Raw genomic sequence first — 72089 nt, 5'->3', positions numbered from 1 at the left:
GAATAAAACAGGGACATACCTGCTAAACATGTTTACTGCTGTCATGCAGGATGTACTTTGTATAGTTTTTAAGAGAGATTTCCTACCTATAAAATCGTCCCTAAAATTGTCTTGTTTTTTGGTGACATTATGCTGATTGCCTTAATCTTCAGAATATCATAGGACAGAGATGACTGTTCAATGAAATCCACTGCCATTCACTCTACTAAGAAAAACCAAGTAGAAGAAAGCATATTTTCCAGATTATGACATATAACATGGTCCCAGCAATGGATCATAGCTGCTTTCTTAGGATCATTTTAGTTATGTATAGGAAGAGTCATTGCCAGTAGGTGGCTGCTTGGTGATGAATTTATTGGGCAGGTTGGTTTGAGAAAAAAAAATCCAAATGCCCTCAATCCCTTTTGCTTTCATTGTGTAGAGTGGTTGGCCAGTGGGGAAAAGGTAGTAAAAATTAGAGTTTTTAGATTATCTATATACTTTAACTTTATCTGATGGAACTCTAAATGTGACCTATTTATGCAATGACCAATAAGTAGTCATATTACTGGAGGAACCAAATCAGGTCAATCTTGACATTCTTTATATGCATTGAAGCTAGAGCACAAAAGGAAGTTACAGGAAAGAAAAAGGAAAGGAAAAAATATATAGAAAATCTAAGGAAGGACAGATAATTTATGGTTGAGGTTTGGAGGATGGGATCTGAATAGGCTTCATGGAAGAAATTTTATATGATCTGGGCCTTGAGGAATGGGTATATTTCACAAGGCAGAGATATAGAAAAAGAAGGAAGACATCATTGGCACAAAATGGAATGAGCAAAGATAGTTGTAGAAAGCAAAGGACTTGCATGAGGGAGTAGTAAAATGTGTCTGAAATATTGTACATTAGGGAATAATGTGATAAGAGGCTGAAAATGAGATTTTAGAAGATCTTGACTACTAAACTATTGAGTTTCTACTTTATTTAGGTCAAAGACAATGCAGACTTTGGATAGTGAATTCAGGAAGAGTAGATTTTTTAAAAAAATAAGAATTTTAATTTGGACATCCTGGGTTTGAGATGCTAGTGGGATATTCAGGTAATTGAAAGTAAATTTCAGGAGAAATGTTAGGACTAGAGACATAAATTTGGGAATTGTCTGTATAGAAGTGATAGTTGAAGGCATAAGAGCTGATACCTATTCTGAGGGAGAAAGTATAGAGATAAAAGATTAGAGATTTAAGGATAGAAACTTGGGGAACACAAAACTTAAGGGATTAGAACGTGGAGGAGAAGCCAGTGAAAGAGACAGAAGGAGTGGTCTGAGAGGTAGGAAGAGAAAAAGGAAAGTGTGGTAATATGGAACCAAGGGACAAAGGTATGCTCAACAATGTGAAATGATATAGAGAGGTAAAGAAGGATGAAAAATGAGAAAAGATAATTTAATTTGATATTAAGGAGGGTCTGTGCTTTGTGTGCACCTAGGGGCTTGGTTAAAGAGAAGATATATATTTAAAGATGTGGTTGTAACTCGGTATTGTTAGTCAAGACTGCGTTTTTGGGAAATCATTGTTAGAATGTATATAATTCTTGTGGGAATTGTAAAAATTGTAGGAAGCCTAATGGCTTCTGGGTAGCTTATGTTAATTTAAGGAGATGTGAATGAAATGTGAATGAAGTTTAACTGAGTAGACAAGGGACTTCCTCTTTTTTTCAAACTACTTATCCCATCCTAGGAACAAAAACTGATTTTTTGAAGGTGAAATATGTCACAGCCCTAAAATACTGTGCATGATTTCTACTACTGGTAGGTACTTTTTGGTCTATCACCTACTTTCTCCCATAGCACCTCGGGAGAACCAGAGATAATGGTTGAAGTTATATTAATGTCTGTTTATACTTGCTTTAGTGTGAAGCAATATGGTCTTTTTCCAATCCCACTAGGTTTTTTTTTGTATCTGTTCCTGTTCTTTTTATTGATTGGCTCTTGAGAGTTTGAGACTATCACATATAAGCATATGTTGGAGATTTACATATATACAGATGATTTGAGTTAAATGAATGAAATATATATATATATATATATATATACACACATGCATACATATGTGTATTTTATATATATATATATATATATATATATATATATATATATATATATATATATATATATATTTGTGTATGTGTCTTTGCATGTGTGTATGTTTTTTCTTTCATTGTTTTGGCCAAAGAATTCATTTTCTAGTGATCAATCTGTTGGTGATAAGACTCTTCTTGGCTAGATTGGCCCTCAGAAAAATGATTCATTCTACAGCCAGAATTGTACTCAAAGCCTTTTCAGCATTATAGAACATGAAGAAACTTGTGCTTTCCTGGAGGTAATCTTTGAAAGCAATGCTTCCTGTCCATCCCTATTCTGAGGCATCAGAATAGAATTTTGCAGTTGTGGTTTAGGACCTTTGAACACCACAATCTGGAAGGAATGAAAGTTGTGGGTGATCCTGGGGCAATGGCTAGGTTCATGATAGCATAAGTCATCTGCAATATATTATTAATGATTATATTCTTAAGAAATGTGATAAAAGATGTCTGAATGGAAAAGGAAGTGGGATGATTATGTGGTTTTGGATAACAAATGAACAGCTTGACTTGAGATGCATAGAATGTCATTAGACTTAGAGGAAAGCCTCTGGCAAGTTGGGTAGATCTTTAATGGAGAACCTAGGGAAGACAAGGGCAAGAATTGCTCAGGATCATGTTCTGATTGTGGTTCCACATGTGGTGCCATCACTCAAAGCTGAGGATTCAGATAAACAATGACTTTGATAAAATATATTCAACAACCCCAGATAAAATCAGTTCTCAAGGTGATTAAAAATCAGCCCAAGAAGGAAAATGCAGGTAAAAACTGCAAACAAGTATATTAAAAGCAAATGTCAAGGATGTTCTCTGAGGTCTCAAGAACTCTCCCATCTAAGTCTTAAAACTGTTTTTCTATACTTCTTTTTCTAAGGGTCCCAGACCATTCCATCCAAGTGTAAGGTTAACTCAAACTGCTCCAGGTCTGCTCCATTGCTTCCTGATTCACAATAGCCCCAGTTGGTGGTATTAAAGTGGGGGATTAACTCAAGTCCTCCTAGTTTCACTAGTATCCCGGCCTACAAGAGATGAGAAAGCCTAGATAACTTGTTATGTGCACAAATGGAAAGAAAACCCATATTTATGTGATCACAGAAGACTGGAACATTTATTCATAAACATACATAACACACACTCACGCATACAACTGATCAGTAAAGGAATGCTTAATTTGGTTGTTCAGGAAAGGATGCCATTCTGTTTTTAAAACATGTTATCTATTTTAATTTTATCCAGAAACTGGAAGGCTCAATAACTCTTGCTCATATGATGTTATTTGATTTTAATAAGTAGTCACGCTATCAGAAATGGGGAACAGGGATGGTTAATAAATGTTTGTTGATTAATTTATTGGTCTTTAGACCTGAAATCCACAATTTTGATTCTTCCTTCTCATCCCTAAGAAACATAAAATTTCAAATAATCCTCTTCCTACCACTACCTTGACAGAAATACCATGTCACCTTATGTCATCCTGTTTTAACACAAATAGAACACCTAATTAAGCACCCTCTCTTTTAAAGCCTTTTGTTTTAATCTATTATTCTTTAATCCATTTTTACATAAAAGTTTCTTTAGTGACCCTATAAGTATACTTTATGCTCTATGCAGGATATTTTTAAAACGTATAGCGGACATCGTTTCTACTCTTTGGAAATTTACAGTCTGAATTGGATTTTATAAATGTCTTATAATACTATATAACCACAAGTCACTTTTATATAAGACTTAGAAGTTTACGAAGAATCATATTCATAGCAACTAACTGAAGTGGCTAGTGCCAAGTACTGTTGTGTTCATTTTCCAAGTGAGGAAACAGACCTAGAAAATTTCAATGACTTGCCTATAGTCCTAGTTGGCAAATAGAATTTGCTAGACTTGGACCCATGAATCCAAATCAGGTCTTTAGGAGTCCAAGGCCAGTTATCTTTCCACTATACCACACCGCCCCTCATACACAAGTATATACATATACATATATATACACACATATACACACACACACACACGTGTGTGTGTGTGTGTGTGTGTGTGTGTGTGTGTATCTATTAGCAATCCTCCTGGTAGTATGTAGGTTTCTCTTTTTAAAAAATATATAAATGATAGCATGAAATATATATGTATATATATATGTATATAATAATTTGAAATCCTTTAGTATTTAAAGTCTGCCTAGGGAAATGGTTGATTAAATCTCAAAGATTCATTGCAAAATAATTTCTGTTATTTACTAGACTTAAAGAAGTTGAATTACAGGTTTATGTCATAAACTATGCTAAACATTTTTGGAGATACACATTTATTTGTAGCGCTTAATTACCTTTGTTCTTTTCGATGGGAATTAGGAGAACACAGAGACAAAACCAAATCTACCTACTATGAGAGCGCTCTGTTTACAATTGATACGAAAACAAAAACAAATTCCAAAAAACCCTGACCAAACAAACCCGAAAAAACAAAAACCCATAGCCTATAAGTAAGCCTCTAGAGGGAGCCCTTATTACATTATTTTCAGAGGAAGAGACAGCTAAAGAAAATAGAATCTTGCAGGAACAAATACAGATGTTTAAAATTGTGTGACTACCACCTGAAAGAAGATGCATAGAATGTTTGTACATTATTTAGTATATCATGTTATCTCACCTTCCGAATACAGGGATGTTTGTTGTTCTTTTAATACCGAGCGTTATCATGGCCTGGAGGGTGCCCTGGGGTTTGAGGGCTAGTTTAAGGGAGCACAAGCTCTGTCAGGGCCTCTGCCAAGTTGGAAAATCTTCAAGTCTAGGCCCAGCAATGAACTATATGTTGCTGTCTGAAAAGCAGTCTAAACAAATTCAGAGAGGTTCCTTGTCAGGTGGATTATAGGGTTACAAGGACTGGCATCGCTGCAAATTTTGGGTATAATACCATCTACTAAGTTAAAGAGATTCAATGCAAGAGGACCCCACTCCAGAAATTGTAGATCCTTGAAATCTTACAGTAAGCACTTGGTTTTAAATATTCAATGTATTCCTAAAGAATTTATGTGAAAATGAATGTACCAGGTGGGCTTACTGTTTAAAGTTATCCTATGCTAATGCCTTTTGTAAAGCCATTAAGTGCCTCTTCCAGTGTTAATTGGGTAGCCGAAAGTAGGGAACGGGATATTGAAGTTAAGTAACTTTCCAAGCCTTAAGCCAGTTCTTTATTCATTATTTCAAAATTTTCTAATCCTCTGAAACACAAAACTTTTTAGGGAAGTGGGACTACTCTTGTGATTTCACCAGAGTGAATAGCTCCCAGTGAAGGACTTCCCTGTACCAATTCTGATCCATAACTGTTCTGCAACATTATTCTTAGAGAATTACCTGAGTGCAGCAGACAGTTTATTTAAATGTGAATGGGGGAAGCCCTTACTCTAAAGTCAAAGAAATAACTTAGAGATTAGTATCAATTTCGGATTATACATCTCCTATAATAATGATGATGATGATGATAATAATGATAACAAAACAACAAATTTGTATGTGGACTTATGATTTGTAAAGTATTTTCAGTATAGATAATTAGCAAGTAACCTGACAATGCTGGAAATAAATGATTGAGATCTGAAATTTTAATCAGATTTTGGCAGCTAAATGGTATAGTTGATAGAAGTCTGAAATGGGAGTCAGGAAGACCCCAGTTTAATTCTGCCTCAGTCACTTACTAGCTGTATAATCCTAGGCTAGTCACTTAACCATTTCTAGCCTTGGTTTCTCCATCTGTAAAATAAGGTAATAACTGCTCCTGTTTCACAGGATTGTTTTGAGGAGCAAGTGAGATAATGTCTATAAAGTGCTTCGTAAACCTCAAAGTGCTCTATAAATACCGAATATTGTTATTATTTTCAATTCGTTTTAAATATTTATATCTTAAAAGCTCATTTTTGTTGGTAGGATATTATTGGCAGGAGGGAGTACTAATCTGTCTCCATTTATTTGGGTAAGGAGAGAGCAGACCTGTGATTTCCTTGGCATAGGCAACTCACAGTGAGAAGCCTCCTCTCTTAATGAAGATTGCCACTTTCCCTGCAGTCTATGGCCTGAGTGCTGTCTAGAGCCCTGAGAGGTTAAATGCACTGTCACACAGCCAATGTCTATCAGACACTGGTCTTGCAACCAGTACATATGTCTCTGGTTTATTTCTATTTCTTACATTAGTCAGTCTCTCATCCTAGTGATCTCTACCAATGGGTCAAAATGATGTGAACTTTTCTCTCTTATAGTTTCCCACATAAAAAAAGAAAAACCAAATAAAGCTGTCAATATGTTGTTTTCATCATTATTTTATATTTCATATGTATACATACACATGTATGTATATATGCTTTTAAAATTGTTTGCCTCCAGGAAATTTTTTTGTAATGGTATTGCAGAATAACCATTTTGTGAGATTATAGAGGAATACAAAATACTCTAGTCTTGAAAATCAAAAGGCTCTGGGATTTGAATACCAAACCTTGTCACTTATTTTGTGTATAGTAACCTTGAGCAAATGAATCTTAGACTCATTATTCTTTTCTATAAAATGGGGAGAATAATACTCATATTACCTACTTAGGAGGGTTGTTATGAGACAATCAATCAATTAACAAGCATTTATTAGACACCTGGTATGTGCCACGCACTGTGCTAGTTACTGCATATATAAAAACAAAAATGCAACATATCCTTTTCTCAAAGAGTTTACAAACTTTTTTTGGTTAGTGTGGGGAGAAGGCAGATAACATGTACTTACATAAAGGTATAAAACTATACACAAAGTAAATACAAGGCAATTTTTTTTTGTGGGGAGGAAGGGCCCTAGCATCTGGAAAGCTTCATGTAGAGATGTCTCTTGAGCAGAGTTTTGAAGAGGAAAAAGGGGTTCTAAGAAGTGGACATAAGGTAGGGGTGTAATCCAGGCATGGGGTATAGCCAGTGGAATGGTATATAGAGGGTGATTGGAATGTCCTATATGAGGAATAGTAAGAAGGCCAGTTTAACTGGATTGTAGAGTACAGGAAAGGGAGTCATGTATGAGAAGACTGGAGATGTATTGGGGTCAGGTTTTGAAGGACTTTAAAAGTCGAACAGAACTATATTTGACCCTAGAGGAAACAGGGAGCCATTTGAGTTTATTGAGTAGAGGACTGATACGGTCAGCCCTATTCAATATGAAAATCACTTGGGCAGCTAGGTTGAGGGTGAATTGTAGAGTGAGGAGACTAGTCAGGGAGACCAATTAGTAGGTTATTGCAGTAATCTAGGTAATTAGCTTGAACTAGAGTGGTGTAATCACATGAGTAGAAAGAATGGGATCAACGTAAGAGATATTTGGGTAGTAGAAATAATGAGAGTTGACACCTGATTGGCTATGTGGAGTGAGGGAGGATGAGCATCCCAGGATAATGTCAAAGTTACAAACCTGGGTGACAGGAAGAATTGGTGGTGCTCCATAGAAGAGACTGGAAAAGTCCTTATTTTTATTTTTAAATTAAATTTTACTTTTTTGAATGAACGAAAATCTGTTTTCTTTCCTCTTTCACTACGGTCTCCCCACTGGGGAAAAAAAGAAAAGCAAAATCCTTGTAAGATATACATAGTCATGCAAAACGAATTCTCAAATTTTCCATGTCCAAAATATATGTCTCATTCACCACGATGAGTCCACTACTTCTTTGTCAGAAAGTGGATAGCATGCTTCATCACCTATCTTCAGGAATCCTGCTTTGGGCAGTTAAGACTTTCAAAGTTGTTTGCATTTCTAATGTTGTTATTGCATAAATAGTTCTGGTTCTGCTCACTTCATTCTGCATCAATTCATACAAGTCTTCCCAGGTTTGTCTGAAACCATTTCTTATGGCATGGTAGTTTTCCATGACATTCATATGCCATATTTTGTTCAGTCATTCCTCAATCAAGTAGTACCCTCTTAGTTTCCAGTTCTTTGCCATGATAAAGGGAACTTCTATAAATATTTTTGTACATATGACTCCTTGGTAAATTTTTTATTAAGTGCTCACTGTGTATTAAGCACTGTGGTAAGTGCTGGGGATGCAAATAGAGAAATAATCCAGTTTCTGCTTTCAAGGAGCCCACATTCTAGTATAGGAGGGTTGAACTTCATAGAGGATGGAAAAACCAAATGGTGCTTGGGTTCTGGCAGGCAAAGGATCAGGATGCATAGGAAAGCTCCTCAGACCTTGGGGAGCAAGGGAAAGTTAGATGGTCCCTGATCAATGACTGATGGAAGGGGGACAGTGGGGTTGAGGGTTCAAGCAGAGTGGGTCTTTGGATTACTTCCAGCAGGGGTGATTAGTATTGGGGAGGGGAAGGTTCTTGATGCTGCTCATGCTGGCTCATCAGATCCTAGACAGAAGCAGAGAAATTCAGAAGGGAGTTGGATTTTAAGGAAAAGATTAATTCAGTTTTAGATGTGTTGAGTTTGAGATTATTGAGAGGACATCCAGTTTGAAATATGCAAAGAAGAATTACTGGTGCTCATGAGGAAGACAAGGATTCAAAGCCTTTCAACTACGCCCCCTCCTACTTTTCCAGTTTTCTTACATCTCACTCCCAGTGTGTACTCTTGGATCCAGTGACACTGGTCTTTTGGCTGTCCCATGAACAAGACATTCTATCTCTCAGCTCCCAGCATTTTCTCTCTCTGTCCCCCATGCTTGGAATGCCCTCCCTCCTCCATTCTGCCTACTGACTTCTCTGACTTCCTTTAAATTCCAATTGAAATCTCACCTTCTACAGGAAGCCTTCCTTAACCCTTCTTAATCCCAGTGACTTCCTCCTTCTAATTATTTCCTATTTATCCTTGCATTGGTAACTAAGGTGAGACTTTCTTACTGTTTTAGAATGATGAATTAATTAAGTCTCTTTGATTGAGTCTTACCAGGTGCTAAACCCCAGGCCCACACCCTTTCACTACTAGGTACAAAGCCCCAGGCTGGTCAGCAAGCTAGTTAGCTAGTTTGAGAGAGGTGGGAAGCCCTCAGGGTCCTAAGGGGAGTTGCTAAGACTAGAGCCAATAGTATGCACCTAAGTTCTGGTAGCTCAAATGACATTTGATGACGTCCAAAGATTGTATAAAAAGAGAGAATGCAGCTGTTTGCTTGAGGCTCTCACTCCTGGAGGAGTGTTGGTGCGGAACTCTGGGCAGCTACTCTAAGAGACTCCTGGCTCACCCAGATGTTGAAGGTTTCTTGGTAACTATGAATTGTATTCAGTCTGTTTATAATGTATGTTTGTAATTTGTTTGTATTTGCTCTGAAGTTCAGGGTGCTGACTTTTCCCCTGAACTAAGTGGATTGAAATAAGATTGTTAACCCCCTAACATTGCTTTCCTTAGTAAAGCAGATCAAAAGAACCTGTGCTGGCAATGTTCTTGTTGTTGGGCTTGTGTTGGTCTTTCACCCCGACAGCAACTGCTAGTCGAATTGTTGCAACAATCATGTATATAGTTTGCTATGTATATTTTTGCCTGCATGTTTTCTCCCTCATTAGATTGTAGGTTCTTTGAGGGCAGGAACTGTCTTTTGCTTCTTTTTGTACCCTCAGCGCTTAGTACATAGTAGGTACTTAATAAATGTTTATTGATTGATGTACAGATTTTGGAATCATCTGCATGGCGATAATAATTAATCCACTGAGGCTTATGAGGTCACCAAGTCAGGGAGTATAGAGAGATAATAGAAAAAAAGACCAGGGAAGATGTATGGGGTACAGCTATAATTAGAGGACATGAATAAATGAATGAAAATGAATTGAGATTCACTTAAATACTTATTATGTATCGAGTTCTACCAATATCAGAACAAAGTCAAAGACAGTCCTTGACCTCAAAGCATTTACATTTTAATAAGAAGTAAGAGCACACGCAAGTCAGTGGTAGCCATTGGTGACCAGCAAGAACCACCATGTTATAAGGATAATGAGTGGGGGTATGGGGAATTGACCCATAACTTCAGAAATAATGGCAGAGCTGATTTGATTATAGTTTCAGAATTGTCGAGTAGGCAAGGCGAGGCATTCACTGATCTGGATGGCAGGGTTTTAGAGTAGAAGTTCCACAGATGAAAGGGTTAAAACCTCCAAGGCATGATTTCTAGTCCAGGCATGATAGAAAAGATCAAACAGCAAGGGGGACTGAGAAAGAGTAGCCATACAGGTGGGAGGAGAGTGAGGCAAACACTGTCATGAAACCCAGAGAAGAGAGAGTGTGTGGGAGGAAAAGGTATTCAAATGTCATGTATTGCAGAGAATTCGAGAAGGCTGATGGCTGCGGAAAGGCCATCATAATTTATAATTAAGAGATTAGTGTATAATGTGTTTGTAGGCAAAGTAAAATGCTATATAAATGTGCTTTCATAAGGAAACAGCAATGGTACTTAAGAAGATAAAGTCAGGATAAGTGACTGGGCCTGACCAAATACATAAGAAATTCAAGCTAGAGGTGGCTTAACTTTCAAGTCTTTGGGGGTTTATTTCCAAAATATCTAAAAAAGGGAGAGATTAGAAAGGAATGAAAAATATAATCCATAGTAGTTTAACAAAAAACTAAAAGGTGACAGGGAAGGCATTGGCAACCATCAACATAACTTTTTTTTGTAGTCTCTAAGAAATCTTTATGTTATTCATCTAGGCCTTATAAGAGAATAGGTGGGTTTTTTGGCAATTCTTTCCTTATTATTGACCACATCTTAAGGGACCCAGAAATAAGTGGCAAGGGTACTACTTGTACATTTGTCTTGGTGGAACAAAATGAAGCCTTAAAGACTCTCCTTAAACAAGATATCTTCCAAGCACACTTTAAAATCATACATTGTTCTATAAAAGACCCTCATGACAACTTTGTCAGATGATCTGCTGACTATTAACATCAAGCAAGACATAAAACAAGGAGACTTGTTCTCACCTCAAGTGTTAATTCCTATAAGGAAGAATGTCCTGTACAAAGTCCAAACAGAGGAGGGATTCTCAATCTATGGTAAGGTTCTCCAGAACCTTATGCACCTCCCTGGGGAACCATCACATATGTCTCTCAGTAATTAGGCAAACATTAGGATGGGAAAAAAGGAAAACTCTTTTTGATGAAAGGTTTGGTTTGAATTAGGGAATAATGTAATGGAAAAAATGCTAGATTTGGGGTCAAAGGATATAGACCTTTTTAAAAAAAATGGCAGTTTCTTCATTCTTTACTTTTTAAACATTCACTTTAAAAAATTTTGAGTTCCAAATTCTCTCCCTCTCTCCATATCTCCACTATACATAAAGAAGGCGAATAATATGATACCCATTAAATATGTGGAGTCATGCAAAACATTTCCATATTAGTCAAATTGCAAAAAACCCAAGGAAAATAAAATAAAAAAGTATGCTTCAATCTGCATTCAGAATTCATCAGTTTTCTCTCTAGACGTGGATAGCATTTTTCATCATGAGTTCTTTGGAACTATCTTTGGTCATTGTCTTGATCAGAGTAGTTATGTCCTTCACAGCTGATCATTGTTACAATATTGCTGTTACTGTGTACAATATTCTCCTGGTTCTGCTGACTTGACTTTACATTACTTTGTATAAATCTTCCCATGTTTTTCTGAAACCTCCCCCCTAGTCATTACTTATAGCATAATAGTATTCATAATTATACACACACACACACACACACAGAGGTATCCCCTCAACTTCCAATTCTTTGCAATCCTCTGATAAAAGTGCCAAATTGCTCTCCCACAACTCTACCAACAGTGCATTAGTATCCCAATTTTCCTACATCCTCTCCAACATTTGTCATTTCCCTTTTCTGTTATATTGGTCAATCTGATAACTATGAGGTGGTATGTCAGAGTTGTTTTAATGTGCATTTCTTTAATTATTAGTGATTTAGAGCATTTTTTCATATGACTATAGATAGCTTGGATGTTTCCATAAAACTGCCTATTCATAACCTTTGACCTTTTATCAATTGGAAAATAACTCTTATTTTATACAAATTTGTCTGAGTTACCTACATATCTGAGAAATGAGGCCTTAATCACAGAAACTTGTGTAAAACTTTCTCCAAGTTTCTTGCTTCCCTTCTAAATTTGGCTGCATTTGTTTTGTTTGTGTAGAAGCTTTTTAATTTCTTGTAACAAAGTTATTCATGTTGGTCTTCTCTATCTCTGGTTTGGTCATAAACTCTTCCCTTATCTATAGAACTAACAGATAAATTTTCCATGCTACCCTAATTTGCTTATGATATCATCCTTTATCTTGGTATATGATACAAGATGTTGACTGATACCTAGTTTCTGTCAGACCACTTTCCAGTTTTCCCAGCAATTTTTGTCAAATATTGAGTTCTTGCCCCTAAAGCTTGGATCTTTAGCCTTGTCAAACATGAGATTACTATAATCGTTTACTACTGTGTGTTGTGTACCTAATCTATTCCACTAATCCACTACTCCATTTTTTTAGCCAATGCCAGATTGTTTTCATGACTATATATGTAATATAGTTTGAAATCTGGTACTACTGGGCCAACTTCCTTCACAGGTTTCTAATGATTCCCTTGACATTCTGTTCTTCTGGATGAATTTTGTTGTTATTTTTTCTAGTGCTATAAAATAATTCTTTGGTAGTTTGATTGGTATGGCACTGAATAATGCCATTTTTAATATATTGGCTTGGTCTACCTAGAAGCAATTAATATTTCTCCATTTGTTCAGATGTGTCTTCATTTGTTAAAGGGTAATCTCCTTCCTGATTCCTATAGAGACAGTAGCTTCTTCCTAGCTGATTCCCAAGAAAACCCTGAAAGCCTTAGAGGTTCTCACTGAGATCTCTGACATCATCCTAAACTCTCTCTAGATCCTTGGAACCATCTCCTCTGGCTAAAAACTCGTCTGAGTTCCATCACAGCTGTGTGCATCATGTTTTCTTCTGTGTCTGTGCTAGTGTGGGATCCCATTACAGCTGCCAGCTGTAACTCATGGAGGTACAGGGGAAGGGGGAAAAGAGAAAGAGAGAGAGAGAGAGAGAGAGAGAGAGAGAGAGAGAGAGAGAGACAGAGAGAGAGACAGAGAGAGACAGAGAGAGAGACAGAGAGACATTGAGAGAGAGAGAGACAGAGAGAGAGAGACAGAGACAGAGAGAGAGAGAGACAGACAGAGAGAGACAGAGACAGAGACAGAGAGAGACAGAGAGAGACAGACAGAGAGAGAGACGGAGACAGACAGAGGCAAAGACAGAGACACAGAGATAGACATAGACAGAGACACCGAGCTAGACAGAGAGAGAGAGAGAGAGAGAGAGAGAGAGAGAGAGAGAGAGAGAGAGAAACAGAGTCAGAAACTGAGAGACAGAGATGGACAGAGAGAGTCCGACCAATACAGAGAAACATAGGGACAGAGACAGAGTGTTAAAAAAGACACAGAAAGATACCTAATCTTAAAAAATTTTTTTTAGACTCCTAAAACTTAAAAGGAATCACAAATTGTTGGGACAGTCCAATTTATTCCAGTCATTCCTTCCGCCACTTCTGTAGCTTTTGTGACTTAACAAAAGTAAAGAAGAAAACATGAGGCTTCCTGCAACCAGGCATTACCTGAAGCAGGATACTTTGGGAAGCTGATGTAGAGAGCTAGGATCCTCACGTTACTGTCAAAAAAAACCCAATAGAAACCCCAAAAGAAATCAAAACAAGTAAAAGTCCATACCAGAAAATTAAAACTTACTCTAAAAGAAAATGAAAAAAAATCAACAAGAACTTTGAAGCAATAAAAAGATATGGAACAACTGAAACAAAAGCTAAACCTCAATGTAGATGAAAAAAGAAATGATGTATGGTATCTCAAGACATTTGCAAGTGGATAAATAATACTTTTAAAGAATCTAAGAGATAAAATAACTTAGCAAGAAAATAAAATAAATTATAGCCGTTAAAATATCCTCGGAACAACTGAAGCTAGATTTGAAAGACGCTAATGTAATGGGGAACTAGGAGGTGCAGCAGAAAGAGTATTGGACCTAGAGTCAGAAGATCTGAGTTCAAATTCGGCCGCAGACACTTACTAACTGTATGATCCTGAGCAAGTCGCGTAACCCTGTTTGCCTCAGTTTTCCCATCTGTAAAATGAGCTGGAGAAGGAAACGGCAAACTACTCCAGTGTCTTTGCCAAAGAAACTCCAAATAAGGCCACAATAGAGTAGAACATGACTAAAATCACTGAACAACGACACAAATGAAATGGAGATCTGGCAAATGTGCAGAGGGCCGAGGATGGTGTCTCTCTACTAGGAGAGGCTAGCAAGTTTGCTCCTGGGAGAATGGTGGTGAAGTGTAAGGGGAGTGCAAAGATATTACAGAGACCCCTGAAGAGCAAATGAGGCAAAAGAAGGAGCCGCTGATCACAGGCTTTTCTGTAAACCCCCCAAGTCAATAAAAGAGCATCCTCTTCAGAACTTTTGTAGTTAGCTGACCAACTCTCTCTCTCTCTCTCTCTCTCTCTCTCTCTCTCTCTCTCTCTCTCTCTCACACACACACACACACACCCATACCCACACACAAGGAGTGACAGAACATGATGAAAAAGGATGACTAGTAGGAAGACTTAAATAGAATATCTGGAAGGAGCAAATAATGGTAAATAATGGTAAATAATGAGCCTGCCTTAGAGTCCAGAAAAAATGGGTTCAAGACCTTCTTTTGATGCACATTTGCCTGTTACTGTTGCTTCTCTACCTTCCAAATCAACCCTCTGGAGACCACGGCCAAGCGGAGGGACAATACTTAGCTTTGAACCTCCAGGTTTGTTTTCATTTCACTCATTTTTGCCCTACCACTTTTCTGCCTTGTTGCCACATGATACCTCCTCCTCCTCTCTCCCTTCCTTTCACCTCTTGCTTTGAGAACTGTAAACAAGCACTACCATTGCTTTGGGAAGAGAATGCCGGTGGACTTCCTTACTGTTCCACACACGAGCTCTCTGACTTCACAGATCAAAACATCCTTCCTTGCCAATTGTCTGTGTGTTGCTTCCCTCTATTAAAATGCTAAGTTTCTTGAGGCGGGGACATGTCACTTTTCAATTTCTATCTCTAGTGCTTAACAGTGTTTGGCATGTAGTAAGCACTTAATAAACACTCATTCATTCCTAGTGGCTATGTGATTCTGGGTAAGGGACTAGGCTCAGGAAAATTTTAAGTCTCTAGTTCCATAAGAGGTGGTCACTGTATTGGTAGAAGAAATTCTCTATAGATCTGAAGCTACAGATCTAAACAAAAAGAAAGAAAATATGAAATATCAATAGACAGACTTAAGAGCTGAAGACTCTAGATAATGCATGAGAATTAGAAAACAAGCCAAAAAAAGAATTCATTTAGAAAGAGATTTGGAAATCATGCAGATAAAAATGATCGATTATGGAGGGACAGGTCAAGATAGAGCAATCAGGCTCACTGACTTTTTGGAAAATTGAGAAAAAAATCAGAGTATTCTTTTTCAGGAAATTGTTTAAAAACACTTTCAAGTTTCAAATGGAAAAAATTCATGGGACCCCAACAAAGAGAAGCTTAAAATCCACCTCTCTCAGATGTATTATTATAGAATTTCAGCACACAATAACAAAGAGAAAAAAACCCATCCTCAAAGCAGCAGTAAGAACGACAGATATAACATGCCAAAGGACATAAATCAGGATTACGGAAAAAATTTCTAGGAAGACAAGGAACAATAAAGAAATAGGAATATATATTATATATATACACACATATGTGTATATATATATATGTATATATATCTCATGTATATACACATACATTCAAAAGTAGGTCATGAACCTAGAATCACCTTTCCAGAATAAACTAAGAATGATGCTTAGAGGCAAAGGATGGATGTTTAAGATTCAAAATGATTTGAAAGAATGTAAGTACAAATATATATGCTTCTAAGCAGCTTTTTAAAAGAAACAAGTGTTCAAATTAAAAATGAAAGTACTTGGGATTTAGTGCTGGAAGGGATCTCAGGCAACTTATAGTCCAACCTCTTTTTTTTTCCACAGATGAAGGATCTGGGGCTCACGGAAGTTAAGTGACTCTAGGGAGTGACCAATATTTGAATGAGGTCTTTTGTCTCTCAATCCAGTTTTCTTTGTTCTGTAACATGCTACTCTTTCATACTGCCTCTATTTTCCTACCACTGATCCACTTTTCTCTGGCTTGCAATCGTTTTCAATCCCATCACTCTCTACTGAAATGACTTTCTCCAAGATTAGCAATTATCTTCTAAAATTTTTTATTGACATATTTTTTGTGTTTATGTCAGCATATTTATATATTACATCATACACCTACATATTATATATATTTTCCAGTGTGTCCTTCCTCTACCTCCCAGAGAGCCACCTCATCACAGACAATCAAAAAAGATAAAATAAAAATAGTTCAGCAAAACTAATATGTTGAAAGAGTCTGGCATGATACGCCATATTCCATATGCATGGGCCCCTACCTCTGCAAAGAAGCAGGGAGAGGTACCTTCTCATGTCTCTTCTTTGGGGTTAAGGGTGATCATTATAATTTCACAGCATTCAGTAGTGATTATTTGCTGTTTTTTTCATTTGGATTTTTGTGGTCATTGTGCATGATTCTGCTTACTTCACTTTACAATAGTTCATAAAATCTTTCCATTTTCCTTTATATAAATTCATAATATCTTACAGCCCAGCAATATTTCATTAATTCATGTACCACAATTTGTTAGCAACTTCCCAATTGGTGGCCATTTGCTTTCCCTCTCAGTTATTTGTTCTACAAAAACTGTTAGCAATGATCTCTTAATTGCTAAACATGGTGGTCTTTTCTTAGTCTCCATACTTCCTAATCTCTCAAGTAGCTTTTGACACTGTTGGCAATGTTCCCACCCTAGCAAGTGCTTAAGAGAATTTTTCTTTTACATAAAGAAGCAAATCTGCATTAGGAATAGCTTGGTTTTCTCTTAAAGTATATAATAAATTCAGCATTATTTTCAAAGCTGTCTTACTCTGTGTTTACTACTGATGTTCTTTCTGTTTTCTTCTATGCATTAAAAATGCTTTAGTGACACTTTTTATGTTTCCTTTTCTTTCATTTTGGCAATACCATTACTATGTCCTCATTCACTTCTAGTTCCCTCTCCTAAATTGAATGAAAGAAAAAACAAAACCCTTGTATCAAAGATGCAGAATGAAGCAAAATAAATAACCACATTGGTTATATCCAAAATATATATGTCTCATTCTGTACCTTGAGGTTATCACCTATTTCAGGAAGTTGGTGGAGAGTTTCATCACTAGTCCTTTGGAATTATAGTTGGACATTGCATTGATCAGAGTTTTAAGAGATGTTCGTTGAACTGAATTGAATTCATTAGGACCGAATAGGATTCTTAACCAGAATGTAAGGACAGTTTAATTTCAGTAAAATATCCAATTTTTTATATTAAGAAAAATTATAAAATTATTTGATTGTATTATTAGATGCAGAGAAAGTCTTAGATTAAATATACCATTCATTTATCTTAAAAACATTAAAATATATAGAAATAGTAAGACTTTTTCTTAATAGCGTAAAAATTATTTGTTTAAAAACCTGAGCTAACAATGGATAAATAATTAAAACATTTTCAGTGAAAACAGGTGTACATCCGGACTGTCCAGCATCACAATTTCTGGAATGTTCAGGGAGGACTAGCACCTGCAGTATGAGGGCTTGCTGAACCTTTTTTAGAGCTGCTCATTCACCGTTGGTGTCCACCTGTCACCAACTTCACCTGTGGCTCCAAGAAGCTGTAGCACGTGCAGCAGCCACACCCTGGTACTTGTCTTGGCAGATGGACTAAACCAGGTTGAGGGTAACCAACGGCCTTCAAATGCTTCAGTGAGTTAGTGGAATGTCTATCTCAAGCATATGAAGTCTTACAAATATAAACAATAAAGATAAGGTATGAAAAAGAAATGAAAACATTGGCAATAAAGAAGTTTAAGTATTTCTACTTACATCTGACAGAATAGTATATCTAGAAAAATCCAGGACAACCAACCACAAATTAATTGATTTAATAAATGACTTTAGCAAAGCAATGAGGTATAACTGCCCCTCCTTCAAAATCACCTGCTTTATCTACCAAGATACATAAGTGATTTACATAAACACAACTGCAACATAATTTTGCTGGAAATTAGAGAAGAATGAAAAAATACACGTGATTAGATCAAGCAAATATAATGCAAGTATGTCAATAGTTTACAAAATAACTTATGATTTAGTTTTAGACTAATCAAAGTATCAACTAACTGCTTCATAATACTATATAAAACCTTAAACAAATTCCTTTGGGAAAACAGACATATAGAATGCCAAGAGGAACTCTGAAAAAGAGAATAGGTAAAGGTAGACAAGGACTTACCATTTGAGATTTCAAAATATATTATAGAATAGTAATTATAAAAACTGTCATGTACTGCATAAAAAAAGAAAAAAATAGATCAATGGAATAGAATAGAAAATCCAGAAATATAACCTAGTGTATTTAAGAGATTAGTGTCTTATAAAGCCAGGAATACATAACACTAGGTAATAGAAGAACAATTACCTTCATCAAATCTAAATATACCTCAGCTTTTGGTCCTATCCTCTAAGTCCAAGAACAAGTGTCTTCCTTGAGAGGGATTTGACCCAGTGGACTTAATCATTTATTGTAAGGCTTGTTATATCCTCTTCCCTAAGACCTTTCAAGAAATCCACAAATCAATCTTGCCAAGAAATACAGCTATTTACTATGCTAACAAAATTTTTAACCATCATTATCCTCAAAGTTTCCCAAATAAGCCATAAGCATAAACCAAAATTATTTACAAATTTTCCAGCATGACTCATCATGTACTCTTAAAGGGAATGAATGACTATCTGCAAAACTCTTTTCATAACTATAAGAGGAAAAAAAGTGTCTATAATTCTCCCTAGTTACTAGTTGTCCACATAGAACTGGAATCGATCTTTTAGTATTTGTCACGTATTAACCACCTTACATTTTCTTGAGAGTTGAATGTCTAAATATGCTTTAATGAAAGAAAAGATTTATTTTATTATTCACTTTATATACAGATGCAAAGTTGCTCTTAATGTGATAATTTTTGAACATATTTGATCAACATCATTTCTACTATTATCTGAAGAGCTGGCAAGCTCATTATTAGCATTCTGCATAGGCAGCAGTTGACTTTAATCTGACGGAACAAAGACAAATATATCCTGGCTTTGGACATCACTGATATGTTTTGAAAAAGTAATGCCAATCATCTTTGCATGTTTGTATAGAAGAAATAAAATGTGAAAAGAAATGAAAGTTATGTGTGTATTTGTGTGTAAGCTTAATAGAATGGGAAGATCTTCCCTACCCATTAATAGTTCTCACATGCAGCCCATTAAGGGAAGCTTGATTGGGGAGGTTTGTTTGTAGGAAGGCTTACATCTTTTGCTAATTTCTAATTAGGTACTAGGTCACGAGGGTTGTGATGCCCTTTGGCTCTGAGGAGTATATATATATATATACTCCGAGGTTAGCATTTTGCTTTGGGGCTCATTCACTGGAAGAGTGTTTGTGTGATTTGGCCAGACAAGACTCTGGGTAGCCATTAAGGAGTCCCCTGGCTTTGAAAACGCAGATGTTGGTGCTTCTCTCTCTGGTAACTATGTATGTGTTGCTGTGGTCAGAGAGTTGGATCAGTCTGTTAATCTGTGCTAATTTCTCAGACAGAAGGTCTGTCTGTTGATCTGTACTATTTTCTCTGCTTGTAATTTCTGCTTGTAATCTCTGTTTGTATTTTCTCTGAACTTGACTTTTCCCCTGAACTAAGCGAATGATATATATGTTTAATTAAAGTAAGATTGTTGACCCCTTTTGGAAAAGTAGATCAAAGAACCTGTGCTAGCAGCCATCCTGAGTATGCCAGTGTGGTTGCTGTTACAGTGTGTGTGTGTATGTACAGTACTGTGCCCATAGTAGGCTCTCAATAAATGCTTAGAGAATTGAATTGGAAATTATTAGGGTGGGTGGGTAATAACTGAAAGGTTCATTTAAAAGAACATCTAAAAGGAATAATATTCAGGAGAATAAAAATCAAGATTTTACTACATGTGACAACTATAAACATTAGTTAACTATAAAAATAAAGACTTGAAGAAATTAGAAATGCTTAGCAGAATTTTTTATGAGAGCAAAATATTAGAATCAATTGGAAGTGGCTAAACAAATTGTTGTTTGTGAATGTAATAGAATATTATTATGCCATTAGCAATGATGGATATGTATGTCAAAGAAATATGAGACCTATGTGAATTGATAAATAGCAAAGAAAGTTGAATAAAGAAAATAATATGCACAATGACTATATTAATGTAATTGAAAACAACAATAAGAGACAATGTAATTCATGTTAAATATAAAGGGCAATATGCACTTTGGAAGATTGTTGATGGGTAGCATACATTTCTCTACCCCAGGTAAAGTAGTGGACCACAGATGTACTTCAGTGGATATAATACATAATACTTCACAATGCCCATTGTAATGGTTTGTTTGGGTTAACTGCTATATTTATAAGGGAGGGATCTACAGGAGATTATTTGAAAGAGGCTTGTGGTAGTCATCCCCCTAACTCATAGACAAATTTGAGGCATATTGGTTACGCTCAACCTGGTTTAGCCTGTGTGCTGAGACTATTTACCAGGCTGTGGCTTCTGCACATGCTATAGCTTCTTGGAGCCACAGGTCTACCCCAAGCATGTGAAGACTTTCCCTGGCAGAAAGGGTGGACCAGAACAATTTGTTTCAAAAGTCATGAAGATGGCTGAAGTAAGTGCTATGGAGCTTTTAGAGCTTGGTCAGACATAGAAGATGCCAAAGTCAACTGCTTCAAACTGGGCTATCATCTGTCATCTTGACTTTTTTCCTGCCACTGGACTTTGACTCAGGAAGAGAGAATGAGGCTGATGACTTCGTGCAATTTTGCCTCACTCAAATTCAAGATGTTCAATCCCATAATGTCATCTGTCCTCTTGAAAAATGAAGGACAAACAACAAGAACATTTGAAAGATGCAGTGGTGAAAACAAACACCCTCTTCCCCCCGCAAATCAGTAGCATATTTTAAAAAGGGCAATAATTGGATCTTCTAAGAATTATTAAAATGTGATTTTATGTTATCTTAAGTTGTTTTGTGCTTTTTATGGATGTGTACTTACATACCATATCTTAAATTTTTTGTTTTGTGCCAAACTTGAATTTCATGCTGGATTTCATGGACCCAATTCATGTTACCATAAGACATTAAAGAGAACTATCTTCCTGGAATTTGTTTAACATAAGATTGAACATTGGAATAGCATTCTTAGTTTATATGCATTTGAACATAAGGGTGAGCCAACAGTGATAGAGATTACTGCAAAAATTTCCTAAATTTGCATCTCAAGTTAGCATAGTTTTTTCTAATGCTTATATTTTATATATTCATTCTCTAAACCTCACCTCACTTAACTCCTTGATATTTAGACTCACAGAATGTTAGAGCTATATGGGACCTTAAGATCATTTAGTCCAACCCCCTTATTTTATAGATGAGAAAACTAGAGTCACGAGTCGTGAGTCGTGAGTCAGTGTTTAAGGAAAGTTGATTTGGGGCAAGGAGAACCCTTACATTCTCAAGGTCTGACTTTAGGGAACTTTTTGTGCAGTAACCAGTAATGGGAAGGAAACTGATCTGGGTCATTTTAAATGCATTAATTTCTCAAAAAGTACTAACATGGTCCTGCTTGGGCAGATTTTAAGTAATTAAGAATTTAAACTAAATGGAAACAGACTCTGGCAAACCATATCTCCTACATCCGCTTTCCCTGCAATTAAAATCTGTCTTATGTGTATATAACAATAATACCTCACACTTGTGTAGCGTTTTTTGCATTATCTTATTTAATCTTCATAACAGCCTTATGTAATAGATCAGTCAGTCAATAAGCACTAATTAGGAGCCTACTATGTGTCAGGCAATGTTAGGCCCTAAAGATATTGATTTTTCCATCTTAAAGATAAGGAAGTTGAAACTCAGAGAGTTTAGGTGCATTTCTCAGGGTCATACAACCAATGTCAGAGATAGAATTTGAACCCAGGGCAAGCATTCTTTCCCTTGCAATGAAGCTTTTCTTGTATTTCTGTGCACTTGATCTACCACCCCTATTAGGTTATAAGTTCCTTACAGCAGGGAAGGGACTCTATCTTATTTATCTTTGGATCTTCAGCACTCCTTTGCATCTGGTAGGTACTTAATGAATGGAAATATTTGTTGAATAAATGCTTACTTGAATGAATTCAATCATCAACCATTATTGAGCAGCCACTATATGCAGAGCAATGAATTGTTAATGGATCTACAACTTGTATTAGAGATTGACTAGAATACCCTGACCATTTTTATTTGGAATATTCTGAGCATTTGCCAACTGCTCCCTTAATACTTATTTCCTATGAAATGTATTTTATCACGCTACTTAGCTTTTTTCTGTCAGACCAATATAGTAGTGGGGATTTTCCCCCTCCCATTAATAGGGCTCTTTCCCTTGATCTTTTTGCTAGTCCTCTCACATTTTAGATCCACTCCCCCTCTCCCCACAACCCAACTCCCATCTGCTTCTGGGGTAGTAACACATTGGGAAGTCTTACCATGGTCTTATGGAAAGACTTTCTCAACATTTTCTATCATCTGACAAGAGCAGCTCTTAGGGCTCTGATAATCTGTCCTAAATAGTTTTGCTGAAATATACTGAGTATATTAGACTTATAAATGATTTCACCACCAAATTGGAGATCCTATTTTTCTCAATATTTTACTCAATAGTAAAAGCAGGACAGGAAGTATTACTGGGTGGAGGTCATGAAGCAGTGGAATGGGGTTAGGAAATCCAGGTTCAGGAGAGCCAAGGCAATGCTGGGAATGCAAGGCAGATGCTAGGAATTGGAAAAGGCCTGACACTGAGACTGGCAGTCAAAACTTTACTGGGCCACGAAGCTGAGGGTCAAGGAGTACACAGGCTATTGGAACCCCAAGCAAGGCCAGGTTAGAAAGCAGGTGAGTACCCAGGAATGATGACAAGTTTACACTGAAACCAAGGCAATTTCTCCCTCAGGCAGGAAGATTGTTTCCTGCTAGAACTGGATTCCCTGGGTGTGGCTAACCTAAAATCTGGAGGAAAGAATAATTGAGTCTTGGTAAGAGGTTTGTTTTAAGGATCTTAGTGTGGTTGGAATAGAGAGAATGGGATTAGATATTGAGACAAGGGCAAGCTCTCTCTTTCCTTATGTTTTTCTGAATAGTATCGTTATGGAGAGAGAAAATTAAGTGGTATCTCTGTGGGAACTTAGTATACAACTAACAGGCAGGTAGAGGCTAACAGCCAAAGCAAAGATTATAAAACCAGTGAAGAAGCAAGATGCAGTAGTAGTGATGGGGGATAACAACTGTATCCTGAGAATTTAACACGCCTCCCATGTCTGACTCACAGTATTATTGAGACAAGGACAGGCCTAGAACCTGAGGGATCCAGACTGTTTTAGCTGTGCGGGCCCTCTTAAGACCTAGATAGACAAAGCTTCTTCTGTGGGAAGCAATATCGTAGTCCCCACTACTATGCAGTTTAGGATAGGTTTTCCTCAACATTTAGAGAAACAATCCTACAGACTTTGTTGGTTCCGAGGATAAAGGCTTAGGCTACTGAACTCATTTTCTGTTTGTTTGAGTGCAAGGTAATGACGAAAAACTGGTAGAAAACAATGCTCAACTGAATTATCTTAAGGTGTATCCTCTCCCCATTGAAAATCTTTCTCCTGCTATGTCAAAATAAATCTTCTTCTGTTAACTGTTGAGCAATGTACAAGGGTCACATTTTGTCCTGATTCTGAACCTAAACTATCAGGGGAATGGCCCAAGTCAGGCCAAGCTCAGAATTCCTCTCATCACTCTGCAAAGTTCTGACCATAAAAGACAGCATTGTAGCATCTACCTAAAATCATCAGCAAGCATTTTATGTAATAGGGATAAGCTAGATGCATTTCCAATAAGATTGGGGGTGAAACAAGAATGTCCATTATCACCCTATCATTCAATTTGGTACTAGAAATGTTAGCTTTAGCAATAAGAGAAGAAAAAGAAATTGAAGGAATTAGAATAGGCAAAGAAGAAACTAAATTATCACTTTTTGCAGATGATATAATGACTTAGAGAATCAAGTAAAAAACTACTTGAAATAATAAATAATTTTAGCAAAGTTGCAGGATATAAAATAAACTCACAAAATCCTCGGCATTCCTATATATTACTAACAAAGGCCAACAGCAAGAGATGGAAAGAGAAATTCCAGGGGCATCTATGTGGCACAGTGAGTAGAGCATTGCCCTGAAGTCAGGAGGACCTGAGTTCAAATCCAGCCTCAGACACTCGACATACTTGCTAGGTGTGTGACCTGGGGCAAGTCACTTAACCCCATTTGCCCTGCCCTCCCCCCTCCAAAAAGAAAAAAATTAATAAAAAAGAAAGATAAATTCCATTTAAAGTTACTGTAGACACTATAAAATATTTGGGAGTCTATCTGCCAAGACTAACCCAGGACCTATATGAACACAATTACAAAACATTTCTCACACAAATAAAGTCAGATCTAAATAAATGGAAAAATATCAGTTGATAGTGGTTAGGCTGAGCTAATATGATAAAAATGACAATTTTACCTAAATTAATTTACTTATTTAGTGCCATAACAAGCAAACTACCAAAAATTATTTCATACAGCTAGATCAAATAATAACAAAATTCATCTGGAAGAAAAAAAGGTCTAGAATATCAAGGGAATTAATGAAAAGAAATGGTAGGGAAGATGACCTAGCCATACCAGATATTAAACTGTATTATAAAGCAGCAGTCATCAAAACTACTTGGTACCAGCTAAGAAATAGAGCAGTGGAATAGGTTAGGTGCACAAGACACAGTAGTCAATGACTATAGTAATCTACTCTTTGATAAACCCAAAGAGTCCAGCTTCTGGGATCAGAACTCACTATTTCACAAAAACTGCTGGGAAAACCGGAAAATAGTACAGCAGAAACTTGGCATAGGACAATATCTTACACTGTATTCCAAAATAAAGTCAAAATGAGTTGGCAATTTAGATATAAAGGCTGATACTAGCAATTTGGGAGAGCAAGGAATAGTTTACCTGTCAGATTTATGGAGAAAGAAAGAACTCATGATCCAACAAGAAATAGAGAGCATTACAAAATGCAAAATGGATAATTTTGATTACACTATATTGAAAAGTTTTTGCACAAACAAAGCCAATGTAACCAAGATTAGGAGGGAAGCAGAAAATTGGGAAAGAATTTTTACAACCAGTGTCTCTGATAAAGGCCTCATCTCTAAAATATACAGGGAACTGAATCAAATTTATAAGAATACAAATCATTCCCCAATTGAGAAATGGTCAAAGGATATGAACAGGCAGTTTTCAGAGGAAGAAATTAAAGATATCTATAGTCATATGAAAAAATGCTCTAAATCACTTTTGAATAGAGAAATGCAAATCAAAACAACTCTTAGGTACCACATCTTTCCTGTCAGATTGGCTAACATGACAAAACAGGGAAATCATAAATACTAGAGAAGATATGGGAAAATAGGAACACTGTTGCATTGTTGGTAGAGTTGTGAACTGATCCAGCCATTCTGGAGAGCAATTTGGAACTATGCCCAAAAGGCTATAAAAACATTCATACCCTTTGACCCAGAAATACCACTTCTAGGGCTATATCCTAAAGACATCATACAATTGGGAAAAGGACCTGTACGTACAAAAATATTTATAGCAGCTCTTTTTGTAGTGGTAAAGAATTGGAAATCAAGGGGATGCCCATCAGTTGGAAACTGGCTAAACAAACTATGGTATATGAATGTAATGGAATACTATTGTGTTATAAGAAATGAGGAGCAGACAGACTTCATAATAACCTGGAAAGACTTGCATGATCTGATGCTGAGTGAGAGAAGAAGAACCAGGAGAATATTATACATGATTACAGACACACAGTATCTGTGAAGACTAACTTTGATAGACTTGGCTCTTCTCAGCAATACAAGGTTCTAAGACAGCTCCAAAAGACTCATGATGGAAAAAACTATCCACATCCAGAAAAACAATTATGGCATCTGAATGCATATCGAGGCAAACTATTTGCTCTCTCTCTTTTTTTCTTTTTTGGTTTTATTTCTTCTTTCTCATGGTTCATTCCATTGGTTCTAATTCTTCTTACAACTTGATTATTGTGAAAATAATTTTAATGTGAAGGTATATGTAGAACCTATATTGGAGTACATGCCATCTTGGTGGGGAGGAGGGGGGATGAGAGGGAAGGAGAAAATTCAGAACTCAAAAACTTGTAGAACTGAATATTATAAACTAAAAATAAAAAATAAATTAAAAAAGACGGCATTGAATAGAATCCTCTGTTGTAGCAACTTGCCCTCCCCTGTGAGACCCCGGCTGCTTCTTCCTCCTTCTGTCAAGCTTCTAAGATCCCCACCTGCCCTGTTGACCATGTATCTGCTTATTCTTACTGATATACAGAACCCTACCTGCTGCCTTCCCTTTGTTTTGTCACAATTGTCTGTTCTGTCTCAAAATCTGACTACTTCCCCCTTCATTCAGATCTCTTGATACCTCCCCTGAGCTCATTTGAACAAGTATTTATACAGCTTTACTTGAAGGAACTGACCTTAATACCTGCCTTGGTCTAAGCCAACCCAGTGTATTCCTTCTTATCTATTACTGATGTCTGGCACTCTGACCTTCCCCACCTTCCATTCTAGCCAGAAAATTTCCAGGACTCATCCTGATAAATCCCACCTGAACTTTGTCCAGTCTAGTCAGGAAATTAAAAAAAATTCAACCAAATAATCATAAGTAACTTGAATGATAAAGGTGAGAGACACTCTGTTTACCTAGCTTATAGCTTAAAATGACTTGATATTAGAAGGGAAGGCACGTAATTAAAAAAATCAGAATAGTGACAGGATGGCTAAAACCCAGAATGAGCTGAACACTTGTGAAAATTTCTAAAGGTATTTTTTTGAATCTTAGTGTTTTTTTTAAGTTATCTTATGCAGAAGAATAAAGAAGCCTCACTGCTTAGAGAAGATAGTATAATGTTAACAGATGGCAGGGCAAGCTTCCTATTTTGCTTCTCTTTTTCCTAGCAAGTGAAATCATATTCAGTTTGGAAAGAGAGCAAACATTGTAGAGAAGGAAATGAAGGCCAAAATAGGTGAGGGGATTGTAAAGGAACACATGTAACGGACTTTGTGAGGCTATGGAATGATCTTAAACAGTAAGCAATACTGCTGGGGACATAGTGTGGTGCAAAGCCAAAGCCTTTTGTCAGAAGAGGTGCCAGAGATTAGAAAAGGGACAAGGCTGCTAGAAAAGTTGCCTTGGTATCATTTACCAGTTAATCCAGGGGGCTAAGAAACCAAGGGGCTTGCAATGGTCAGTCAGGATGGGGTCTCAGTAGAGACTGCAGAAGTGTTTTGTTTGCTTACCCTCTTAACTGCCTGGCTCCTGCTTTTAAAGAATATCCTTGTTTCTGTGGGACTAGGTTCCTGCAATTGCCCCAGAGCAGCAACTTGGCTTAACCAGTAATTCCTGCTTCAATTTTTTTTTCAGTTATCCACTACCAGAAAACTTGCATTCAGAGTGCTAAAAGAACTTGTGTATGTGATCTAAGAGTTTCTGGGCATTTTTTGAGGAATCATGGAGAATGGGAGAAGTTCTAAGACAGAAAAGAATGGATTAATACTAATGTTCCAGTTTTCAAAAAAAGAGGAAAAGTGTATTTAAGATGTTATAAGCTGATAATTTTAAATACAGTTATTCTTTCCACATAACCAGGCTTAGGGGTGTGGTGACCTCACAATCTGGAAAATCTGCATAAAATTTTTTGGCCCTCCCTTAATACTAGAGAAAAGAAACTGTGTTATATTTATGGCATTAAGAGATAAAATATGTTGACATTATACAATACTATACATACATTTTATGCATTTCTGAGTTTCTAAACTTTTCCTGTGTTGTCTGCTGGCCTTCATGTGTCATTTGTGGCTTCTGCAAAACTCACCCTAAAATTCCCATTTACTTTCTTATGCCATCCCGTGATATATCAAAACCATGATGGGGAAAGTCATAATGTGGAAGGGATAACTATATAACATCTCCAGCAAAATATATAATGGGTTTGTAAACAGATGATTTGTGAGGACTGGATTGAAGAAGCTGTGTGGCTTCACCAAGAAGTCATCCAAGTTAGTATAATTTCCTTTCTTGATAAAATTTCTAGATTGGGAGATTAGGGGAATGCCATAGACACAGTATATCTTGATTTCAATGAGGCATCTGACCAAGATTCATATGTCGTCCTTATGAACAAGATGGAAAAATATAGACTAGATTTTAGAATGGATAGGTGAATTCATGTTTGGATGATCAATGAACTGTAATGAAAAAAATATTCATTATAGAATCATTGCCAATCTAGAAGGTCTCTAGTGGTATCCTGAAGTATTCTGTCCTTATTTTTATCCTATTCCATTTTCTTAAACAATAGCTTAGAGGAAGATGTTGAATTCAGGCTTATCAAATTTGTTAATTTCACAAAGTTGGAAAGGATAAATAATCTTCAAGCACAACTTTCTACATGAAGCCTTTCTATGTCTCCTTAGTTATAAAATTATCTTTGTTTGGTATAGTTATACACACATGTATGTATTTATAAACATATACGTCTATGTATTTATGTGCATATTTTCTCCTGCATTCAATATAAGCTCCTTGAAAACAAGGACTGTTTTACATTGTTGCCTAATCCCAATGGCTAATACATAGTTGTCATTAAATAAATGTTTATTGTTTAATTGATTGACAAATGCATAGAAGAGGTACAACATGCTATGAAAGATCCAAATAACCTGAGGAGTTAAACCTGTCATTAGCGTTCTAAATGTTGGCATTGTCCAAATGGCACGGTCCAGCCTGACTGAGCTTTAGGAACCACACCTGGCCCTGGTATCCCTGCTCAAAGGAAGCAGCAATCTATCCGCACTGTTTTGGATAGCTAGGCTGGGTATGGTCCCAAAAGTTTAACCAGCTTGGACAGCACCATTTCAATAGTGTCAGTAATTTATCTGTTCCATAATATCTAGGCCAAAGATGTCAAATTTATCATATACTGGTAAATAACTAGACATTATGAGGAGGTTTAGAATCCAAACTAACTAGGGCAAAAGTTTTTAATTTTTCCCCTCTGACATGTGCTAGTACACCTGGGTTTTTCTTGTATATTTTTATAATCAGCATAACAGATTACAAAAGATGCCATGATTATTTTCATTAAATAAGATTACTTTATTTGTGAGGTAGTTAAAATTAATAAGAATTATACCCATAATGTAGCAGCTGGTGTAGCTATGTGGATACAGTGTTGAATTTGGAATCAGGAAGACCTGAATTCATATCCAGTCTCAGATATTAGCTATGTGACCATGCGTAAGTCACTTAACTGCTCTGTACCTCAGTTTCCTCATTTGTAAAATGGAGATAATAATACTACATCTACCTTCCAGGGTTGTCATAAGGATCAAAGGGAATAATATTACAAAGCTAGTTATTATTATTATTATATTATGAAACTTCCTAATGACATGTGTGATATGTACTATTGCCTTTATTCTTGAGTACGAGGGTTTTCTCTCTCCTTGACAAAGTCTCTTAGTCTTCAGGGCTAGGTTCAATACACCAGCCCTGACACATATCATGGAATTTGATAAAGGTTGAAATTAATTTATTTCTCTAGTGGAGTGTCCCAGGGATCTATGCTTTTTTATATAATAACAACAGTAATAGTTATAATAATAATAACAAAACAAGGGATCAGTGACTTGGGTGAAGGCACAGATGGTGTGTTTATCAAATTTGCAGATGGCACAGAGCTAGGAGGGATAGCTGACATGTTGGAGGAAAGAGTCAAGATCCAAAAAAGATTTCAATAAGCTAGGACATGAGGCTAATCAAATTAGATGAAATTTAATTGGGATAAATGTAAAGTCTTACACTTGAGTTCAAAAACAAGTTTTTTATTGAATAATATTTTATTTTTCCCAAGTACATGTAAAAACAATTTTAACCATTTTAAAAAATTTTGAGTGACAAATTGTCACCCTCCCTCCTTTTCCACTCCCTGAGATGGTAATCAATTTTATATAGGTTATACATGTGCAATTATGCAAAACATATTTCCATATTAGTCAGAGGACACACCAGAAAAACACACAAAAAATAAAGTGAAAAATAGTATGCTTCAATCTGCATTCAGACTCCATCAGTTTTTTCTCTGGAGGTGGATAGTGTTTCTAATCGTGAATCTTGGAATTATCTTTGATCATTGTCTTGATAAGAGTAGCTAAGTCTTTCACAGTTGATCATCATACAATATTGCCATCACTGTGCGCAATATTCTGGTTCTGCTCACTTCACTTTGCATCAATTCATGTAAGCCTTTCCAGGTTTTTCTAAAACCATCCTGCTCAACAATTCTTAGAAATTTCTTAGTAGCAATAATATTCTATTACAATCATATACTACAACTTATTCAGCCATTCCCCGATTGATGGACATCCCCTCAATTTCCAATTCTTTGCTGCTACAAAAACAGCTGCTACAAATATTTTTGTACAAATAGGTGCTTTCTCTTTTTTTGGATCTGTTTGTGATATAGACTTGCAGTGATATTGTTGAATCAAAGGGAATACAGAATTTTTTAAAAATTTATTTATTTAACATATTTGGTTTTCAGCATTGATTTTCACAACAGTTTGAATTACAAATTTTCTCCCCATTTCTACCCTCCCCCCCACTCCAAGATGGCATATATTCTGGTTGCCTTGTTCCCCAGTCAGCCCTCCCCTCTATCACTCCCCTCCCCTCTCATCCCCTTTTCCCTTCCTTTCTTGTAGGGCAAGATAAATTTCTATGCCCCATTGCCTGTGTATCTTATTTTTTAGTTGCATGCAAAAACTTTTTTTTTTGTTTTTGAACATCTGTTTTTAAAACTTTGAGTTCCAAATTCTCTCCCCTCTTCCCTTCCCACCCACCCTCCCTAAGAAGTCGAGGACTTCAACCTAGGCCACACATGTATCATTATGTATAACCCTTCCACAATACTCATGTTGTGAAAGGCTAACTACATTTTGCTCCTTCCCAACCCATCCCGCTTTATTGAATTTTCTCCCTTGACCCTGTCCCCTTTCCAAAGTGTTTGTTTTGATTACCTTCACCCCCATCTGCCCTCCCCTCCATCATCCCCCCACCCTTTTATTTATTTTTTTTTATCTTCCTCCCTCTTCTTTCCTGTGGGGTAAGATACCCAACTGAGTATGTATGCTATTCCCTCCTCAGGCCGAATCTGATGAGAGCAAGGTTCACTCATTCCTCCCTCACCTGCCCTCTCCCCTCCTCCCACAGAACTGCTTCCTCTTGCCACCTTTATGCAAGATAATCCACCCCATTCTATCTCTCTCTATCTCCCTCTCTCAGTATGTTGCTCTCTCATCCCTTAATTTCATTTTATTTCTTTTAGATATCTTCCCTTCATCTTCAACTCACCCTGTGTCTGTTCTCTCTCTTTTACATATATATATATATATGTATATATATAAAAGCACACATATATATATATACCTACATACACATGCATACATATACACATAGATACATACATACATACACATTCACCTATATATATACATAAACATATATATATATGCATATTCCCTTCAACTACCCTAATACTGAGGTCTCATGAATCATACACAATATCTTTCCATGTAGGAATGCAAACAAAACAGTTCAACTTTAGTAAGTCCCTTGCAATTTCCGTTTCTTGATTACCTTTTCATGTTTCTCTTGATTCTTGTGTTTGAAAGTCAAATTTTCTATTCAGTTCTGGTCTTTTCACTGAGAAAGCTTGAAAGTCCTCTATTTTATTGAAAATCCATATTTTGCCTTGGAACATGATACTCAGTTTTGCTGGGTAGGTGATTCTAGGTTTTAATCCTAGCTCCATTGACCTCCGGAATATCGCATTCCAAGCCCTTCGATCTCTTAATGTAGAAGCTGCCAGATCTTGGGTTATTCTGATTGGGTTTCCACAATACTCAAATTGTTTCTTTCTGGCTGCTTGCAGTATTTTCTCTTTGATCTGGGAGCTCTGGAATTTGGCGACAATATTCCTAGGAGATTTCTTTTTGGGATCTATTTGAGGAGGTGATCGATGGATTCTTTCAATTTCTATTTTGCCCTGTGGCTCTAGAATATCAGGGCAGTTCTCCTTGATAATTTCTTGAAAGATGGTATCTAGGCTCTTTTTTTGATCATGGCTTTCAGGTAGTCCAATAATTTTTAAATTATCTCTCCTGGATCTATTTTCCAGGTCAGTGGTTTTTCCAAGGAGATATTTCACATTGTCTTCCATTTTTTCATTCCTTTGGTTCTGTTTTATAATATCCTGATTTCTCATAAAGTCACTAGCTTCCACTTGCTCCAATCTAATTTTTAAAGTAGTATTTTCTTCAGTGGTCTTTTGGACCTCCTTTTCCATTTGGGTAATTCTGCCTTTCAAGGCATTCTTCTCCTCATTGGCTTTTTGGAGCTCTTTTGCCATTTGGGTTAGTCTGTTTTTTAAGGTGTTGTTTTCTTCAGTGTATTTTTCAGTATTTTTTTGGGTCTCCTTTAGCAAGTCATTGACTTGTTTTTCATGGTTTTCTCGCATCCTTCTCATTTCTCTTCCCAATTTTTCCTCTACTTCTCTAACTTGTTTTTCCAAATCCTTTTTGAGCTCTTCCATGGCCTGGGACCAGTTCCTGTTTTTCTTGGAGGTTTCTGTTGTAGGCTCTTTGACTTTATTAATTTCTTCTGTCTGTATGTTTTGGTCTTCTTTGTCAGCAAAGAAAGAATGCAAAGTCTGAGACTGAATCTCGGTGCGTTTTTGCTGCCTGGCCATATTCCCAGCCAACTAACTTGACCCTTGAGTTTTTCAGTGGGGTATGACTGCTTGTAGATTACAGAGTTCTATGTTCCACGTTTGGGGGGGAGGTGCCAGCTCTGCCACACCAGCACTGCTCCTTCCCCAACCCCCAACCCGAACTGGGCTTAGATCTTCGGCAGGCTGTGCACCCCTGCTCTGATCCACCACTTAATTCCTCCCACCAGGTGGGCCTGGAGCCGAAAGTAACAACAGCTGTAGCTGCCCCACCTCCGCTGCCCCCGGGGCTGGAAGCCGAACTGCGAACTCCTTCCACTCCCGCAGCATTTCCCACTAACCTTCTCAGCAGTCTTTGGTGTTTGTGGGTTGAGAAGTCTCGTAACTGCTGCAGCTCACTGAATCAGGGTGCTAGGGCTCCCTCTGCCCGGCTTCTGGTCTGGATGGTCCACGCTGCTCAGGCTGGGCTCTGCTCCACTCAGTTCCCAGCTCCCAGCTCCCAGCTCCGAGCTCCGTGTGGGATAGACCTCACCCAGAGACCATCCAGGCTGTCCTGGGCTGGAGCCCTACTTCCCTCTGCTGTTTTGTGGGTTCAGCCGTTCTATAATTGGTTCAGAGCCATTTTTATAAGTTTTTGGAGGGTCTCCGTACGGAGCTCACATTATTCCCTGCTTACCAGCCGCCATCTTGGCTCTGCCCCCTCGGGAATATAGAATTTTATAGCCCTTTGGGCATAGTTCCAAATTGTTCTCCAGAATGGTTGTATTAGTTTACAACATCACCAACAGTGCATTAGTGTCGTAGTTTTTCCACATTCCCTCCAATGTGTATCATTTCCCTTTTCTGTCATATTAGCCAATCTGATATGTGTGAGGTGGTACCTTAGAGTTGTTTTAATTCGCATTTCTCTAATCAATAGCAACTCAGGTCATTTTTTTCTCCATATGTATGGGTATATATATATAATTATATATATAATTATAATTTTTATAATTTGATTTCTTCTGAAAATTACCTGTTCATATCCTTTCACCATTTAACAGTTGGGGGGATGACTTGTATTCTTATGGAATCAGTTCTTTTTTTTTCTTTTTTGCAAAATAATCAGATATAATCAGATCAAAATAATTTTTCAGAGGCACTTGGTCTCTGTTGGTCCCCCTCTCTTGTTTGGTCATAAATTCTTCCCTTCTCCATATATCTTACAGGTAAACTATTCCTTGCTCTCCCAATTTGCTTATGGTATCATCTTTTATGTGTCATTTTGATCTTTTCTTGGTATATGGTGTGAAGTGTTGATCTATATCTAGTTTCTGCCATGTTTTTTCCAGTTTTCTCAGTAGTTTTTGTCAAATAATGAGCTATTTCCCTAAAAACTTGAGTCTTTGGGTTTATCAAATGTTAGATTACCATGGTCATTCACTATCATGTATGGTGTACCTCTGTTCTATTGATCCACCGCTCTATTTCTTAGTCAGTACCAGGTTGTTTTAATGATTACCATTTTATAATATAGTTTGAAATCTGGGATGGCTAGGCCATCTTCCTTCATATTTTTTTTTCACTAATTCCCTTGATATTCTTGACCTTTTGTTCTTCCAGAAGAATTTTGTTTCCAGTGCTATAAAATAATTTTTGGCAGCTTGATTGGTATGCTGTTGGATAAGTATATTAATTTAGGTAGAATTTTCATTTTTATTATTGGCCTAGCCACCTCATGAGTAGTTAATACTTTCCAATTATTTAGATGAGAGTTTATTTGTGTGAGAAGTGTTCTGTGTTCTGTAATTGTGTTCTTGTTCCTGGGCTTGTCTTGGCAGGTAGACTCCCAAAGTATTTCATATTGTCTACAGTTATTTTAAATGGGATTTCTCTTTCTATCTCTTGTTGCTGGGCTTTGTCAGTAATATTATAGAAATGCTGCTAATTTATGTGGGCTTATTTTATATCCTGCAACATTGCTAAAGTTGTTAATTATTTCAACTAGTTTTTTAGTTGATTCTCTAGGATTCTCTAAGTATATCATCAGATCTGCAAAGAGTGATAATTTTTTCCTCATTGTCTATTATAATTCCTTTAATTTCTTTTTCTTGTCTTATTGCTATAGGTATTATTTCTAGCACAATACTGAATAATAGTGGTGATAACAGGTATCTTTGTTTTACTCCTGATCTTACTGGGAAGGCTTATAGCTTATTCTCATTACAGATAATGCTTACTGACAGTCTTAAATAGATACTACTTATCATTTTAAGGAAAGCTCCATTTATTCATATGCGTGTGTGTGTGTGTGTGTGTGTGTATGTGCGTGTTGTGTGAGTGTGTGAGTTTTAATAGGAATGCATCTTGTATTTTATCAAAAACTTTTTTTGCATTTATTGAGATGATCATATGATTAATGTTCACTTTGTTATTGATATGGTCAATGATGTTGATAGTTTATTTAATATTGAACCAGTCCTGCATTTCTGGTATAAATCCCACTGATCATAACGTATGATCCTTTTGTAATCTCCTTTCTGACATATTATTTTACAATTTTGCAACAATATTCATTAGGGAAATTGGTCTATAGTTTTTTTTCTTTGCTTTTGCTCTTCCTGGTTTAGGTATCAGTACCATATTTGAGTCATAAAAGGAATTTGGTAGGACTCCTTCTTTTCCTGTTTTACCAAATAGTTTAGACAGTTTTGGAATTTATTGTTCTTTAAGTGTTTGGTAGAATTCACCTGTGAATCCATCTGGCTCAGGGGATTTTTTTCTTAGTGAATTCATTGATAGTTTTGTAAACTTCTTTTTCTAAGATGGTTTATTTAAGTATTCTATTTCCTCTTCTGTTAATCTGGGAAATTTGTATTTTTTGTAAATATTCATCTACTTTGCTTAGATTGTCAGATTTATTGGCATATAATTGGGCAAAATAGCTCCTAATAATTGCTTTAATTTCCTTTTCATTGGTGGTGAATTCACTCTTTTTATTTTTGATACCAGTAATTTGGTTTTCTTCTTTCTTTCTTTTTTAAAATAAAAGTGACCAATAGTTTATCTATTTCATTGTTTTTTTTCATAAAACCAGCTCCTAGTTTAATTCAATGGTTTTCTTACTTTCAGTTTTATTAATTAAATCTTACTTTCAATTTTATTAACATCTCCTTTGATTTTCAGGAGTTCCAATTTGATGTTTAATTGGAGATTTTTAATTTGTTCCTTTTTTTAAGTTTCTTTTAGTTGCATGCCCAATTCATCAATCTACTCTTTATTTTATTGATGTGTTTACAGATACAAATTTTCTCCTAAGTACTATTTTGGCTGCATCCTATAAATTTTGGCATGTTGTCTCACTGTTGTCATTCTCTTTAATGAAATTATTTATTGTTTCTGTGACATTCTTTGACCCACTCATTCTTTAGGAGATTATTTTGTTTCCAATTAAAATTTAAATTTTCTTTACATAGCCCATTTTTGAATGTAGCTTTATTATATTATGATCTGAAAAGGGTGCCTTTAATATTTCTGCCTTTCTGCATTTGATTGTGAGATTTTTATGCCCTAATATATGGTCAGTTTTGTGTAGGTGCCATGTACTACTGAGAAAAATATATATTCCTTTCTATCCTCATTTTCCCAAGGTCTATTATTATCTAATTTTCTTAAAACTTTATTCACCTCCTTAACTTCTTTCTTGCTTATTTTTCTAGTTAGATTTATCTAGTTCTGAGGGGAAATGTTTGGGTCCCCCACTTATATGGTTTTACTGTTTCCTCCTATAACTTACTTAACTTCTCTAAAAATTTGGATGATATTCCATTTGGTGGATATATGTTTAGTATCAATGTTACTTCATTGTCTATGGTACCTTTTAGCAAGATGTAGTTTCTTGCCTTATGTCTTTCAATTAGATCTATTTTTGCTTTGGTTTTGTCTGAGATCATGATGGCTACCCCCTTCCTCACCCCCCCTTTTTTTTACTTCAGCTGAACCATAATGTATTCTCCTCTACCCATTTACCTTTATTTTGTCTGCTTCAAATGTGTTTCTTGTAAACAACGTATTGTAGGATTCTATTTTTTAATCCACTCTGGTATCTGCTTCTGTCTTGTGGGTGAGTTCATCCCATTTACATACACAGTTATGATCAACTGTGTATTTCCCTCCATCCCATTTTCTGTGTTTATTCTTCTCTCTCTCTCTCTGTTGGTCTGTCTGTCTGTCTCTCTCTCTGTCTCACCCTCCCTCCCCCTTTCACTCTATCCCTTCTCACTTTTTTTGCTTCTGACCACTATCTCCCCCCAATCCACCCTCCCTTCTATAAGCCCCACCTTCCTTTTACCCCCCTAATCTTCTTCCCTATAGGGTAAGATGTTTTTGATACCCAGCTGAGTGTGTATGTTATTTCCTCTTTGAGCCAATTCTAATGAGAGTAAGTTTCAAATGATACCCACTTTCCCATCTTTCCCTTTACTGTAATAGGTCTTTTTAGTCTCTTCATTTGAAATAATTTACTCCATTCTACCTCTCCCTTTCCTCTTCTCTCAGTGCAAGCCTTTCTCTTACCCTTTAATTTTTTTATATCATCCCATCAAAGTCAACTTAAACTCATTTCCTCTGTCTGTGTATATTCCTTCTAACTACCCTGATAGTTATAAAATTAAGAATTACAAGTATCATCTTCCTGTGTAGGTATGTAAATAGTTTAACTTTATTAAATCCCTTATGATATATCTTTCCTGTTTACCTTTTTATGCTTCTCTTGAGTCTTGTATTTGAAAATCAGATTTTCTGTTCAGCTCTGGTATTTTCATCAGGAATGCATGAAAGTCCTCTGTTTCATTGAATATTCATTTTCCCCTTGAAGAATTATACTCAGTTTGGCTGAGTAGGTAATTTTTGGTTGCAATCCTAGTTACTTAGCCCTCTGGAATATCATATTCCAAGCCTTCTGCTCCTTTAATGTAGAAGGTGCTAAATTCTGTGTAGTCCTGACTGTAACTCCATGACATTTGAATTATTTATTTCTGAATGCTTTCATTATTTTCTCCTTGACTTGGGAATTCTGGAAGTTTTCATTTTGGGATCTCTTTCAGGAAGTGATCAGTGCATTCTTTCCATTTTTATTTTATTGTCTGATTTGAGGATATCAGAAAAATTTTCCTTAATAATTTCTTCAATGATGTCCAGGCTCTTTTTAAAAATGTGGCTTTCAGGTAGTTCAATAATTCTTAAATCATTTCTCCTCAATCTATTTTTCCAGGTCAGTTGTTTTTCCAATGAGATGTTTCACTTTTTTTTCCTATTTTTTCTTTCTTTTGATTTTATTTGATTGTTTCTTGATGTGTCATGGAGTCATTAGCTTCAACTTGCCTAATTCTAATTTTTAAGGATTTATTTTCTTAAATAAAGTGTTGGACTCGATGGCCTCTAAAGTCTTTTCCAACTCTAGTCTGTAATTCTATTATCCTATGAATTCCTAGAAATTCTCTGAGTTTCCTAAGTAAGGATTGGGTCTACAGGATGTCATGAGGCAATTTGTCATGCTAATGGGGACCCAATTCTTGGCATGGAGCTCACAAATCATTCCCTGTGCTAATGCAGGATTGTTCAATGTGGTTAGAGGATGGGCTTCTAGAAGTCACTTTTCTGATCTGACTGTGGTCTTATTCCTTTACGCAGACCTCAGTGGTGCTGAAGAATCAAGTCCCAAGCATATCCCAATGTTCCATGACTTGTCCTGTGGGAAGGCAGCAAATGAAAAACCACACAAAAATTATTGTAGAGTCAAATACTTTAGTGTGATAGAATTACAAACTATATTTAAATAAGGCCTAAGAGTGTTTTGTATTTTTGACAAGTGCAATTAAAATATGACCTATCCAGTCCATTAGAACTCAAGATTCCTTCCTGCAGAGTTTAGCTGACTGGCAGCATGTACACGCTCTATAATATTATTCAGACATTTTATGCACAAACACTGCAGGTGCAATTACATAGAAAAGTGGCAGTTTCTCTAATGAGTTCAAATAGTAGGGCTCTTTAAGGAGAGGTGCTACTGTGATTTATGAATGTTTGTAGCTTCAGTGAAGCCACTGACAATTCCAGGACTGCTCAATATATTGCCAGCTGCTCTGTTACATCATTTGCACTGCTGCCTGTGCTTACAACAGTTATGTTAAAATACTAACATTTCAAAGCAATTACCGTGGAGGCCTGGAAGGAGCAACAGTTAAATAGTTTTCTTGTGCAAGAAAAAATTTTTCCTAAGGTCATTATTAAAGGATGATAATTTAATGCTTTGTAGTAAGATTTGAGAGAAGACTAATAGTCTTCATATAATACAAAAATGCACTAAAATGCCAAATGCCAACTCATTACCTTTGTTTATTTATCATCACTGAGAAATTGTTTTTACCTTTGATGAAAGTGCTTAGGTGGCTAAAAGTAGACAGAATGATGGCCTGGAGTGAGGAAAACTTGAGTTTGAATTTGACTTCAGATATTTACTAGCTGTGCGACCTTGGGCAAATTACTTACCCTCTGTCTGGCTCAGTTTCTTAGACTGTAAAATGGGGATAATAATAGCATCTAACTCCTAGGACTGTTGTAAGAATCAAATGAGACAATATTTTTAAAGTACCCAGCTTGGTGCTTGACCCTTAGATAGAGCTATATAAATGCTAGCTATTATTATTGTTATTACTGTGATCATGAATGAGTTCACTATTTGGATTACTAGCTTGCTCTTAAATTGAAATGAAAATATACTTTTTCTGCTTATTTATTAACAATTTGTATGAAGAAAATGTGAAAACTTAGACATAGTGATCTGTTTGGAAGAAAGGGCACTGTTGGTTCAATATCAGAAATTGATATAGTTTAGTCAATGCAAATAACATTAAAGAAGATACATTACCATTTGCTTTGCTTTTGTACCCTAATGACCATGAGATCTTTCCATTTTGATTTGTAGCTGAAGTGTTCTAAATGTATTATTTCCCCTGTAAAGGAGTCAAGACCTTTAGGAGTCTTTCTTTTCCAGGGTATCCTCTACAAACTGCCAAAATGATATTTGTAAAACACTGGTCTGAACATGTCATTCCATGCTTGAAGAACTCTAGTGGCTTCCTATTATCCCCAGGATCCAATACAAACTGTACTGTTTGGCATTTAGAGCTCTTCTTAATCTGACACTAGCCGACATTTTCAGCCTTTTTCACACGTTCATGAATCCAACACTTCAGCCAAACTGTTCTACTTACTCATACATGACATTCCATCTTCCATTTTCCATGTTGTCCTCCATGCCTGGTATGTACTCACTCTTCGCCTCAGCCTTGTAGAATCTCTGCCCACCCCCGTCGCTTCCTTCAAAGATCAGCTCAAGGTGCCGTCTTGTAAATGAGGTCTTTCTTTTCCTAGAATGACCTTGCATTTACTTTGTATGTATTCTATATTTATTTAATATGTACATCTCATTTTCCTTGATAGAATATAAGCTTCTTAAAGGTAGGGGCTGTTTTGTGCCTTTTTTTGGTCTTTGTGTTTCTAGCCTTTAGCACAGTGCCTTTGTGATACAGCCAGTAGCTTTGTTGATTATTACTTCATAATATTGACTGAGGTATAGTAATGCTATGCCTTTTCATTCCCAGATTTTTTCAAAGGATCAAAGAGTTAAAGCCCAGAGTCCAATTCTCCCATTTTAGAGATGAGAAAACTAAGGCCAATAGAGATTAAGCGATTTGCCCAGCATCACGCAGCTAGCAAGTGTCTAAGAAAGACTATGACCCCAGATCCTCCTAACTTCAAGTCTGATACTCTATCTACAACTCTATGCTGCCTCTCCTTCCATTATTTTCCTTGACATTATAGACCTTTTGTTCTGCTAAAGAGTTTTGCTATTATCCCCTTAGTAGTTTGGTTGGTACAGCACTAAATCTGTAAATTAGGTGGTATTATCATCTTTATTGTATGGTGAGGACCCAACTATGTGCACTAAATTTCTTTCCAGCTATATAGGGCTTCATTTCTGTAAAGAATGTTTTGTAGATGTATTTAGGTGAATCTTGCTAATGTTTTGGTGGGTAAACTTTCAGATATTTATGAATTTTCAGTTATTTTGAGTTGAATTTATCTTGCTATTGTTTTCTCCTGGATTTTTGTTAGTATTTCAAAGAAATACTATTGATGCATTTGGATTTATTTTATATCCTGCCACTTTATTATTCTTTCAGTTTTATTGTCCTTTGATTTTCAGTAATAATTCTCATTACATTTTATTTTAAAGTTTTGTCTTCTCTGTTCTTTTTCATTGTTTTAGTAAGATTTTCTAGATTTTCCTTTTGAGATTTTCATTAACATCTCTAATTTCACTTCTGATTTCTTCCTCTAGTTCTCTTATTAGCCCTTCCAACTATTCTTGGGGTTTTAACAGAATTCTTCTCTTCTGGAATTTACACCTGGTATTTGATATTGTTATGAGATTTTCTTTTTTGCTCGTTTTTCCATTCTCCAGGTTGCTTTTATTCCCCATGGGGATTTTCTCACATGCATTTGTCTCCTTTCTTGCTTTTAGTTTTAAATGTCTTTTTAATTTATCGGAAACATTTCTGGTCGTTTAGAAATGATGAGGTTGAGGAGAGCTTGAGAGCAAACTACCAACATGATTAAAATTCCTTCCTGAGGTCAGTTGTATTGATTCTGTTATTTTTAGGGAATCATCTATCTGCTGACACAACAAAAAAGTTAGGAACTTGGAGTAGTCATCAGTGTGACAATGAAGATCCAGGATGAACAGAATTCTTACTTTGTCCAGGACACTATAAAATTGTTTCTGTTTAGTTGTCTTGGTCATGTCCAACTCTTTGTCATCCCCATTTGGCATTTTCTTGGGAAAGATACTAGAGTGCCTTGACATTTCCTTCTACAGTTAATTTATTTTTACAGATGAGGAAACAGAGGCAACAGGCTTAAGTGACTTGCCTAGGGTCACACAGCTATGTAAATAGATAACAGAATGGCCTCACTTCTTATGCCTAACTATACTAATGCAATCTTTTTGGTCACTTCAAGTGTCAGGAAGGTTGATTACCTCTAGATATAAAGTTGGATAAATCTCCTTATTAATAGTCTATGGAGTGTATCTAAGTGCAATAGACTATGACTATTCCTGTGACCTCCACCCCCTACCTTTACACCTTTATATTCCTTTCCTTTTAGTTCTTTAGAAAATGAGGGGGGAAATCAAGTTTCTGCACAGGCCACACAAAAAATTTCTTGTTACTTACTGGGGCAATCCAATCCTGACCATTTATGGCCATGAAAATCATGACATTAAAATCTCCAAAACCTCAAATTCAATTCAATAAATATTTATTAAGCATTACTATGTGTAAGTCATTGGCTTGGAACAGGAGGGAATTAATTTCCTGGAAGATGAGGTTCCCATTCTAGCTATAAAACTTATGATACTATTGTACTTGTCTCCTTGTCTGTCTCAGGCTACTTTGGATACATTTATTAAATTCTGTCCACAAAACTGAATGCAACATAAAGATGACTTATTTCTTTGATCTATGTATGCTCCCCCTTTCACTAATTTATCCAAGGAAAGAAATAGGCCTTTGTGTATGTCTGGAAGTTTAATCAACTTCAAGTCCATCAGATCAATATAAGCTTAAGTCTTTTAGTAGTGAAGATAGTCCTCCTTCATTCTCTTTCCCCATTTCACAGCTGTGTCCATTTCTCCCCTCATAGATACAGTCCTGTCTAGTCCAGTTCAATTTAAATCCTAAAGTTTGGTCCTAATTTATGACCCATTTCTGTGTATACTCTTTAAACATCTGTCAGCACAAGGACTCTGTGTTGTATCCACTGTAGTGGTGATTTATAGGCAAGAAGGCTATTGCCAGGTTCAAAGTTTGGGCATTCATCTTTATTTATATAGTGTATAAAGTTCAATATATTTATATTCACAGTGTAAACATTAAAATGGCTTTTCCTCCTCAGAGCTCAGAATACTTAGCATTTAAAATAATGTCCAGTTTCTGTAATCAAAGTAAGGGATTGTGAAATAGTTATCCAGATAATTCATGGCCCTAAATATGCTTTTCCTTCAAATATTCAGATCATTGAAACAAAAATATTTTTGTTTTGATTGGGGAAATGTTTTGGAATTGCCTGGTTTACTTTAGTTCTATTTTACTTTGCTAGTAAAGTCCTGCTTCAAGTTATTAACCTTAATAGTATTTAAGACAGCAAGTAATATGAAATCCTCTTTTTTATATTAATAAATTGACCCACAGAGAAATTCAAGGTATTAAAATCCAAGTCTTCTGACACTTCACTTAATTCTCTGTTAACCACATTCTGCACTTTATCACTAACTGATCTTCACAGTTAAACATCATGCAGCTGTAACATGGAATTTTCTTTGTTTTCTTTCATAAATGAATGTAGAGATAAATAAAATACTATTAAGTCAGTTTCAAGTTTTCAGTCAAACATAATCTCACATAAATATATTAAAAACTGACATTTGGAATCAAAGGAGATTAAAATATTTAAAATTATAGACATGAATGATATGAGCAGGTAACTATGAAATTTAATTAAATCTTTATGAATTTACCCTGGAGATTTATTTCAGTATCTAGCATATAATTTCAGAATTTTATACTCATTTTATTACATTATTTTCTTATTATAAAAGACTATATCAATGTTTATTCATTTTAATGGAACTTAAATGTGTCACATTAAGAGTTTTTTAACCCATAAATTTGCTTTGTATTAATTGATGATGAGGATGACATTTTATTAAAAACTTTCTTGGGTAGCTAGTAAGAGGTTTTTCTTCTTGTAGTTTTTTTTTACATTACAATTAAGTGATTATAGTTAATGTAGCTGGAATAGGGAGAAAGGGACAATTATTCTTGGTATAGCCCTGAAGGTGGGCACAGAGGTATTAGGTTAGCTAAAGACTCTGCCATTCATTGCCAGTACATTTAATATAATTTTCAAAGTTAACCTAATTTTATCTAGGGAATAGCTTGGTTATTATTAGAATTTGATCACTATATGAGGTATATAATGGAAATTAGTAAAAAACATGTCCTAGGCTCACTGAGGTCAAGGAATATGCCTCGTTTATCTCGAATTCTCAGAATTTAATTTAATCTCAGAATTCTCGAACTCCAGAGTGTTAAAGCTGGGAAGTTAGACATCTTCTAGTTTGATCCTCTTATTTTACATATGAAGAAATTGAGATTCGCTAATTGCTTATGATGACAAAGCCATTCTGTGGCAGAGCAAGGATAAGCACCCAACTCTTTGGTTGCTTCAAACTCCAAAATTTTATAACCCTACTTCCAGGTATGTGGATCTTTCCATTACTTCCCATTGTAGTTATTAATAAATGTTAAATGAATTTTAAAACTAATAAGAGAGGACCTAGGCAAAATTTGAGTATTACCATAAGAGGTTTGGAAATAATTAAAATAAATCTTCCAAAACAGAAAACTTCTCTGGTGTAAAAGTCAAAAGTCAATAGTATTTGGCTAAAGAACAACTCAAATAACAATTCTGTTGCCAAAAGGTAATTTAATCAGCAATATAATAAAAACTCTGCACTTTACATGAGGTGGGGAAATTTTAAATGACTTTCATTTCAGATTCCTAGAATTAAAGAATTTCTGTTTTGGAAGGGAATTCAGAGGCCAGTAGTCCAAACTTCTTCTCTTTTACAGAAAAAGAGGATCTCGTTTACAACATACTTAACAAACTCTCTATCTCCTTAGGCAGTTCATTTTTGGATAGCTCTAATAGTTAGGACATTTCCCCTCACATTAAGCATAAATTTAACTCTTTGCAACTTTTCCCTATTGCTCCTAGTTCTGTCCCTTGAAGTCAACCAGAATGAGTCTAACCTCCCCTGTGATGGCCTTCAAATATTGTCTGCACCAAAGTCTTGTATTCTCCAAGCTAAGTGTTCCCAGTTCCTTGAATTGATCCACATATGACATTAACTTGAGATCCTTCACCATGCTAGATGTCCTCTGCTGGACTCTCTCTAGTTAATCAGTTTCTTTCCTGGAATGCTTTGTTGATCCCCTTTGATTCTCTCTATCCATACTCTCCTGTAAAGTTCATGTTTTTCATATTTTGTGGCACTGATCGCAGAATTTTATTTTAGTTGAAAAAAGAATGTTAATCCTTTTACATTATGAGAGAACTCTACATTTGCATTTTAAGTTCATGTAACACATATTATAGCATTTGAAAAATGGATTGAGAGGCAGACAGTAAACTATTTAAAATAAGGAGCAATTTACTTGAAGACATTTCTAAGCATTGCTTTAAAGATTTAAGCTATAGAAGAAGAATTTATTGACTCTTGGTGAGTAACAAAATAATTGAGTGCAAGTAATATCAGGAAGAACATGAAATACCCATTTCATCTGAATTTGAAACTACTAAATAATTTGAGCAAGTTTCATTTGTAATGAATATTATGAGGCAAAATTCACTTTTAGAGGCAGGAATGTCATGCTTGTTGATGGAACAACAATAAGAGACAAGGAGCTGATGGAATAGATAAGAAATTTTTATAAGTGGAATCACCTTGATATTAAAATAATAAAATAAAAGTGTCATAGAGTTGGATAGGAATTAGGTCGGAGTTATCTAAAAAGCCTCCGCTTTTTTGGCCTTTGTCTTTCCTATAGGAAGCATTTTTCTGTTTTAGTCATATTTCTTTCTCTTCTCTGGATTCCCCTCCCTTTCCTGGAGTCTTCTACGCCTAGAACTTTCCATGCTAGAAATTTCCATTTCTAATGTAGCTTTGCTAAATGATTCCTCCCTGCTTATGAAATCAGAGATTAGGGACATACCAGATGAATCTAAGTGAGACCATGTCTCCCTATAAAGTACCTGGCCCTCTTCTGCATTGGGAATGGTCCTGTTGTATCAGACTGACTTGTTGAATTGGAGAAGAATGATGAGACCCTGGCACACACCCGGGCATAAGTCTCAACAGTATGTTTTGATCGAACATCAAATCACTCTCATTTTTCTGCTCATCCAAGTACCAAAACCTGTGTATCATGCTCTGTTTGGCTTCTGACTATCTTTCTCTCTCCTGTGACTATGCTCTGCATGCATCCTTGCCACTCTTCCCTTACTTCTATTTTTCATACATTCAGATGTCTCAAGTTAAGCCCCAACAAGTCTTACCTTCTGAATTAAAAAGCACCTGTGACTAAGGCCCATTACTTTGTATTGATGGCAGGTTTAATTGTTCTGTGAATCTCTCTTTAACTTCTAGCAACAGAGCAGAACACAAGTCCTCTAGTCCAACTCCTTATTTGATTCATGAGTTCCTTCTGGGACAACTTTAATGAGTGGCTGTCTAGCTTCTACCTGAAAACCCTGAATAACAGAGAACTCACTGTCTTCCCAGCCAACCAGGAGTATGCTGGAGCTGGCTCAAACTGACTCATAAGAACCCAATGTTAAAATTTCAGTGGAAGTACTTACATCTTAAAAATCAGCAAACACTACAAATTAGGGCTTTATTTATTATTTTGTTGATTGTCGAACTTAAGAAAGTGATGGGGAATATATTAGTAAAGCAGATTAAACTTAAAAGTGTGTTGTTCCTACATTCCCCCTGCCCCCCACCCCCACCCCCAAAGCCCACTGATAAACATTTACCAGCACACATTGAAGCCAACACATTGCATTTTGGGTCAACTGCATTTTTCAGAAATGTCTTTCTGATATTGAACCAAACTTTGCCTCCCTGTTGCTTTCCTTTATTGGTCTTTTTTTCTATCCCTAGGTCTGTACAGAAAAATTCATCATCAATTTTTTAAAAAAAGGTTGAGTTAGATAGGACTAAGGACAGAGCCTGCCTCTAGAAATTTAGTAAATAGCTCAGCTACTGCTAAGTGGCTTTTATTTCCTCTAATTGGTGCTTAATCTCTCTCTGAAGTTATGAACTCTATCAGCATTCTTACAGATGAAGGATATACATTTTATGATGGACAATGATTAGGTGCCTTGGCAATCAAAGCCAGGCCATTGAGATCATTAATGGAGTGGTCATTCTCAGGCAAGTCCACAGTTCATTGAAATGAAAATGAAGGAAAGCCCTGAAAGGGGTGACCAAATTAAGTCATGGAGTAGAAAAGAGAAATATACTCACTGCCTCCAAAGCCATTTTGAATTTCTTTGAAAGAAAAATGAAGCTAGATACAATAAGGCATTCCAACTGAAAATTGCACAAGGGAAGGAAAACAAGTAGAATATGGACTGGAAATCTAAGATTTAAGGCATCAAGCTTTGTGCTTATTGAATTTGCTTCTTGCTCTTGTGTACTCAGTAAAGAAGCAAATGAGATAGTATATTTAAAATGCTTAAAAAACCCTTAAAGAGCTATAGAAATGTGAACTGTTCTTGCTATTAAAGAGAGTTGGACATTATACTGAAGGGCATTATATTGATTTATGGATTACAATGTACAGATCCAAATCTTGCCAAAAAGCTTTTGACAATTGTGTTGTATTCTCCATAATAATTGCATGCTGTCATTTATTTCAATATGAAACTAAATTTCTTACTACCTTTTATTTTACTCTGATTCAATAGGCTTCAGAGCAGCTTCCAATCATCAGTATGAATACAGTAATTAAGGTTGTACTGAAAATGAATCATCACACAGTTTGCTGCATCGATTCTGATCACATTAATCTTTGCCACTGCAGCTACAGAAATTCATACTCCCTGGATCACTATTCGTACAGATTTTTTTCTTTCTTTTTCTCTTCAGAAAAGAAAGCCAACTCAAATGCTGCCTGTATAAGGAGTGGCTTTAAACAAAATTTCAAGAGCTTGAAGTTCACTGATGAGCATTTATTCAGTCTGTTATAAGTTTCTTACCCTGTAAGTAAAGATCTTGGAAGGCAACAAAGAAAAGCCGTGTTGTAAGACCACTTTGCAGCAAGCAAAGCGAATATGAAGCAGAATTCATTTATCTTTCTTTCCTAGACTGTTTAGCCTCACAGTGTAGCTTCTGGGATCCTTTTCACTTACTTAAACAAAGTAGAGGGTATATCACTTTGGAGTTATGTGTACTTGGCAGAAAGGTCTTTTTAAAAAAAAGATAGCTGTCTCCTTGCATTTGACCCTTTTTTTCTTTAAAAATGTTTATTTTTATTAACTAGATAGAATGCTGGTGCAGTAGTGTAAATATTTTTGCAATTTTTGGACCTTGTTTCTCCTAAATTTCAAAGTTACTTTAGTAAAAGAAGATTAAACTAACATTATGGGATGGGCAGACAGAGAATATAAATATGCTTGTCAGACAACTCCTCAAGATCACTAATATGTTCACTGAAAATATCACTGACCTGATTCACATTTATGTCAGAGCTAAAAAGGGAATGCTATCCTCAGTTTACTCAAAGGGAACAATTGTGCATCTTTAAAGCATCTTTAAAAATATTTACATTTTAAGTTTTATTTGAAAGAAAATTCTATTGTAGAAAGTTGAGGAAAGAGGTAATACACATCAGGACCACTGTGACCACCTAGTCTAACCCCTCACCTTGAGAAACCTCCTTTAGTTGGTACCTCTTTAAGTCTTTGTTCTTTTCCTGCCCTGATTCCAAGATGTTGGAAATTCAGAGCTCATTTCCATAATGATTTTTCCCTCTTTTCCTCCCATTATCTCAAGCCTAGGTCTTCCCTACCCAATTCTCTTTATATGGTAAATTGTGCTATTGCCTCCTGGTTTTCCAAGGCACCTGCCTTTAGGGTAGGAGCAGAATTTTGTTGCCTTGCCTGAATTAAGAATATGCTTCTCGAAGATTCCTCAAATTGTGAGAGAACATGGATGTTCTGGAATATGGGGGGTCAGATGTAATGGGACTAGGGCCTTTGAAAATTGGGATATTAGATCATCTTTCACAGAACAGTGCTTAATTGAAGTGAATTTGCTTTTTAACAGATGTGCCTGGATTTGTGTGTGAAGAGTATTAAACTATATATCATATCAGTAGCCTTTATCAGCCTTCATGTTTATGAGTGACAACAAAAAACTAAAAAAACAAGAAGAGAAAATCATAAAAGTTTGGTTGCATAAAAGCAATTTTAAAGTAATTTGTGATTTGCTTATCACTTACGCCTAGTTGCCATAAAGCAACAACAATGATTAAGCATCTGATTGAAAATGGATATCAGATTATATTTGTTGTGAATTTTATTTTGTTACAACACTAGCATTGTGCCCAGTTTTCACAATTTGTTGTTCATGTAGCATGACTATTCATATAATATGATCTGCTCGGAGCTTAAAAATATTAGGTGCTTTGTTGGTTCCCCTTTGTTCTTTCCTTGACCTTCTATTTAGTGCTAACATCTGTATGTTTAGCATTTTCCACTGTGATTCCCCATCTGTGCTTGCCTTCTTCAAAATTATAGGTAAGTATACCACAACTGGTTATTGGATCTAGAATTAAGGGAGCAGAGAAGATCCTTTTTCATAAATAAAAATAGAGGAAGAGTTATTTACCAAAAAAAGTGAGAAGGAAAATATTTCAGAAGAAATAATAGTTTTGATTACATGAAATTACAAAGTTGCACAAAGAAAATCAATGCAATTAATTAATAGAAAAGAGTCATCTAGAGAAAAATCATTACAGGCAACTCCTTTGATATTCAAGATGCACAGGGAGTTGATTCAAATACATAAGAACAAGAACCATTCCATAATAGATAAATGGGCAAAGAATTTGAACATGGATGTCTCAAAAGAAGTAAGCATTTAAGATAAGATAAGCTATCAATAATCAAATGGAAAAAGGTTCTAAATTACTAATAATCAGAGAAATGCAAATTAGAACAACTTCAAAGTTTTACCTTATACATATCAGATTGGCAAAAATGTCAATTTTTAGAGTGACTACAAAAGGAAAGATTCACGAATGCACTGTTCATTGTAGTGGAGGTGTGAATTGATACAACCATTCTGGAAAGCAATTTGGAACCATACCTAAAAGGTGACCTAATTGTTCGTATCTTTTGACATATAATAACACAACTAAGCTTGTACCCCAAACAGACCAAAGAAAGAGTCAATGATTCCACATGTACAAAATTATTTACAGTAGAACTTTTTATTATACTAAAGAACAAAAAAGTGCCTATTAACTGTAAGAAGTGGCTGAGAAAATTATGAAGTCAATATAATGTAATGTTATTACACTGTCAGAAAATTTAAAAAGGGATAAAGTCAGAGAAATCATGGAAGGCTTATATAAACTAATGCACAATGAATGAGTAGAACCAGAAAAATAACTTAAACAATAACTGAAATATTGTAAAGAAAAACAATTTTGAGAGTATTAAGAATTCTGATCAATGAGACAAACAACCACATTTGTAGAACAATTGTGAATCATATTTCTTGCCTCTTTGCAGATAAGTGATTGACTAGAAGGACAGAAAGAGACACATTTTCTGACATGGCCAATGTGTTGATCTGTTTTGCTTGACTATGTTTATTTATAAGAAGGGAGGGACTTAATTTAGATTAATTTTGTTTGGGGGAAGGAGTTTTTTGGTGGGGAGGTAGGGTAGTAATAATTATAATAAAAAAGAAAAAATATTACTGAAACATTTATAAAACACAGAAGAGAGCAGACAGACAGACATTCAGAAAGAGATACAGACTAACAGGACAGTGTTGGAATTACAGTGTTAAATTTATCATAAACTTAAAAACCTAATCCCTACATGATTGAGATTCACTGTTTAAAATGAAGTTCTCTTTTCTCTTCTCTGTATGCAGAAATGGTATTTGTTAGTGGCTATGAAAGTTCATAAAAATAAGTTAATAAAAAATTTGCTAAAAAAAGTTATACATGATTTGTCATGTTTTCACTAGCTCTCAGCTGATTAATTTAAGATGTTAATTTTGTTGTTGTTCAGTTGTGTTGTGACCCCATTTGGGTTTTTCTTGGCAAAGATACTGGAGTGGTTTGCCATTTCCTTCTCCAGCTCATTTTACAGATGAGGAAGTGAGGTAAAGAGGGTCAAGTGACTTGGCCAGGGTCACACTGCTAGTAAGTGTCTGAGGCTTTGAACTCAGAAAGGTTTTTTTTACTTCAGGTCCTACATTCTATGCACTATGGCACCACCTAGCTGACCCTAAGATGTTAATGACTGACAGCTATTAAAGTATACTTTTTCTCCTCCTCATCTCACTACCAGTTTTTACATTTATGAATGAGAGGAGGTTCTAAGGACCTGGGACCAGTCAGGGAAGGATTTCAGGAGCATTCAAAGAACCTGACTCTTGAGAAACTGGGGGCTGCTGATGATAATGCAAAGAACAAAAATGTAAAGAAACTCAGAAGCAGCCCAAGACATATTGGGCCAGTATCCTAGTTTCACATTCTCTTTACTTTTCCTTTTTCCACCCTTCACTTGATAAACCTCCCTCTTCCTGCAATAAGTTAAATATTAGTTATGAGGCACTGTGTGTTTCCAGCTACTTTGAATGTTTCTATTTGTTCCTGTCAGAAATATTTGGTATTTTCAGCTTTCAAGTAGTTATAGTGCCTAGATCAAATATAGAGTGGCATGTTTAAATGTTTAACCAAGATTTCTGATCTGATGGCCTGGAAAGTCTGAGTTTAGGCTGAAATAACACTATTTTGCTATAATAGTAACATCTTTTTTGGTTTACAAAAGAATATTTCCAGTATAATGAGTACAAACAGAAAGTAAAGGCCATGTTGATACTGTTGAATTTAGCCAGTGAAAGCTTATTTTGGAGGCAGAGCCAAGATGGCAGAGTAAATGTAGGGACTCACCTGAGCTCTCTCCCAAACCCCTCCACATACCTTTGAAAATGACTCTTAACAAATTCTAGAACAGCAGAATCCACAAAAAGATGGAGTGAAACAAATTCTAAGCCCAAGACAACTTGGAAGATTGGCAGGAAAGGTCTGTTACACCAAGGTGAGAGAGGAGTACAGTCCAGTGAAGGTTGTACCAGAACACTCTGGGACCCAGCAAACTGGGAGCAGGCCTCGGGTGACTCAATAACTGGCAGCAGTGGTGGTTTCTAGATCTCTCAGCCCACAGACACCAAGGATGACTTGGAAGGTCAGGAGGAAAAGATCTGTTGCACATGGGTGAGAGTGGAGTGTAGTCCAGCATGGGCCATGCCAGGAGAGTGCTGGCCATAGCAAACAAGGCCTTAGGAGTGACCGAATTAGTAGCAGGAGTGGCTGCTTCCAGAGCTCTCAGCCCATAGATGGTAAGGGGGTTGAACAATTGGTGAGAAGGAGATTACAGGAGTCTTTTTGCTAGAACTGAGGCAGGACTCCGTTGCTTTGCCCATACTTGGATCAGTGTTGCAGTATGGGTGGCAGTCCCAGGGCAAGGAGGAGCACTAGCACAGCAGAGTTTCTGGCTACAGTGGAGGGGGGACCCTCCTCACAGTTCCAGGGCAGAAAAGAGTGCTTGTGGTTGCTCAAAGACTAGAGCACAGGCCAGGAGAGGAGTAAACATTTGTCCTTAGATCATACCACCTTGGAAGAACTGAAAACTTACAGGTTCCTAGCAGTATCTCTGAAAACAGCTGCACAAAACCTTTGAGGCTTGGGACAGAACACCTTCCACCCTGGAAGCAGAGTCCTACTTTAACAAAGAGTAAAAAGTCAAGTAATAGGCTGGGAAAATGAGCAAACAACAACAAAAAACGGACTATAGAAAGTTACTATGGTAACAAGGAAGATCAAAATACATACTCAGAAGAAAACAAAGTCAAAGCTCCTACATCCAAAGGCTCCAAGAAAAATATGAATTGGTTTCAGGACATGGAAGATCTTAAAAAGGATTTTGAAAATCAAGTAAGAGAAGTAGAAGAAAAATTGGGAAGAGAAATGAGAGTGATGTAAGAAATTAATGAAAAAATGAGTCAACAGTTTGGTAAAGGAGACACAAAAAAATACTGACAAAAATAACACCTTTAAAAGCATAATTAGCCTAGTGGAAAAGGAGGTCCAAAAGCTCACTGAAGAAAATAATTCTTTAAAAATTAGAATGGAACAAATGGAAGCTAATGACTTTATGAGAAATCAAGAAACAATAAAACAAAACCAAAAGAGTTAAAAAATAGAAAATAATGTGAAATATCTCATTGGAAAAAACTACTGTCCTGGAAAATAGATCTAGGAGAGTTAATTTAAAAATTATTGGACTACCTGAAAGCCATGATCAAAGAAATAGCCTAGACATCATCTTTAAAGAAATTATCAAGGAAAACTGTCCTGATATTCTAGAACCAGAGGGTAAAACAGAAATTGAAAGAATCCAGTGATCACCTCTTGAAAGAGATCCCAAAATTAACACTGCCAGGAATATTATAGCCAAATTCCAGAGTTCCCTGGTCAAGGAGAAAATATTGCAAACAGTCAGAAAGCAACAATTCAAGTACTGTGGCACCACAGTCAGGATAACAGACAATTTAGCAGCTTCTACATTAAGGGACTGAAGAGCTTGGAATGTGATATTATGGAGGGCAAAGGAGCTAGCGTTACAACCAAGACTCACCTACCCAGAAAAACTGAGTATAATCCTTCAGGGGAAAAAAAGGACATTCAGTGACATAGAGGACTTTCCAATATTCTTGGTGAAAAGATAGGTGCTAATTAGAAAATCTGACTTTCAAATACAAGACTCAAGAGAAGCATAACAAGTTAAACAGAAAAGGGAAATCATAAGGGACTTAATAAGGTTAAACTGGTTACATTCCTACATGGGAAGATAATATTTGTAGCTCATAAGACTTTTTTCATTATTAGGGCAGTTAGAAGGAGTATACATAGACAGATGTGAGTTGAATATGAAGGGATGATATCTCAAAAAATAAAATTAGGCATGTGAGAGAGCAATGTACTGAGAGAAAGAGAAAGGAAGATGTAGAATGGGGTAAATTATCTCAAATAAAATAGTCAAGAAAAAGCTTTTACAGTGGAGAGGTGAGGTCAGTGAACCTTACTCTAATCAGAATTGGCTCAACAAGGGAATAACATACACATTCAATTCTGTATGAAATCTATCTTATCCTACAGGAAAGTAGGAGGGAAAGAGGATAAGAGAAGGGGGTTGTGATAGAAGGGAGGGCAGATTGGGAGGGGTTGATCAGAAGCAAAACACTTTTGAGGAAGGACAGGGTGAAAGGAGAGAGAATAGAATAAATGGTGGAGGGAGGAAATAGGATGGAGGGAGATACAGTTAGCAATAGTAACTATGAAAAAACTTTTCAAGCAGGTTTCTCTGATTAAGGCCTCATTTCACAAATCTATAGAGTCAAATTTATGAATGTAAAAGCAATTGCCCAAATGATAAATGAAATGCAAATTAAAATGATTCTGAGGTACTATCTCATACCTATTAAACTGGCTAACAGGATGGAAAAAGTAAAAGACAAATGTTGGAGGTGATGTGGGAAAAATGAGACATTAATGCACTGTTAGTGGAGTTGTGAACTGATTCATCCATTCTATAGAGCAATTTGGAACTATCCCCAAAGGGCTATAAAACCATGCATTCCCTTTTACCTAGCAATGCCACTAATAAGTTTATATCACAAAAGAGATAAAAAACAAAAAGGAAAAGGACCCTTATGTACAAAAATATTTGTAGCAGCTCTTTTCTGGGGGCAAAGAATTAGAAATTGAGGGGATGCCCATCAATTGGGGAATGGCTGAATATGTTGTGGTATGTGGTTATGATGGAACACTATCATGCTATAAAAATGATGAGCAGGATACTCTTAGAAAAACCTGGAAAGACTTGAATGGGCTAATGTAAAGTGAAATGCACTGTGTACAAAGTAACAGCAATATTGTAAAATGATCGTCTATGAACGACTTAACTATTCTCAGCAATACAAAGATCCAAGACAACTCTGAAGGAATTATGATGAAAAATGCTATCCCCAAAGGAAGAACTAATGGTGTCTGGATACAGATTGAAGCATACTTAAAAATTTTTTTTCTTTATTTTTCTTTTCATTATTTTGGCTTTCTGTGTATTTTCTCAGATAATATTGGTCAAAAATGTAGGTGAATAAATGTTTTATTCTTATTTTAAAAGATGACATAGCTGTAGAGATAATACTGTCTCTCTTGATTGTGAAGTTGGTAAAAATGGTCAGAATTGAAGGAAAATTGATAGATATATTAGTTTCTTAGGTTTTTTATATTAATCATTATCTTTTCTCCTGTCTATCCCTTTTCAAAACTTCAACTCTGTAGCTACATTTGTATAAGTATTTATACATATATATGTGTATATATATATATACATATATATATAAATATATGTTTCTAATGAAGCAGAAAATAATACCTTAAAATTGTTTATAGGGAATGAAAACTTAAAGAATGGTGGAAAGATATTGGTGAAATATGCCACTATTAGTTGGCAGATATATCAGTGTATCATATCAAATTAATTAATCAAAAATGATCCAAATAAATGTATTGATCATCAACTTAGGTAATCCAAAAACCAAGAAAATATCCATAATCTATAAGGCTCTGATTCACTTGGATACTTAGTCTGATTTCAGCTTGTTCTTATTGATGATGGCAATGTATTGGCTCAGTTTCTTATCTTTATATTAATTAGAACTGCATAGGAATATTAATATATTTTTAAAAATCTAAACCATTGTGTTGATTAAAGAGTAAGAAAGTTCATTTGTGACTAAAGTTTTAATTTTAAAATTTAAAGCCTATTACAGTTTAAAGCTTTTTTTTTATTAAAGTTAACAACATACAAATTGCATACTCAGATAAATTCTTTTAGAATTGAAAAAGTAACTAAATGGGGGGTGGAGCCAAGATGGCAGCTGGAAGGCAGAAACTTGCTTAAGCTCCCCCAGGTCCCTCCAAACACCTGTAAAAATGGCTCTGAACAAATTCTAGCTCTGCAGAACACATGAAGTAGCAGAGGGAAGCAGGGCTCCAGCCCAGAAAAGCCTGGATGGTCACTTGGAAAGGTCTATTGAATGGAGCTGGGAGCAGAGCAGAGCACAGCCCAGTGCAGGCCATGCCAGGACCAACCAAACCGGGAGCTTGGCGGAACAGGCAGTAGGGCCCTGAATCATTGAACTGTGGCACTTACCAGACTTCTCAACCCACAAACGCCAAAGACAACAGAGAAGGTTAGTGGAAAAACTGCTAGAGTGAAAGAAGTTAATGGTGGGCCCTAGCCCCAGGGTCATGGAAGTGGTGCAGCTCTAGGACTGCTTCCAGAGCTCCAGCTGCTGTTGCTTCTGGCCTCAGGCCCACCCTGTGTGAGGAATTAAGTGGCAGATCAGAGCAGGAGTGCAGAGCCTGCTTGGGTCTGGGTCGTGGTCTGGGTTGGCAGTTCTTGGGGGAGGAGGAGTGCTGGTGTGCCAGAGTTTGCTGTGTAGAAGTAGCTCTGAAAATAGCAGCATAATCCCTTAAGCTTGGGACAAAGTACTCTCTACTCTACAAGCAGTCATACTCTGACAAAAAGTTCAAGGGTCAAGTAGTTGTCTGGGAACATGAACAGGCAGTGAAAATGGGCTCAGAATGAAGTCAATGAAGTCAAAGAGCCTACATCAAAACCCTCCAAGAAAAATATGAATGGGTCTCAGGCCATGGAGGGGTTCAAAAAGGATTTGGAAAAGCCAGTCAGAGAAGTAGAGGAAAAACTGGGAAGAGAAATGAGAGTAATGCAAGAAAATCATGAAAAACAAGTCAATGACTTGCTAAAGGAGACCCCCCAAAATACTGAAGAAAATAACACCTTAAAAATAGACTAATTCAAATGGCAAAATAGCTCCAAAAAGCCAATGAGGAGAATAATAACTTGAAAGGCAGAATTAGTCAAATGGAAAAGGAGTTCCAAAAGACCACTGAAGAAAATACTACCTTAAAAATTATAACGGAGCAAGTGGAAGCTAGTGACTTTGTGAGAAATCAAGATATTATAAAACAGAACCAAAAGAATGAAAAAATGGAAGACAATGTGAAATACCTCATTGGAAAAACCACTGACCTGGAAAATAGATCCAGGAGAGATAATTTAAAAATTATTGGACTACCTGAAAGCCATGATCAAAAAAAAAAGATCCTAGACATCATCTTTCAAGAAATTATCAAGGAAAATTGCCCTGATATTCTAGAGCCTGAGGGTAAAATAGAAATTGAAAGAATCCACCAATTGCCTCTTGAAAAAGATCCCAAAAAGACAACTCCTAGGAATATTGTCACCAAATTCCAGAGTTCCCCGGTCAAGGAGAAAATACTGCAAGCAGTCAGAAAGAAACAATTTGAGTATTGTAGAAACCCAATCAGGATAACACAAGATCTAGCAGCTTCCACATTGAGGGATAGAAGGGCTTGGTGTATGATATTCTGGAGTTCAAAGGAGTTAGGATTAAAACCAAGAATCACCTACCCAGCAAAAATGAGTATCATGCTTCAAGGCAAAATATGGATTTTCAATAAAATAGAACTTTCAAGCTTTCTCAATGAAAAGACCAGAGCTGAATAGAAAATTTGACTTTCAAACTCAAGAATCAAGAGAAGCATGAAAAGGTAAACAAGAAAGAGAAATCATAAGGGACTTACTAAAGTGGAACTATTTTGCTTACACTCCTACATGAAAAGATGATGTGTGTAATTCATGAGACCTTTCTCAGTATTAGGGTAGTTGAAGGGAATATACATATATATAGACAGAGGGCACAGTGTGAGTTCAATCTGAAGGGATGATATCTAAAAAATAAAATAAAATTAAGGGATGAGAGAAGAATATATTGAGAGAGAGAGAAAGGGAGAGATAGAATGGGGTAAATTGTCTCACATAAAAGTGGCAAGAAAAAGCAATTTGTTGGAAGGGAAGAGGGGGCAGGTGAGGGGGAATGAGTGAATCTTGCTCTCATCAGATTTGACTTGAGGATGGAATAACATACACACTCAATTGGATATCTTACCCCACATGAAAGTGGGGGGAAGGGGATAATAAAGGGGGTACAATAGAAGGGAGGGCAGATAGGGGGAAGAAGTAATCAAAAGCAAACACTTTTGAAAAGGGACAGGGTCAAGGCATAAAATTGAATAACGGGGGGACAGGATAGGATGGAGGAAAATATAGTTAGTCTTTCACAACATGACTCTTTATGGCAGTGTTTTTCATAATGATACACATGTGGCCTATGTTGAATTGCTTGCCTTCTTAGAGAGAGGGAGTGGGGAGGGAAGAGGGGAGAGAATTTGGAATTCAAAGTTTTAAAAGAAGATGCTCAAAAAAAGTTGTTTTTACATGTAACTGGGAAATAAGATATACAGGCAATGGGGCATAGAAATCTATCTTGCCCTACAAGAAAGTAAAGGATAAAGGGATGGGGGTTAGGGGGAGTGGGGTGACAGAAGGGAGGCCTGACTGGGGAATGGAGCAATTAGAATATATGCCGTCTTGGAGTGGGGGGTGGAGGGTAGAAATGGGGAGAAAAGTTGTAACTCAAAATTTTGTGGAAATCAATGCTGAAAACTAAAAAATAAATAATTATGTATGGAATAAAGAAAAAAAAAGAACAAGTAACTAAATGGAAAGTGTCATGATTTGGAATAGTAAGAAAGGAACTAGATCTTCTCTGTGACTTGAATTCCATTCTATCCTTGGCCTCAGAAAGAGGAGCTCTAAGTGTCCCTAAGTGTGGTATAGTTCTGTGCTTCATTTTTCTTCTAATTTAAACCTGGAAGGAGGAGACAATACCTTGGTATGCAATAGGTAATCTGTGCTTAAAATATGCTAAAACATGAACATTTTGGTTCCTAAAAGGAGGTAGGGAAAGATAGAGAACAATGAGTCTCATTGATTAAAAGTGATAACCTGGGCCCATGGGAAGGAATTTCCTAGGAGAGGAGAATTTGGAGAGTAGATTAGGCCAGAGCTCAGCTGTGTAACAAGGCAAAAACAAGGCAGGAGCTGGGAATTGAATTTGTAGTAGTGATTCCAAAGTCAGAGAGTCAGAATGTAGGACAAACTCTGATTACAAAGTGTGGCAATATGAATGGTGAGATGTTAATACATCTCTTGTAAATTCCCTTTTTCAGAACGCCTTTTTTCTGGTAGTGGTATGCTAGCTACAAACCCTTTTTCCTTTTCTGTATTTGTACTGCCATGGTTGAATGCTATTCCACTCCATATGATCCCTTTATTGGCCTCAACGGTGCAGCTTGATGGAACATCACTGGTAATAGGCCTCTTCCAATTCCAGGGCAAACATGTTATGTGTGGGCTTTTAATTTCACTCATTAGGCAAAAACAAACCTTAACAAATACAATGTTTTGGAATTAGCCTCACTGTCTCCAAGGATTCAAGATATAGGATCATAGATACAGGGATAAAAAGGACCTCAGAGATCATCTAGTCTATTCCCTTCATTTTACTGGAAATGACTGGAAGAAATTGGGGAGCTTTCTCAAGGTATCACAGGTAGTAAGTATGTTGGTAGTATTTGAAAACAGGTCTTTTGACTTCAGAGTCAATGTTCTTCCATAATACTATACCAAGATTATAATTTCTTTTTGATCCTTCTATATTTGGTTGGAATGGGTAAGGATTCCATGGCTTTAGCTTGGGGTTGGAGTGAGACTATTGTAAGGAGATCCAATAAAATGTGGGGGTGAATGATGCATAGAATAATCTTAGCAGGTAGGTCATAGGACTAATCATCAGGGATGGGTAAATGACTTATTTTTTGCATGCCACTTTCTAGGAAAGTCTATCTGACTTCAGGTTATAGATAGATAGCTAGATCTGATCACCCACATCTAAGGACTCTTTGGGGTTGTGAGGATAGTTAGCCTGGGGATTACCTAATTTGACTAGGGCAATATTGGCCATTGGGATTTTATTGCAGTGTGAGTGAATGTAAGAAACTAAGAGAGGTAAAAGTTGTGACTTGTGCAAAAGGATATATGTTTTGCATAGTCAAGTGAACTATGTAATTATGAGAGAAATCTTTGTGGGCAGTAATGTGATAAGCCATCTTAATGTTAGGAAGTATAGCACCCAAGATATTTTCAAGGGCCCAGTTCATATATTTTGCCTGCCCATCAGAATGGAGATAGTATGTTATGTAAAGATGAAATGTTACATAGAAAGTCATTAATACTATAATCCTCAAATGAGAGCTAAAATAGAGACCTCAATTGAAGGTGATAGAAGAGGAGAGACCATGGACAAGCAAAATTTTGGGGGTGAAGATGTGCAGCTTTGGTAGTCATGGGAAATTCAGTAGTCATGGGAAATATATTTTTTAAAAAATATATTATTTTTTAATTTATTTCCTGGTTTCATAAAAAAGGTATAGCACTGCTCATTAAACCTCACTGAGAGTAATGTACATGTGTGAGCCAGGGAGTAGGAGTCTTTTGAAGACTTATTCTCCTTTGGGAGCAGATATGGTGTTGACTTGGAAAGCAGAAAAATATGCAGGATGTGAATACCATGCCTGCTGCTCTCAGATCATATTTAATAGGTTTAGTCTAGATGACAAAGTTTATGGATATTGGAGTGACTAACCCACTGAGTGTCTCAATTCTGATTTTTGTGACAGTATGGTAAATTTTGCCTCATGGGTACCAATTAAACTTTGTGGGATGGAACTTTCAAGTTGAATATGGTTATCGAAGGCTATACCTTATTCAAAAGGAGCAGAATAGATAAAAGGGATGGTGGGTGGATAAATTAAGAGGATATTATCCTATTAGGAAATCCAGGACCCGAATGGGAAAATATGATGTAGAACACTTGGGCAAACATGAGAAAGTGGAAAACATGAGAAAACCCTAAGGGAAGATTGCATCTTAGAATGTGTAATACAAGAGAACAAGAAAGTCAAGGATACTTTCATGTGCATCTTAGATTGAAGGAGAAGACTTCAAGGGGTTCACAGAAAGATTAGGTAGAATCCCATGGCTTTAGATTTTACAGGGAAAGTTGGCTGGAATGATGCCCAAAGAGTTACTAAATTGCCAGACCCTTTGATCCAGCAATGCCACTACTAGGCCTATTTCCAAAGATGATTAGGGAAAAAGGAAAACAACCTACATGTTCTAAAGTATTTATAGCAGCAATCTTTGTGGTGGCAAAGAACTGGAAATTGTGGGGAGCCCCATCAATTAGGGGATGGCTGAACTAGTTGTGGTATATGATCATGATGGAATACTACTGTGCTATAAGAAATGATGAACTCAATGATTTTTAGAAAAATGGAAAACTTGCACGAACTAATGAATGAACAGAACCAAGAGAGTGTTATATACAGTTACAGCAATATTGTTTTAAAAACAACTTTGAGTGACTAAGTCATTTTGAATATTATAAGTACCCAAATTAACTATAAAGGATCTATGAAGGAAGATGCTATCTGCATTCGGAGAAAGAATTGATAGATAGAAGTATGTGTAGAATGATTTCACATATATATGTATATATGTGTGTGTTTATATATGTATATATATATATATATATAGTCATGTCTAATGGTAGTCATCTTAAGGTAGGAGGGAAGAAAAAAGGGAAAAATGAAATTTACATAGCTTTATTATATATTTTAAAAGGAATAGCAAGTTGTACATAATAGATTTGCAGTTTCATGTGCAATCATTTAAAAAATTCTCCTAAATTAAATTCTCATAAACTAAAAATAAAAAAGAAAGTGTCTAAGAATGAAATTCTGAAGACACAAATGGAGAATGTCCTAGTGAAGTAAAAAAGACTTTTGGTTTCCAAAGGGAAAAAATTTTGAGGTAGGTGGAAGCAGAGAAGAAGGAAAATGAAGAGCACAAGGACTTTACGAGAAAGTAGATGGCAAGGCAAAAGTCAATAGGAAAAGGTAGTTAAAACTAATGGGTGTAGAAAAATAATAATAATAATCACAATAAGTGATAGAAGAGAAGGCTTGGCGTGGCTATTAAATTGTTAAGAAATATTTTAAAAGCTGTTATGGTGTTAAGGAGATGCCAGCATCACCCAGAAACCGTTTAAAAGTCAATGACAGAGTATCTCATCTGCAGAAAAGAGAAATTCTGTAGTGCTTTGCAATAAATGCTTACAACCTTTAAGAATTTATTATTTAAACTTTTTCTTTCAGTGAATGGGTATTTGTTACTGTAGGTGCTACAGCTCTAACTACTGAGGACCCAGAAAAGAATGTTCTTACCATCAAAATCCTTGATACTGTCAGATAGTTGAACATCAGAAACTGATATGATTTTCTCAGTGGAAGTAATATAAAGAGGCATTCCCACCTACTTTGCTGTTATACCTAAGGACTATGGAACCTTTTCATTTGACTTGGCAGCTGAGAACTTCCATATATGTTCCCTCTTCTATTTGAATGTGAGCTTCCTCAGGGCAGGGACCATCTTATTTTTTTCTTTGTATTTCTAGAGCTTAGCACAGTGCTTTGTACATAGTAAGTGCTTAATAAAGACTTCATTCATTTATTTATTCATTTATCTGTTCTTGAGTGGAAGCATACAACTGTGAGCCACTACATTTTTTGAAACAATTCAGTTCCAGAAATATTGGGATCATTACTACTGCAGACAGGTATACATAAGCAGTCCCTATACAACTGTAATTAAAAGGATTGAATGTGAGCTGTATTACTGCCATGGCCAAGGGACTTTTACCCATGTTTGAAGTCCAGGCTGGTCTCCCTCATAGAAGAGAAGGCAGAAGCATTTGAAGAATGACTTTTCCTACTCCTTATTTTCAAGGACAATGAAAAGTTTCTTAAAAACCTAAAAAAACACAACAAAAAGAAAAATGCATGAATAAAAAAATCATTTATTGGGTACCTACCACATGACTTATACTGCTTTAAGCATTGGAGATGACAAAAGACAAAAGTGAAGAAGATTGTCCCGTGGAACTTACATTTTTTTTAATAGGGAAAGACAATACACACAGGAGAGTGGTTTCCAGGGAGAGGCATTTTTGTTTGAAAAGCTACTGGGAGGCACCTGGAGCTAAAGGGTGCATAGATTAACACACTCTTTCCAGTAGCAGTAGTTACAGTAATATTGATTTGATTAGGGCTTCAGAACTGGAAAGCTTGGGAGTGTGTGGGGGAGGAGAAAGAGGGATATGTATGGGGGCAAAATTGTAGAAGAGAAGATGTCAGGGATAAAACAGTGCAGCATGGCTGAAATAATAAACTGATATAGTGTGCCACATAAGAGGCATCTATCAGAACCTCTTCTACCAGAACTTCAGGGGCAACAGGGTGGAAATTCTCCACTTGAAAGAGTTAATTCTTACAGGGCAATAGTCATTCTTCTGGATTTCAATGTGAGGGAAAAAGGGGGAAAATAATCTGAAAAGGCAATGTCTATTTATTTTAAGAAGTTAAAAGGGGGGAAGTGTCACAGAAGAAGAAGAGAAGAAAAAAGGTCATTGAATACTTGAGGCTAAGAAATACATTTAAGGCTCTACCTGAAGATAAGACAGCAGAATGCTTTGCAGAAGAGGCAGCTGTTCATCCTTCCAGTATAAAATGACTTCCAGCTGGTGCCAGGTGAGATGTCAGGTGAGATAAAAAAAATTGGAGGTGTTTCTGGGTGGAAACTCTTTGCTGAGCACTATGAAAGCAGCATATTCCTTGACCTGATAACAATAGAGAGGCCTAGTGTCTTCCTAGGGCATGTGTCCAAGATATGGTAGAGAACCTCTCAAGACTTGTCAAAACAAATTACTACTACCCACTTCTGGTGATTCACATGAGCCCATATGATCCTGCCAGAAGGAATCCACAAAGCATTGCCAAAGATTCTGAAGTCTTGGGCAAGAAATTGAAGGCCATAGAGACACAGGTGGTGTTTTCTTCACCGTTGCCCATTGAAGGCAAGGGATGTAGAAGGGGAAAACAGATTTGGAAAGCGAACAGTTGGTTAAGAAGATAGTGTCTGAAAATGGTATTTGGATTTTTGGATCATGCCTTAAAATATAGGAATGACAGGCTCCCTGTCAGTGCTAGGAGATAGCTAGCAAAGGTGGATAAGATTAAGGGTTGGAAAGGCACTATGGTATAGTGTGGTATGACAATGGACTTGGAGTTCACAAGACCTGGCTTTAAATTGTGCCTCAGACAATTATTAGCAGTGTGACCCTGGGCAAGTCAATTAACCTCTCTGAACGTCAATGATGGCACAGTAGATAGTGCTCGGCCTGGAGTCAGGAAGATCTGAGTTCAAATCTGGGCTTAGAAACTTGTTAGCTGTCTGACTCAGGGCAAGTCAATTAACCTCTCTTTGCCTCAGTTTCTTTCTCTGTAAAATAAGGATAATAATAGCACCTACCATGGAAAGCTTTTGTGAAGATCAAATGAAGTATTTGTAATATTATATTTAAAAAGTGCTCAGCATTGTGTTAGCACATAGTAGGCACTGTATAAATTTTTATTCCTTTTTCTTGTCCCTTTCCTACCTTCTTGCACTCCCTCTGAAGGAACTGTGAATCTATGATTCTACAAAGATTTTTGCCTGGTGTCTTAAAAACCTGCCAAGCCTCAGCTTTGGGATCAGTCTTACCATTTGATGCCTTTGCTCTTACACACATGATGCTAAATGGAGGAGAAAATCATTCAACTGCTCTGACTGGGTCCACTACGAATTTATGTTTCTCAATCTCAACTAAGCTCTCACCGCTACTAGGCAATCCTACTATACCACTCTTATCAACTCATTATGTCAGTATCCACAGCAGCTCTTCCAAACCTTTTCATCCCTTCTCAAACTTCCATGGCTTCTCTTCCCCCCGCCTTCTGTGCTGGGATCATTGCTTCGTACGTTATGAAAAAAATGAAGCCTTTCACCGTGAGTTCTATCTTCTCCTCTCCCATCTGCCACTTTCTCCTTTCAATACTGTCTCACTTGATGAAGTCATCTTACTGCTTACCAAAGCTAATCCCTCTACTTCTTCAAGCAATTTTATTCTGTCCTGTCTTCTCCAAGAGACTTCCCCTGATCAATACTATTCTGTCACTTATTTTCAATCTCTCACTGTTTACTGGCTCATTCTCTACCACCTACAAACATGCCAATGTCCACTCCCCCATTCTCAAAAAATCTCTTATTTGATCCTTCCAGCCCAGCAATTCCCATTCTTATACCTCTCCTGTCCTTTGTAACTAAATTCCTTGCAAAGGGTTGTCTACAATAGATGCCTCCTCTTGCCTCTCATTGTCTTCTTAAGACTTTACATCTGGTTTACAACCTTATCATTTCAATGAAACTGCTCTCTTCAGTTACCAGTGATATCTTAGTTGCAAAATTCAACGGCTTTTTCTCCATCTTCTTTCTTCTCTCTGCAGCCTTTGACGCTATTAAATGCTCTCTTCTCCTCGATACTCACTTACCTCTTGCTAGGTTTTCAGGACACCACTCTCTCCTAGTTCTCCTTCTACCTATCTGACTGTTCCTGTTTATTAGACATCGGACAAGAGAACTCCAGCATTGCTGGGAAGAAGAGTTCATATTCAGCCTGAATACATCACAATGCACCTGAACCAGAGGGACTTTGTTTCCTGGGTTAAAATCCAAAAAGAATAGATACTAGAGGTAGCTAGGTGCTTCAGTGGATAGAGCTGGGATTGGCGTCAGGATGATCTGAGTTCAAAACTGACCTCAGACACTTGCCAGCTGTGTGATGCTGGGCAAGTCATTTAACCTCTGTTTGCCTCAGTTTAATCATCTACAAGAAGGGGATAAAATAGCATCTACCTTCCAGAGTTGTCCTAGGGATCAAAGGAGATAATTATAAAACACTTAGCACAGTGCTCGGCCCATAATAGGTGCTATATAAATGTTAGTTATTATCTATACTCAGTTTTTTAAACTACCACTGTGGAGACTTGGAGTTGTAGGGGCATTCACTCTGGCTAGGTAAGAGCTTAGGCCCCAAATTTCTCTGAATCCAATAGTACCTCTACCTGATAGCATGGTGTCATAGGAAAAACTCAGGTCTTACAGGCATTGATTTACCACTTAGGGTAGTGCGACATTGGGGAAATTACTTCATCCCCTGACCTGCCTCATTTGCCTCACTTATTGAAAAAATTGAGCTAAATGGTCTCTAAGCTCCTTGATAACTGATAATCTTGAAGTTTCTTTTCCTTGATATTTGGATTTGTTGTTCTCATGGACTCTGGCTTGATTGGCGGAATTAGGCTACAAACATTTTTCCTTATATGATTCTTCCTGTAGATGGTCCTTAATGAATTTTTAAAAACCCACATTCATTAAGCACTGTATGTCAAGTACTATGGCAAGTGCTAGAAATACAAAGAGAAAATCAAGGAAACCTCTGTTCTCATGCATCTCACACTCTAACTGGGGGAGATAACACATATAGGAGTGTTCAGCTGCAGTGTAGAGGATAAGATTTGGAAGTCCTAATGGTGCCACAATGGTCAGATAGCAAGACCTAAAGGTCCTTAGGATGTTTTACTAGGTCAGATGTCAGTGCCTAGAGATCTTGAGGGCATGGTACTAGGTCATATGGTAAGACCCATATTATCTTAAAAATTCAATGGCAGAGCAGATGGTATCCTCATCTTACTGGAAGGATTATTGGTGACTTCATGCTTATCCAAGCAACGCAAGTGACAATTTATGCTTTGAATTCACTGGAATATCAGTCTGACTCTACTTAGGAACCAGGATTGAGCTTAAAGGCAACTCAAATAAAATTTCCACCATCTCTGAAGCCATTGTCACCCTGTAACAGCAGTAGGACTATGGAATTGGTTATGCCCCAACGAGCATCTGATGACTTGAAGGAGATGAATAAGCAATTCCAGAAGTGGATGTAGTCAGTTCTGCATACTGGCATACCAGATTCTCTCCAAGAACACCTCTCAGGGTTCTTGGCCCAATACAATCTGTTCATGGATTCCCCAATGCTTGAGCAAAGATGATCTTTGTTTTATCCTAAAATTGGATAAAGAAAAAGTCCCCTTTTAGATAACCAAATCAACAGACATTTATTAAGCATCTAATATATGTCAGGAATTTTATTAGTTCCCGAGGAAAGAAAGATAAAAACAAAACTGTCCTAAAGGAGTTTGTATTTTATTAGGGGAAACAACATGTTCACATATAAGTGAATACAAAATATTTATGAAGTAAATAATTTCAGAGGGAGGCACTAGCAGTTAGCTGTACCATAAGAAGCCTCAGACAGGTGGTGGCATTTGAACTGAATTTTGAAGGGATCCAGAGATGCCAAGAGGCAGAGGGGAGGAAGAAGTCTATCCCAGATATGGGGTATAAAAGGTGTGCAAGGAACAGCAAGTTTATAATCAAAACAACAGTTTGACTGGAACATAGAGTGAAAGGCAGTAGTCTATAAAAGAGCCTGGAAATGTAGATGAGTCAGAGTTTGCAGAGTTCTAAGTGACAAATGGAAGATTTTGCATTTTATCATAGAGGCACTCAGGGGCCACTGGAGCAGCCTATAAAGGGGATGGTTAGGAGTAAAAGAAAATTCATAGAATATTCTCTAATAAATTTTATCCTTTGTCCTTCATCATGAAATTTCAAATCTGTGAATTCAGAGATGGGCAAAAGCCTCTTAGAATATACAGAGATGCAGCTGTGATGTAGTGGCAAGAACACAAGATTTGATGTCTAATAACTTGAGCTTAAGTGCCAGTTCTGTTGGGGATGACCTTGAACAAGTCACTTAACTTCTATGAGCTTCAATATTTATCTGTAAAATCAGGAAATGAGACTAGATTTCTGGGATGATTCTTTCTACCTCTAAATCCTATACTTTTATGACTTATAAACCATTACTTTCGGTCCATGAGTCAGAAGATGGCATGGAATACTCCTGCCCTAGTTGATCAATTTTTGGATAGGATAGCCCCAGGTCTATCTGCTGGAACTGATCTAATGATGTTCCTATTTTGGTCCTGGCTTCAGTGAGTCACTGCCAAAGCTCTGGCAGTGCCTCCAGAATAATCCTGGCCTAGCCATCAGCAGCTCAGTGCACAGTGGGGAAGGAGGATCTGGGCAATAGAGAATATACCATTCTGTACTCACTCCTACCAACTAGATCCTAAGCATCACTCAGATGTAGGACTATCTACAGTCAAGCCTGCCCACCATTGTGTGAAGGGAACTGTGACTATACCTCCTATCTGCCAATTCCCAGGCTACCTAGTCCTCAAAGCCTGTCCCATCTCTTCCTGATTTTCAAAATAAAACTCCTATATCATCAGGTCCTGGATTTTTTTCTATGATACCAAGCAGGTAGAAATCACAGAATCATAAAATCTTAGAGTAGGAAAGACTTTCAGGGTCTATCACAAACTATACCTGAAAAAAAGGACTCATTCCCTAACATAGCTAACAAGTGATCACACAGGTTTTGCTCAGACCTGTTACTTCCCAATGTAACCCATCCTACCTTTGTACCCTTTAGTTTGGGGGAAGTTTTTCCTTTCGTCAAACCTAAATCTACCTCTCTACAATTTCCACCCATTTTTATTAGTTTTTTCCCCTCTGGGACTAAGCAGAATAAGGCTTCCATTTGAAAGCATTTTTGAATACTTAAAGACACTTATGATGTTTCTTCTAAGTCTTCTTTAGCCCAGACCAACATCTTTATTTCTTTCAACCATCCTTTTATGGCATGATCTTGAGGTTTTCCACCATTCTTGTCAACCTCTTCTGGATACTGTCCAGTTCATCAATATTCTTCTTAAAGTATAGACTGTATGTACTACTCCAGTTGTGGTCTGACTGGGGCAGAATAAAATGGGACCATATTTGCTAGAATCCTGGTCACTGAGCCCTTTACTGGAGCCCAAGTATTACTTTCTTAGAGGCTTCCTGATCGCAGTTAACTGATATTTAACTTATAATCAAGTGAAAACTCCAGATTTTTTCCAGAAAAAACTGCTCCACACCACGTCCCTTTCTAGTACTTACATAGTTCATATTTTTGAGCCCCAGAAAAACATTATACATTTATATTTATTAAATTTAACCCAACAATTCAACCCAGCATTCTAGCCTACCATGCTTTTTTGGATCCAGCACATGAGTTACCCATCCTAGTTTTGTGTTATTTATAAAATTGATGAGTCTTTGGTCTATGCCTTTATCCAAGTCACTGATAAAAACCCTTAAGTAATATAGGGCCAAGAACAAATATAGTTTGTAGCAATCATTCAAAAGTGTGGAGTTGGTAAGGGCAAACATTCTTGGACAGGAGACAACAAGCACTGGTGAGACAATGGTTTGCTTTGTCTTTTGTGTGGCAGCCGATAAGTTATACCCCATCACCACCATGAAGTATCATCTTTGCTGCATGAAGTGTCATCTTTGTTCCACGTAACTTAGATTCTGAACTATATAATTGCTTTACCTGTGCTGTCATATTCACTGGCCCCTCTACTTCTCAGGGGCAGTAAAAGGAGTAGTAAAGTGGAAGAAATCAGAAATTTTCCATTCATCATATAGCTACTGAAGGATATGGAAGTGCCATTGTAGTATTACTCAGCAATTTTGAATGAAGAACAACTTCTATCTTGCTTTCCTAAATTAGAAATTGGGAATTTATACTGAGTAAGGCAGTGTGGTATAGTAAAAAAGCCCTGAGATTAGATTCAGAGACCTTTGTTTTAAATTGTGACCTATGTGAACTTGGGTAAGACTTTCAAACTCTCTGGGCCTCAGTTTCCTCATCTGCAAAAAGGAGTTGGACAATGTTTCCTCTAAGAACCATTATAGTTTTAGATCTGTGATCCTATGGCAAGTTGTTGTTGTTTGTCCTTTCTTCTTGAAGAGGACCATGATATCAGGAAGGAGGTGTCTTGACTTGTAAATGAATTGTATTTGAGGGAAGAAGGGCTGTGCAAAGTCATTAGCTTCACTGTCTCTTCTGGAGCCATCTAGGTCCAGTGGCAAGATATAGATCAAGATGACTGGAGATGGCCCTGGATGCAGTGGGAGACCATGATGTTTTTAAGTTAAGATAAAGATCAGGTGTCAGTTTGACTGAGGCAGTGATTAAGACTGGTTAAGAAATGAGCCAAGGAATGACCCCTTTTACCTAGTCAAAAAAAAAAACAATCAGTCTGGGAGGGGGAAGACCCTCAGGGTTTCGGGCCAAAGCAGAAACAATTGCGATTTACATTCACTCTACATTCACATATTTTGGGCCATCAGGGCCCAAATAGACCAAGTAAGGCTTGGGTTGGGACCTATTGTTGGCCAATCAATGAGAGCCAGAGTGAATTGGATTTAAGGCATGCTCCTTAAGAAAAAAATCTAGCCCATAAACCTCAAGATATCTTTTTAAGGTTTCAGCAATCAAAATTTATATTCCTTTGGCCAGAGTACCTACAGGTAAGGGTATAGTTCCCTATTTGCATAGAAGGAAGGAGGAAGTGAGAGAAGGAGAGAAGGAAAGAAGGAGGGAGCTGCATTGCCCAACTGGAATTGGCTAGTGGGGCAGCTACAATTACTCACAGGTTGTTGTTTGTCCTTCATTCTTGAAGAGGACCATAACATCAGGAAGGCGATGCCATGACTTGCTAGTGAATTGGATTTAAGTGAGGGAGAGCTGTGCAAAGTCACCAGCCTCATTCTCTCCTCTGGGGCCATCTGGGTCCAGTGGCAAGATATAGATCAGGATGACTGCAGATGGCCCCACAGTGGTAAGTAAGATTTCCTCTAAAAGACAGATCCTTTGAGAAGAAATTCCTGCCCCTACTCCACCCCAGTATCAAGGCTTCCTCCTCATAGCACTAAATGGTATAAATTCAGCCATGCACCTTTTGCTTCTAAAATAAAATACAGTATTAGGAGAGAAATACTAAAACAAAATCAAATTCTTTTTCTTTCAACTACAGATGTCTGGAAAAATTTAGCTAAGTACAGTAAATAGATATAATTACAATATTGTGTGTGAACATTTTTTTCTTCAATAAAGTGAATGTTAATCAAGCTGAAAAAACTTTTAAGTGGGTTCTTTTAAAGCTTTAAAAAAGCCCTCTGTCTCTGATGCATTGAAGTGAGTTAATCAATGATAGTTTGAACCAGCATGTAACAAAGAGACATGACAACCCTTCTTTTACCATGATGCTTAAAAAGCAAATGTATTAAAAGGAGCCTCTTTCACACGTGAACTTCCAGCTTTGGTCCCAGGTTAAATTCTTAAATATTTTAAATTTTTTGCTGTATAACATAGTCTTCAGAATGAATGTAACCACATAATCATTTTTTAGACATATCAAACCACTTAATTTTGGATGTTCTACAGCATATGTACTTGTGCCCTGTTTTTAATGAGACATTGGTGGGTCAGGTTGATGGGGAATGCAGAGGAGGGCATGATCAAACAACCTGGAGTTGAAATGAGGTATGATGCAGTTAGGACAGAAGGGAAAAGCATACTCAAACAGGCATTGATTTGGACAAGACATAATTGTTGGTAGTTCAAAGACTAAATGCTTTGTCATCATGAATTAAGAAAGGGTCACTTGACAAGACTATCTGATGCTTGGTTAACTGGCAGAATGATAGAATTAGGGAATGCTAAACAGAGAAATCCTAGAGTCCATCTAGTCTAAATATTTCATTTTTACATATGAAGAAAGTCACTTCCTAGAAATTTCACAGCTTGTGTCAGACCAAGCAATAAAACTCTGGTTTTTTTTGATTCCCACTCCT

The 72089-nt window shown here is 36.6% G+C and overlaps 1 pseudogene; it reads right to left on the bottom strand.

Moving 5' to 3' along the window:
* LOC118836933 overlaps positions 1-45 on the bottom strand; it is a 4217-nt pseudogene extending 4172 nt beyond the window's left edge.
* Positions 46-72089: the final 72044 nt, after the last annotated feature.

This window comes from Trichosurus vulpecula, chromosome 2 (assembly GCF_011100635.1).
Source record: "Trichosurus vulpecula isolate mTriVul1 chromosome 2, mTriVul1.pri, whole genome shotgun sequence".
NCBI classification, from domain to species: domain Eukaryota; kingdom Metazoa; phylum Chordata; class Mammalia; order Diprotodontia; family Phalangeridae; genus Trichosurus; species Trichosurus vulpecula.
The sequence above is the reverse complement of the archived record's forward strand: the minus strand, read 5'-3'. Positions and strand labels throughout refer to the sequence as shown.